The sequence below is a fragment of the Chroicocephalus ridibundus genome, chromosome 2 (genome assembly GCF_963924245.1).
Source record: "Chroicocephalus ridibundus chromosome 2, bChrRid1.1, whole genome shotgun sequence".
NCBI lineage: Eukaryota > Metazoa > Chordata > Aves > Charadriiformes > Laridae > Chroicocephalus > Chroicocephalus ridibundus.
Window position 1 is genome coordinate 158247550 of NC_086285.1, and position 70629 is coordinate 158318178.

The 70629-nt window shown below is 49.4% G+C and overlaps 1 long non-coding RNA gene across 1 annotated transcript; it reads left to right on the forward strand.

Annotated features, from left to right (window-relative positions):
* The first annotated feature begins 3149 nt into the window (after nt 1-3149).
* On the forward strand, nt 3150-57144 carry LOC134510823 (uncharacterized). Its single transcript, XR_010069740.1, has 4 exons — nt 3150-3257; nt 13786-13966; nt 48184-48552; nt 56034-57144. It is a non-coding gene; the product is annotated as an uncharacterized LOC134510823 (long non-coding RNA).
* Nucleotides 57145-70629: the final 13485 nt, after the last annotated feature.

The window sequence follows — 70629 nt, forward strand, 5'->3', positions numbered from 1 at the left end:
TGAAACGAAATTAATCCCTGGGTGAGGGAAGGTGTAATTACTGCTATAATTACATATTCTCAGCTGGTTTTTTTCTGCTGTGCTTCTCCAGGACCCATGTGTTGGGGTGGGGGGGGTGATGCGTGGTGGTTTGCCCCAGCCTCCGCTGCACCTACCTGCCCTGGCTGAGGACACTTCACTTTCCAGCTGCCCGTGGTCACCAGCCGGAGGCTGTCACCTCCGCGCTGTGCTAACCACAAGAAGCATGTCACAGCTTTTGTTGGCTCCACTGGCGCTTCACCTAGCTTGGCCAGCTTTGCCTGACATGGATTAAGGAGCACTCGTGATCCCTGCAGCCGGCAAAGCTGGTGGGGCCGTGGGCAGGGAAGCAGCAGCAGAGCGCTGGAGGGCAGATGCCTTCAGCTGGCACAGCCCGGTGGCAGCCTGACCCCTGATCTTTGCCTCAGATCTTCTTCTGGCCTTCAAAGAGCGTGCTGCCTCATTTGGCCTTGACTTTTCCGTGTTTAACTCGCAGGGGTGAACTCAGAGCAATGCCATTGCCCCGTGTAAGCGCGCTAAGCTGTCGTAAAGGTGATTACGCTCAAGTGCTTTATTGACACAGACGAGTATATTCGGGTCGTAATACTAGGTGATTTTTAGAGACCAACCACTAGAAAAGCTGCAGGGATGAGAGATATGAACACAAGACATATTCTACATATTCCACATGCCTGCAGAAAGAGGGTCTTTGTGTTCCCTCCAGCAGTGAGAGACGCTGGGTGTGATGGAAATGGCGGGTCCCCCCCCGACTGCTGAGGCTCCAGCCGTGCCGTCGCTGGGGGAAACGCTTGGTGGTCACCTGCCAGCCCCCTGCCACCCCATTCGATAAGGGGTACAGTATAAAGGATGGTCTGTGCATTTTTATGGGGTCTGGAGCCTGACTTCCAAACCCTGGGGCTGTCTCGCAGGGGGTGGGAGCAGCACGTCCTCCTGCCACCAGTTGCAGAGGTCCCTCCTGGAGCCGCATCTGGAATAAGCTTGGTGTGGTTGTGGTCTGACTTCTCTGTGTATAAACAGGCAGGTAAATGCTTTCACTCTCTTTTTCATAATGTTTTCCTGCCTTTGTTGTGCCGGGAACTGTACGTGGAGATAACCTGTCTCCCATCACGGTGCACAGAGCTGCGCTCACGGCCGTGCAGCTGGCGCTGTCGGCGGCATTCGGAAAACCAGTATTCATTTGGGCTGATGTGTAACAGCAGATTCCGCGTGTGCTTTGCTGAGGAAGGGAGTCCTAGGGAGAAAGGAATGAAAACTCAGTTTTCAGGGCTATTCGAGACATATTTCTCTCCTGCTCTGGCAGCCGGGAGCTGTGAAGGAGCCATCAGGGCCCCATTTAAGGGCAATAGCCCTGCGAAGCCAGGCAATAGCTTCATGCCACCATCCCAAACTCTGGAGCGGCAATGGGCTTGGCGAAAAAAGCGTGTCAGGCTGCTCCAGCACTCGGGCTCTTTTTCAGCTGACAAAACGGTCCTCTGGTCTCACGAGGAACTGTAGATTTTGGTCTTTCTCCCAAGTTCACTGACCTCAGGAGGTCGTTTATTTAGGACTTGGTCTCCGTCCAGCTGCAGGGAGTATGGCCCAAAGCGATGTCCTCCACCCCTCTCCTGCTGCAGCAGGGGATGGCACAGAGCCCTCCCAGCTGCCTGGTCAGGAGGGCTCTGGTCTCTCTTGCAGCATCTTGCTTAAACTGCAGCACCACAGAATCGTAGTTTGGATAAAGCCACATTTTATACCATAATTTTGTACCTTTGGCACTAGCAGTCGCTTCTCCCGCAATGACTGGGTTTCGGATGTTGCTTTTTATTGCAATATTCAAAGCGTTGCAGGGCAGTGGGGAGGCACTGGCACAGGTTGCCGAGGGAAGTTGTGGATGCCCCATCCCTGGAGGTGTTCAAGGCCAGGCTGGATGGGGCTTTGAGCAGCCTGGTCTAGTGGGAGGTGTCCCTGCCCATGGCAGGGGGTTGGAACTAGATGATCTTTAAGGTCCCTTCCAACCCAAACTATTTTATGATTCTATGATTCTATAATTGCTAATTAAATAGAACAGTGTGTGCTATCCACGTTTTCAGCACTGCTTTGCAAATCTCCCTGGGCCTGATACGGACTTACCCTCCGCGGAGGCTGGTTAGTCTCAGGTGGCAGCAGCAGCTCCCAGACCGGGCACCACAACCCGTGCTGGTGACAACAGGTTGCACACATGGCAGGAGGGACACCCTGCAGCTCCCGCCTCCTTCCAAAGCAGGATTTTTAGGTTCCCTCCCAGACAGAGAAAAAATAGTGCAGAGGGAAAAAAAAAAAATTAATCATGTGTCATTGATGCTTCTGCTTGGTTTCAGTTCCAGCCTGGAATCGAGGAGGGTACATATGATTTTTCCTTAGTATGTTTAAAAAAATAGATAATAATAAAAGGAAAATGAAGCTTGTTTTGTCCGTATACTGGACATTTGCCTTTTTTTTACTATTTCACCAGCCTGGTCTGTATTTTTGGTGCTTCTTCCATCACTTCGAGGAATGCGAGGCTACTTCCTCTATGTGTATGTGGGACGCCTGTTTCCCTCTCTCATGGGATTATTTGGAGACATCCATGGTATTTCACCACTTGGACTCTGGGAGAATGGGATCATTTTTTAAAAAAATCTATGATTTCTATCCGCCAGCAAACTCGGGGAGTTCGGGGGGGATGGGACCCAGGGCATCTTTTAAGGTGAAAAGCAGCAGAAGAGAAGCCGTAAAGGCTCCGTGCTGCCCATCCCCCCGTGCTGCCGCCCATCCCGTCCTTCCGCGGCCTGTGCCTGCCCGCCCCGCCGGCCCGGGACAGGGCTCCGCGGCCGCTCCGCGCCCCAGCGCACCTGCGGAGCGCCGCACGCGTGGCTTCATCTTTTTTTGTATTTTGAATTTTTACTTTTTTTTTTTTTTTTAATTTTTATTTTTTTAACGTGGGGGTACGGTGCGGTGAGGGCGGCGCGGTGAGGGGGCTCCGCGGGGGCGGGCGTTGCGCGGCTGCCCGCGGGGCTGCGGCCGGCGGCGGCGGCGGCGGCGGCGGGGGGGGGTTGGGGGGGGTGGGGGGGGCGGTGACGTCACAGAGCCGCTCGCCAGCACAACGTTCCATTGAGGCGAGCGCGTGCTCGGGCGAGCACATGGGCAGCGGCCGGGCCCGCGCCGCTCCGCGCCCCTCCGCGCCCCGCCGCCGGACCCCCGCCCGGGGAGGGGGGGGCACGGTGAGTATCGGGGCTGCCGGTAACGGCGGCGGGGTGGGGGGGAGGCTGTTTGCATGTTTGTGTTTTTATTATTTAAATTTATTTATTCTGTTATTTTTTTTTTTTGCCTTGTTATTATTATTATTGTTATTTTCTTCACTCCTTTGCGTTATATACGCGCGTCTCCCCGGTGGGGCTTGCGGGTCGCGGCGGAGTTTACAGCTTCGGGGCGGTGGGGAGGGGGGGCTGTTCGTGCAGATGGGGGAGGCGGGCGGGGGGGGGGGGGGAATTGCATTTTATTTATTTATTTATTTATTTATTTATATATTTTTAAAAGCGTTGGGCTAAAAATAGCGATGGCAAACCGAAATCCGTGGGGATGGGGAGGCGGAGGGCGCGGGGGATGCCTTCCAACGTCAATAAATGGCCGCGATAAGGGGCCGGCGGTGTTTGGGGTCCGGGGTGACACGGCTTGCTGTCCCCATCCCCCCCCTCGGGGACACACACACACACACAGGGACACCCCCTCCCCGCCCTTCCCTGCGCCGGGGAGGTGATGGAGGGGTCCCCTCGGTGGAGGGGGGGGTGGGGGTTGGTACGGTTTTATTTGCGCCCTCCGCGTGTGCGCGGAAGATGCGCGCTGTGCGCTGGGCCGGGCGCGGAGGTGCGTGCGGAGCCGGCCTGCTCCTGCCCGCGCCCCTTGGCCGGGGGTGTGTGTGGGGGGGTGGTAATTAAGCTTTTAATCTGCGGACCTGGAGTGTTTTGCCCGGGCTGTCGTTAATGCGGGCGATCCGATTTTAAGCTGGGTCGCACGAGGGGCCGAGGAATAAAAAAAAAAGGGAGATTTTTTTTTTTGGAGGCTCCAAAGACCATTTTTTTTACAAAAGGTTTTTTGGTTTTTTTTTTTTTTTTAAATTTATCTTATTTTTTAGAATGTCTTTTCCCGAAAAAGCTGGGGATTTTTCAAACACAACTTTTTAACAGGCCGCATTTTATTTTTTTAATAGATAAATAATATTAAAAAAAAAAAAAAAAAGATGTTTTCGTTGACAGGGTGCTTTAGGACTTGGGCCTCCATCTGTTAAACTGGGGGTCGCTGCCTCTTAAAATGCCGTGCGGAGAAATCCCAGCAGGACCAGTAATTGTGTCTGAAGGATGCCGGAGGCCTTCACTGGGATCTTTTTGATCCCATCCCAGTTGACAAGTTTCGACATGTTTGTCTGTCCACGTATCTGGTCAGACACAGCGAGTCGTGAACCCCGGCTAGTTCCTTTTTACTAATACGTGCAAAAACATGCATTATTTCAGTCATTGATTTGGAACAAAAGAGTTTTTCTGGGGGTGTGTTAGAATATATTTTGCAATATAGCAACTATAGCAATATAGGATGTGTTTCTGAATACGAAGCGCACAAAATATTATGTGCCCGGTATGGCTGTATGAAATGCGAGGATTTATTTCTTTGTCGAGCAGAAATACAATCTCAGTAATGTCAGTTTGTGCCAACTGGTTTGGATTATCCTAAGAGCGCCTAGATATGTTTTAAAATATGAGGATATTAAAAAAAACCTGAGCTCTGAAGCGTTGACATCACTGTAAGAAATAAGGTTACACTCTGATACCCAGTCGTGGCTCATAAACATCCAGTTTCCTTTCTGTTGTGATTTTCAAAACTCTTTCATAAATATGTATATTTTCCAAGCGTGTGGACCAGTCTTTTGTGCTACCTGTCTTTCATAAATGCCACTTCACACCCCGGGGAGTTTCAAGGCATCTTATATGTACTTTGCGTCGTTTTAGAAATGCACCTCTAACTTTATTCTATTTTTTTTTTCCTCTCTCTCTCCCCATCTTCAGTCTCGCCCAGCGTTAAGTTGCGAGTCCGGCTTACAGCTGGCTTAGCGTTGTTAGAACTCCATCTGACCCTGCCTTTCCGTATTTTAAGTTATATTAAGGTAATTAGTGGTGCAGGTGCAGTTTGTCAGCCCATGGGGGATGCCTCTGTACCTGTTGAGAATAAAACGTGCCGCGCGTCTGTATGGCCGGCATCCCTGGGAGAGGGGCTGTGCCGGTCTGGGGAGGCCCAAAGGATATTTGCGTCCTTGGCATTTGCACGCTGGTGGCCACACCATGCCACGCCAGAGCGAAAATAAGGAAGGGCTTAGGCCTGCGGCAGGAACGAGTTTGTGCGTTGGCGTTAGTTTGTAAAATGGAATATCGGCTCCCTGGGTGAACTGTTCCTGCCTGGAATAGAAAGGTTGGTGGGAGCTGACGGCTTCCCGAGAGGATGGGGAATCGGGTCTCCCGAGGGCGCAGCGCCGTCCTGCAGCTCTGCGGGCACGCTGCTCTTCTCTCCCTGCCCCTGACCACCAAAGCCTGCCGTTCGGGCTAGTTCAGGGCTTTATCTGCTAGAACTGGAGCTTGTGCTTAATGCTTTGCACGATTCGAGCTGCGTCTTCCTGTTTTTAATCAGAATGCTTTACAAAGAGGGCTTATGGTTCCTGGCTGTGTACGTTGCACTGACTTTTATATGAGGAATTACTGGCAGGGGAAGCTACCCATAGTGCCCATGGTGTGGAGCAAGGCTAGGGCAAAAAAAAATGTATATATGTGTTTAAAATAACAGTGCATCTTGTGTTCATTTGTCACCTTTCAGCCGAAGATGTGCAGTGGGTTATTACAGTATCACAGTTTTTCTCCAGGCCTCTTCAGGCTTTTTCTGTGATTATGCTGACGCTGCTCTGCTAGGAGTTGCAAGGTAGGGCTCACAAGTAATGACGTCTTAATAAAAAAATATGTATTTATATTTTTTCCCCAGCGGTCTGTGCAGACAGCAGCAGCGGCTGGCCGTGGGAAGGGGAAATGCTGGCTTTTGTGACCTGGGAGGCGTTTCTGCTGCTCGCAGGGATGCTGAGGGTTCATCTTTTGCTCCCAGGGTATGAATTTAGTGTCAGGTCCCCGCGGCGCGGTGCACTGCGGCTGGAAGCTCATCAGTGAAGCAATTCCAGGGGGTCCATCGGAGCCTCGGTGAAGCCTCTGGTGCTGATCCTCTCAGGGCACTACAGCTGGAGAGGCGGAGGTGGTGGCCACGCTGCTGGCCCAGGGTGGCAGGGTGGTCCGAGGTCCTCCTCTGCGAGCCGGGAAGGGTACAGAGCTGCAGACTGAACCAGCCGAGAGGAAAACCCATACCTGGTCAGGAAGCTTCTGCCTGTTTGCAGCCAGGTGGTAGAGATCTTATTTTGAAGCACGGTCTGCGTCCTCGCTGGCTGGTGGCTTTGGGACCGAACACCTGCACAGTTCCTGGCCAGATTTATGAAGGCTGAGGAAGGAGTAAAGGCTGAGGAGGGAAAAATCCGTCTCTTGGACCCCTTTAGCACTGCGTATGGGGTACGTTTTCCTTTGTCACAGCTGCGTCTGTTCCTAAGATGATCTGTCCTATGTCGCAAAGCACAGCAAGCAGTACCGCCGTGCGTCTGCACATGGGTTATTTGTGCCTGGAGATGCAGCGCCCGCCGTTGGTTGCTGTGTTGGTACAGTTCAGAGGAGGACAGCATTTTCTGGAGTTATCAGCATCGCGATAAAGCAGCGTTCCTGAGGCATTTCCCAATTCTCTCTCTGGCAAGCGCCAGCGGCCGTTTAGGACGGGGCTGGGTGGTGGTGCTTTTTCCCTGTCGCTCCAAGGGTGACGGATGCGAAGCCGCGAGATGGTTACGTGGTGCATCAGCTCTGCTCGGCAGCCTGCAGGGTGACAGGGGCACGGGGACAGGCCAGGCGTACGGAGCAGGCTGGGGGGTTTGCAGGCATCCAGATGCGTATGATCGAAATGCCTTTTAATTCATCCCTGGGTGATATCATTCTTTATGTGGATTCAAGATACAGACGTGAATATTGTTGCAGAGATGTACTCCGCAAATCGGAGGCTGATGGAGTGTCACCCAGAGTTTCCAGGCAGGGTTTGTCCCACCCACTCTGATGCCTGTGCTGCCACATCTTCACCGCTCTTGATATCTTAGGTTTGTCAGCAGATGCTGCAGTTGCAGCCCCCTGTCACCTGGAAGGAGAAGCCCTGCGTGGATTGCTGCTGGTGTAGTGCGTCAGGCAGCGAAGGGCCCTGGAACGCAGCGGTGACAGGCAGAGCTAGAACCAGCGCCTGGTGGACAATTGTACGTGGCACGGGTCTTTAATGGCAAGGGTGATTAGCCGCTGGAACAAATTGCCAAGAGAAGGGGCGGCTTTTCTCTCTCAGTCATTTCTGCCTTAAAACCTGAGTCAGAAGAAGCTGTAGAAGAAGTTTTGTATAAAAATCATTGTGTAGGTTGCTGCAAATCGGCACATTAGACAGTCCCTTGGTGGGATGGATGAGGTTTGACCATTTTCCCCCGCTATGAGGTTGGGTTGGGGGTGCCCTGGGAGCCGTCCTGAGCTGGGGCGTGCAGAGCCAGAAACGGCAACCCAAAGCCCTGGAAGGGCTGTGCATTTGCACAGGAGCGTGTCACGGCCATGAGATGTTTTGGAAGACAGCGTTTTGCTGTCTGTGCTGTGAGGACAGGCTGAGAGAGTTGGGGTTGTTCAGCCTGGAGAAGAGAAGGCTCCAGGGAGATCTTAGAGCCCCTTCAAGTACCTAAAGGGGGCCTAGAGGAAAGATGGGGAGGGACTTTTTATCAGGGAGTGTAATGATAGGACGAGGGGTAACGGTTTCAAACTGAAAGAGGGTAGATTTAGATTGGATATTAGGAATAAATTCTTTACTGTGAGGGTGGTGAGACACTGGAACAGGTTGCCCAGGGAGTTTGTGGATGCCCCATCCCTGGAAGTGTTCAAGGCCAGGCTGGATGGGGCTTTGAGCAGCCTGGTCTAGTGGGAGGTGTCCCTGCCCATGGCAGGGGGTTGGAACTAGATGATCTTTGAGGTCCCTTCCAACCCGAACCATTCTGTGATTTTATGGTTTTATGATTCTATGATTTTATGTTTGAGAGTTGCCTCTGCATGCCAGTCAGGAGTAGCCAGTGCCAAAACATATGTGTGACCAAGAGCTGCAGGACATCGAGAGAGGAAGGGATGGCATCACCAGGATCCTCATCATCAAGCTGGGTGCTTCCCCAGGTGTGGATCACAGCTTCTGTCCTGGAGGTAGGAGTGAATGGCAGAGGAGCCTGAAGGAAGCCTCCAAAGGCTCTCTCCTGGTTTTGGGAGAGGAGGTCCCTACCGCAAGAGCAGTGCCCACAGCTGTAGGCTGCTTCCGAAGGGGCAAGTGGACAGCAGAGGTGGGTGGGAGAGGCAAGACCACATCCTGTTGTGTAGTCTATGAAGCAGCTTGTGGAGGCCCTCAGCATGATGTGGGTTGTGCTGGGAACCCCCAGGCTCTGAAGCAAGCCAGTGCAGGGATTTTAAAGTGGAAAACTCTGGTACAGTCCTCCTAACCACCCACCGTTGTCTCCCCGCCATCCAGCTGTCGCGATCCACGCTTGTCCTTGGCTTCCTCTGAACACCCTTTCTGTGCTCCCCACCTTCCCTGGGTACCTGCTGGTTGGATGCCTGGTCTGCACCGGTGGAGTTGAGGTGTTAAAGGGGGTACTTCACACTTTCAGTGTGGGTGCAGCATCCCGATTCCTTGCACTGATAGAAGCCATCACGTTGGTACTGCTAGGAGCTCTTTCAGGGGATTTTTGCAATGTAGCAGGACTACTGCATTTGGCCTGGCAGGGACGTAGTACGGAGGAGACCCAGTCTGAGCAGGAGAAATGGAAATGTCTCTATGTCCTAGGTCGTTTCCTTGGCTCCCATGGCGATCCAAGTGGTGTTGGGCTGGAAAAGCCTCCGTTCAGCATTTCATGCTTAGTGTCGGTGCCTCTGTCCCCGGTTAACCATGCTTCGTTGGATGGATGAACACGTTCGAAGTGCAGATCTGTTCCACAGGTTTGGGAACCCTACAGGTTCAAAGTCATCCCAGCAGCAGGTAGGGGCCAGCCCCGCTGCTGCTCGGTTACGTACTGCTTGCCTTTGGTCTCAGGACATTTTGTGCCTTTCCTGAAGCCCTGGCAGCTGGATTTAAGAGATTGCTTGGCTCGCTTTTTTCTTCCCAGTCAGAACTAAAACTTTTGATCTTTCCACCAGTGCTGCAGGGGCAGCATCCTGTGAGTTCCTGTACAAATCTCAATAAATCCCAGCTGGGGCTGGGCAGCTGTTACCAGTAACTTAGAAAGGAGAAGAAAAAAAAAACTTAGGCGGCAGCTCCTCATTGACATAACACTTTGTATTTTGGGCCCTGGATTTGATCATATTGTAACCATCTCTTCTCAAAAACAATATCTGAGCAAGCTCCTGGACAAAATTAAATTGCCTTGCATTGCCTTGCGCAGTTCCCTGCCCAGGTAGGAGGTGAGCCTGGAATGCCCAGGTGGAAGGGGCTTGCAGGTTCTGCAAGGAACGCGTGGTGCAAGAGGCTCCGTAGGTTTAGGAAAGGTGGCTTTTCCTGGCCGGCTTTCAGCCAGGTGCTGTGTCCTTGCAGCTCGGTGTCAGATGGCGTATTGCTGTCTCCGATGGTGGTGCCTTGCTGACGTATGTGTGATGTTGTGCGTGCCGGTCCACGTGGTGGAAACGGCAGCCGTGGGCTCATGGTGGGGTGCGTGGGACGTGGAGCAATGGGCAAAGCCCAGGCTGTGCTGGAACACTTTATGTTGCATCTCCCCTGCGTGGAAAAAGGTATAGCGTGGGTTTCTCATTGCTAATATTAAAGTTTGGGAACAAGATTATTATTACTTTTAATATTAGCTGTGTGTTACAGACATAAAGTTTGCTATATATTAATGTAATCCTCCTACATCAGACCCTAGATGTGATACACCAAACCCCTTTGTGCATCAACTAATGCTGTAAATGGGCAGTCACACCTGTCAGTGCAATGACCTGTAATTTAGCATGCAGGGCAGAAAGCCACCATACATCCTTTTCGAAATATTTACTAACATTTCCAGGCTTATTTAAATTAATTATGGGTTCTTTTTTTTTTTTTTTCCTCTTTCATAAGAGTAGGAAGGTCTGAAACACGCTTTCCCAGAAATGGTCATGGAGGGAGCAAAGGCCAAGAGCTTCGTGCTGCCGCAGTTGAGATGCTGCTCAGGGGTTTTAGACAGTGATATTTGCTGTGTGAATTGCTGGATCATTTGGTTTACAGGTACCTCACATCTGGCTTTGGTTCTACTCAGTTTGCTTTTGGGAGTGGGGTGGGCAAAGCTTTGTATTTTTCTTAAATGTTAAAAAGGATGCTACTAGGTTATATAAAAATGCTAACAAAAATAGTACGTGTGCTTGATGTTACAGAGGAAAATAATCAGCCTTGTTTACGAGGTGGGAGGTTGGACTGGAGACCCCAGAGGGTTCTTCCCACCAGCACTTCTCTGTTTCTGTGGTTACTGAGGGAAAAATGAAAAGCCGGGCTTCAAGTGTCCGTTTGTGGAAGGAGATGGAAGGAGGCCCAGCTATCATGAATTCACAAGATTGGTAAATAAAAGCAATTAAGACGCTCAGGTTCAGAGGGGAAGGAAGATGCTGCTCTTTGCAGTCCGAGAAGATGAAGCAATGAGCAGTTCATCTTGAAATGTTTTCCTCTCTTGAGTAGTTAGTATTAAGACCTACCAGACCTGCTGGTTACAAGTAGCTTGGATAGATGATGGGGTTCCCAGTACTTGGCTGTGGTTGGGAGTTGGGGGCTTTGCCCTCAGCAAACCATTTCTTCTCCCCCCCTTCCACTCTTTCTTTCATCTCTGAACACACCAGGGCAGATGCTGACTTTCATACGGTTGTTCACAGTGTAGGACAGTAGAGCCCTGATGTCAGCTGGACTCTCAGAGCTTCATGGAAGTGGTGAAAGTCCTGCATTTCTGCTTGACATGGTCGGAAATGGCAATGGTGGACTCTCAGAGCTTCATGGAAATGGTCAAGGTCCTGCACTTCTGCTTGGTCAGAAATGGCAATGGTGACTTCGGTAGGCTGCTTTCTTGGAAGGGGGGGGGTCTGATGGCTACAATCAGTGCAACTAGACAGGAAAAAACTTTTGAAAACTCACCAAGTAACTATATGAGATCCTGTACATGTTGAAGGACTGGAAATAAAACCTTCCTTAGCTCATAGCTTAGTGTGGCAGGTAAACATGAGTACTGGCTTTTCATCTTCATAGCATTGTTGATGGCCATTCTTCGTATCGGGGAGGAACAGGAGGAAAAGGGGAAGGGAAGAGAGGTTTGCAATAATTCTATAATTTTAATTTTAAAGGTAAGTGCATCAAGTATGATTTACAGGTTACTAGGCGGTAACCATCTTTCTGACAGGTAGTAGTAGCCCGTTCAGAGCTCAAGATGTTGTCCATTAGCATAAAGCATAACATTATTTATAATATATAAAAATACATACATAAATATATATATATAAATATATATACATAATTATAACATTGCCAGCAGTTTGCCCTTGTCGCCAAGAAGGCCAATGGCATCCTGGGCTGCATAGGAAAGACTGTGGCCAGTAGGTCGAGGGAGGTCATTCTCCCCCTCTATTCTGCACTGGTGAGGCCACAACTGGAGTACTGTGTCCAGTTTTGGGCTCCCCAGTTCAAGAGGGACAGGGAACTACTGGAGCGAGTCCAGCGTAGGGCAACCAAGATGATTATGGGACTGGAGCACCTCCCTCATGAGGAAAGGCTGAAAGAGCTGGGACTCTTTAACCTGGAGAAGAGAAGGTTGAGGGGGGACCTGATTAATGTCTACAAGTACCTAAAGGGTGGGTTTAAGGAGGATGGAGCCAGGCTCTTTTCAGTGGTTCCCAGTGACAGGACAAGGGGCAATGGGCACAAGCTAGAACATAAGAAGTTCCGTTCAAATACACGGAAAAACTTCTTTACGGTGGGGGTGACAGAGCACTGGAACAGGCTGCCCAGGGAAGTTGTGGAGTCCCCTTCTCTGGAGATTTGCAAGACCCGCCTGGATGCAGTCCTGAGGGATGTGCTTTAGGTAATCCTGCTCTAGCAGGGGAGTTGGACTAGATGATCTCTAGAGGTCCCTTCCAACTCTGAAGATTCCGTGATTCCGTGATTATGTTGCTTGGTGTTGTAGACTGTAAACTACTTTTGGTAACCAGTGTCCCTGCCTGTCTTATAAATTTTGATGCCTTGAGAGACTTTTAGCCAAGATGTTGTTTTTTGCAGGGTGTTCTCAATACCTTTTAGTGAACATTTTGTGGGACAGGTTACAGTAAATAGGATTTCAGTTCTGTGCACCCTCTTAATTAACTGCTAACACTGCCTCAGGGAGCAAGGTGGTATGGGAGAGGAATGTATGGGAAGGATCAAACAACCTGTGGTCACTTGTGCTAATCCACCATGTCTGCGAGAGCTTACAGTTGGTCTTGCTAATGCATTTTACTTTCTTCTGATACCACTAGGAGTACTGATATTCATAGTGACAAACCCCTATATCTTGTTCTGCTTAGAAAATCTGGATGCTGAGCAGGTAGAAATGCTCTTGTCTCTGCTGTGGCAGCGAAAAGACAGTTAAAGCTCATGAAGGTGTGAGATGATACCATCAGGGAAGGGGCCGGTGTGTGGGATCCTGGGAGACACGCTCTCATGAAATGTCTTGAAGTCTGGGCTAAATCTGTTTTAGGCCTCCCTGAGGCACGACAAAGCCTGTAGACCCATGAAATATTGCTTATAACACTATTTCATTTGAAGATATTAAGGGATTTCGATGCCCCTTAGAAGTTGGCAAGCATTCAGCCTGAGCTCATGCAGCTGTGGTTTCACTGAAGCTTGGCCAGCAGAGCAGGTCTGCCCAGAGAGGCTCCCGGCCTCCCTCCACAGTGGCAGGCCACCAGAAGAAGGAGCTTGAAGTCATGTACAAGCCCTTTGAGGTGGCTGGTACCACAGGAGAAGCCATGAGATTGCCTCTTCCCACCCATCTCCATGCTTGGAGCCCCACACTGGCCTTGCAGTAGGTGACCTGGTCAGGCAACCCAGGCTCAAGTGACCACAGTGTGAAGATGATCCATAGCTCTTTTTAACCTCTTTTCACCCAGCTGCTGCCAGGGAGCTGAGTTCTTAAACACCATTGGCTTATGGGTGAGGAGCAGCTCTTTGAAGCTGAGCTCCATCAGTGCAGAAATGCTCATGGGCATATGAAGAAGCTGGCCCTGTTGACTGGCTGTATGCGTCCACAGCTGGTCCGTTGAATTGGTGGGTTAGGAGTAATCTTGAATTTCTTCTGGTGATAAGCTGTTCTCTATCAGTGCCGGTGTGTCTGTCATTTCTGGCTGATTAAGAGGTGCAGCCCCATCTTTCTGAGAAGAGTCCTCATCTTGGTCTTGACGGTCGTTGCATCTTGGCTTCACAGTAGCAATGATACACCTGGGGAGGGAGCCTGCAAGTGAAGGAAGCTCCAACCAGTCCAGAAAGCTGGAGCCCATCTCCTCTGCTGCGTGGGCAGCTTGCCATATCTTTCTATGCTGGCTTCTGTTGGAAATACAGATAAAGTTTTGAGGTCTTTTGTTCTCTTTTTAGGGTGCTCCCTGTTTTGCATCAGGTAGCAGAAAGGCTGCTTAAAGCTTTGTGCCAAAGACCGTAGGAGCTTTCTGCAAGGAAATGAAGGTCTGCTCTGTGAGAGTCCAGTTTCACATGGACTGGGCAACCCCAGGAGATAAAGACCACCACAAACCTCCTCATATTCTGCTCCGAGTGCAAGGTACGTTCAACTGAAGGTCTTTTTTCTAAATATATAGCAACGTTTTGTGTAATGTTTAAAGACACTTAAGGAACACAGAAGCTAAACAAGACCGTCCACTGCTGAGTAGGAGAAAAGAGGAGAAATAAGATGTATCAGATGTTTGTTCATCACTTAATACACTACCTGAAAGATAATCTGGTGATGACTGCAGTGTTTAAACTGAGCATTGAGCAAAATACATTTGACTGTAATCCCAGTTACCTGCAGGGATTTGTACCTTTTCAGAATATATAAAAAAATAGGAAATAGCAAGATTGAGGTACATGCCCAGACATCCTTAACTCAGCCCTCCCTTTCCTCTCTTCACCCCTTTTAAACTAGGGTTAATTACTAGGAATTTTCTGCAGTCGCAAGTCTGGTTTGTAGCACCCTGTAATATTAATGGGTCAAAGCAAGCTATTTTATCTAACTGATGTGTTGAATTTTATTAATTTTTTTAAATTACATTACCTCCTTTATGACCTTGTGGATGGGCTCATAGATTCCACGTTAATTCATGTACGATTCTTGGTCTCCATCTGTTTTGTATGTCCCAAAATGTGATATTTAAACAAATGAGCATGCAGAAGAGGAATCACGAAGTCAAGATGATGATGGACGTTGTGGCCGTGTTAGTTAGGGGTTGTTCTCCATGTGGTTTGATGGATGTGGTGGTTCTGATGTGGGTTACTACTTACTGCTGGTTTGTTTCAGTGATGGGGGATCTTTTCACCACTTCCATTAGTGGTCTAAGTGGGATTTCGGAGAACAGGGAATGGGTGGGTCTTTGCTCGTGCTCTGTTGTGGTTCACCCCTTCCCGGCTTCCTGTCTAAAGCAAGGTTTTTGGATGTGCCCATCCAGGATTCCCATGTATGGTGAGATGATGATATCTCCTTTGACATGTCTTTTGCTCCACTCTGGTCAGCCTGCCTTGTTTGCATGTACTTTCTATCTATATCTTGGTTTTACCCTGGGTCATTGGGTCTGTGGGACAGAGACTGGCCTTTCTATTCTATTTTTATATAATGTCCAGCAGAGACATATTTGGAATCTCAAGTTCTTGGTGGTGCTATATGTAATGCCAATAACTCATAACAGTGATAATTCCTCCTGGGGATGTGTGGCTATCTGTGCACGCGATGGAGACGTGATCGCCATAAACGTGCTGCCGTAGCGTGGATTTTTTTACAGGTTTCTGTGTTGTTTTAGCTCTGAAGAGCAGTAAATGTGGGAGCCAGCTCAGTACAAGAAGGGTGGAGAAAGCATTCCCGTGCAGGTGAAAACTGTCAGGGCCAGCGGCCGGTGGTGAAGTCTTTGCTTTTATTCAGGGCAGCGCAGATAAAGCACGGCACAGGTTTTCTACTTGTGTGTGTGTGCATGTATCTATATACAAGTAACTTTTATATGTATTTTTATATATATACAAACATGTGTGTGAAAGCATCATTGCCTGTTAAGCTCTAACTTTGCTTCCTCCTCCTGGTTTCCTTCCGCTTCTCTTTTTCTGTTCCACTTCACGTTTGAGTTGTGTGCCGGTTGTGTTTTTCATAGGTGTATTTCCCTTTTTTCTTACCTTCTTTCTCCTTTCTTTTCTATTCTGGCTTTTCATTCTCTACCTTCTCATCCACATGTTTCTTCTCCAAGTTGTTTTGTAATTTCTCTTCTGTGTGGTTCCTTGTTTCTGTCGCCAGGGCGGGTTGGCCAAGCACCCTGTTAGTGTCTCTGCACACCCCAAGAGTTTGTGGCCCAAGGAACAGCCGCAGCTGCGCCCTTTATTTCTTGAAAAAAGGGAACAAAGGAGTCTGAGCTGCTCTAGTTTCCCTTCTCTCTAAATAAACATCAGCCAGACAGTTTTGGCTTCCCTTGCCCGCTCCAGGTTGCAGCTGGTGTGGCCGAGTAGATGTTTCTTGGATCTGATGGTAAGAGTAGAATTGGGGTCAATGGCCATAGTGCTTCTCTCCTGCACCCCGGGTGCGGTGGTGGCAAGAGGTGGCCTGGGCTCCCCTTCCTTCCTTGGTGGTTGCAAGCTACACTCAAAGCCTTGGCTCTGCATTCCTGCTGCTACCTCTCTTATCTTTCCGCTGCTAATTTTAGTAGCCTTCTGGCTTGCTGCAAGCCTAGAGCTTTTCCCACCTAGTTTCAACCCTGTTTTTTACCCCCCGAGGGGTGTTAGCCCAAAGTCGTGGTGGTCCTGTGAGGGCTGCAGTGCCCTGATGGCAGAGGGCTTTCGGGTGTGTGAGCGAGCAGTTGAGAAGGCGGGTTTGTGCATGCGTTGGCGATGGCTCCATTTAAGCAATCCTCCCATTCCCATAAGAAAACGCTGCCGGGGGAGAGCAGACGGGCCGCGCTGGGAGCAGAGGGGATTTTAAATGGAGTTGTGGGCACATCCCACACAGTGCTTCCCACTCACAGAATCATAGAATGGTTTGGGTTGGAAGGGACCTTAAAGATCATCTAGTTCCTGCCCCCTGCCATGGGCAGGGACACCTTCCTCTAGACCAGGTTGCTCCAAGCCCCATCCAGCCTGGCCTTGAACACTTCCATGGATGGGGCATCCACAGCTTCTCTGGGCAACCTGTTCCAGTGCCTCACCACCCTCGTAATGAAAAATTTCTTCCTGATATCTAATCTAAATCTACTCTCTTCTAGTTTGAAGCCATTACTTCTTGTCCTATCACTACGTGCCCTTGTAAAAAGTCCCTCTCCACCTTTCTTGTAGGCCCCCTTCAGATACTGGAAGGCCGCTATAAGGTCTCCATGGAGCCTTCTCTTCTCCAGGCTGGCCAACCCCAACTCTCTCAGCGTGTCTTCATAGCAGAGGTGCCCCAGCCCTCGGATCATGTTTCTTGTGCTTCTCTGGACCCTATCCATCCTTCCTGTGCTGAGGGCTCCAGAGCTGGACACAGTGCTCCAGTTGGGGTCTCACCAGAGCAGAGTAGAGGGGCAGAATCATCTCCCTCGCCCTGCTGACCACGCTTCTTTTGATGCAGCCCGGGATGCAGTTGGCTTTCTGGGCTGTGAGCGCACGTTGCCGGCTCATGTTGAGCTTCTCATCCACTGCTCTGCAACCAGCGAGCGCTGCAAAGTGCAGTCTCTTCTAGAGGCTGACTGGTAGACGATAAAGCCGAATGTTCCAACTGCTTCCCATTATGGAAACGGCAGGATCTGAAATCGGGAAACGCTTTCATGTTGGCGATCTGAGGAACACGCTCAATATCACGTGACAGCAGACATTTTATTCTTGGCCGCATCAGCCTTGCAGCAAACGGGTTGGTTGGGTGGCTTTGCTTGCACAGCTCTTTTTTTTTTCCTTTTCCCCCCCAAAAACCTCCCAGGTCTCAGCACTGAGTTTCCCGTGCTGGAATGCCGATGCTTCCCAGCCCTGGTTTGCAGCGTTGGTTTCTTTGATGGGCGGCGATTCCTGCCCGTGCCCAGCCTGCGCTCCACAGAGGTCAGGTCGGGTGAGCTCTGCCCAGCACGGTTTAGGCAAGTGGATCTGTGGAAGGGGCTTTCCTTTGGAGAGAGGGAAAGATTCCTTTTCTTTTTTTTTTTTCTTTTTATTCGAAAAATGTAACCCGAGTAGAGAATATTAAGGGATATTATCCAGGTGAATAAACAGAAATCTGTTTAAAAAAAACCTCCAGACCGTCCCCTTCGTGTGGCTGATGATAATACGTGAGGCTTCTTACATGAAATGTGAACGCTCAGTGTCATGTTTCATTGAGGATGACTCTTCATTTTTTTTTTTTTCCTTTGCTTTTTCCCCCCGCCCTGCAATGCAGGCTGCTTTCACAAGTGGTGCAAGTGTCCCGTGCCACCCACCTCAGCCCCCCTTGGACTAGGGACTATTTCAGGCCATGTTCATAACCTGATCTTGCTGATGACCCTTGCACCCAAGGATCACTTAGTGCCAATTGTTAGGGTGCTTTGCTATTTTCGAGGCTGTCGGGACTGATCCTATTTCCCTTGGATGCCCAAATGGCATTTTTTTTGCCCTGGTTTAGTTTGGCTCGGGAACAGGCTGTTTACCCACTCGCAAGTTTGGTGCTGTCAGTCCACGGCGTGTGGTGGTAGCACCTGAACTTCCGAAGTTGCAGCCTTCAGGATGGGACAGAGTGACAGTGGTTGACTCGGGGGATGCAGAGGACCTTGCCTTGGAAAGGGTAAGGAGCAGGTCATGGCTGAGGTAGCCTGGCAGACAGCTGGGAAAAACTGTTTTTAAAAGCCAGGTCTGCTTAATAACGGAGCTGTCATAGAATCACACTTGGAAAGCACCTTAAAGATCATCTAGTTCCAACCCCCTGCCATGGGCAGGGACACCTCCCACGAGACCAGGCTGCTCAAAGCCCCATCCAGCCTGGCCTTGAACACCTCCAGGGATGGGGCATCCACAGCTTCTCTGGGCAACCTGTTCCAGTGTCTCACCACCCTCACAGTAAAGAATTTCTTCCTGATATCCAATCTAAATCTACTCTTTTTTCAGTTTAAAACTGTTATCTCTCGTCCTGTCGCTACACTCCCTGATAAAGAGTCACCGTGCAGGTTGCCGCAGGTTCGATGGTGACGGTTGTGATGCTGATGACCCTACATTTTTGGGCTCAAGTATGGTAGACTTGCTCTACTGGGGCAGAAGCTTGTGTTTTTCTTAGCCAGCCTGCTGCCTCTGGCCCTGATCGAAGGCAGAGGTTTTAGAAGAAAAAAAAAAAAGTGGGTGAAAGTGAAATAGATGGCTAAAAAGTAGCCAGATCATATGAGCAGTTTTCTACCAAAACATTTCAAGCTCAGGTTGGCTTGTGCCCAAGTCATGCTGGCCCACTGGAGGGCTTGGTGGTGAGTTGGAGGTGGCAGATTTCAGCTAGCTTACGGCATCTAAACAAATAAATCATTTTTTCTCACCCCCCCCAGTATCTAAGTGTGTGGCCTTTGCTACTTGAGTGTCTCTTTTAAGCAGCTGAAAAGTTTTTCTAACTGAAATATGCTTCTACGCTGCAGTTGGGAGATAAATATAGCTGGTGAATTGAAAGAAGGCCATAGTATGTGTTATGTTGCCTTACCCAGTATTTTTATTTTTTCTCTTTTTGTGGTGATTTCTGTGCTCACTCAAAATGGAAAACCTCCTGAAAGATGTTATTTTTCCTGTTGGATGAAATTTATGTGCCAGAACGCCGTTCACTGCCTTACTCTGTGACCAGCAAAGGATTAAACCTGCCCCCCTACCCCCCGTCTTCTTCATGCCCGTGCCGTGTGTTTGGAAAGCAGGCGTGTGCGCAGCTGAGCCAGCCCTAATAATAATAATAATTCGGGTTGAGAAGCGCAGAGCAGCCTGTGATTAGCAAAAATAATTATTGCGCAGTGTCTAAATTGAGAGGTGGGTTTTTGGCCTGGCGAGAGGGACGCGCCGTACAGCTGCCGGGGGCGGGGGGGACACACAGTCGGCTCCTGTCACCCTGGGGACGTTCTCCCTGTAAAGTCGGGTGCAGGAACCGCACGGAGCAAAACACACTTGTAAAATGGTGACTGCTTTTGAGTTTTTCCAGTAAATTCTGCTGATGAAAGAGCAGCCAGAAAACTTGTAAATAAGAGTTTTTACACTGTGCTCCGCTCCCCAGGGTAATTTTTTTTGTTTAAAGTTTGGACACGGTTGTTGGATATGTTCTCTCTGCTTGCCAGGGGACCACATTTTTGACTAGCTGTTGGCTCTAGGACCTAAAAAATGGGCTAGGAAACTTTCCAAACCTTCCCTTTCACGGGTGCTGGTTCAGATCCGGGTCAGCAGGACCGAGGGACGTCTCTATCGTAGGATGCTGCTCTGACACGCATAAAGCCAAGTTCGTAGGCTGACGGCTGATGACTCGTTACCTTAAAATCTAATCAGCCCTGCTGCATAGCAGCGAGCCGGGCGTTTTACGCATGCTTTCCCCTCCGAGCTTCGTCAGCGAGGGCAGGGTTTCTCCCCGGCAGGCAGGTTGGGAGGTGGCACCGATGGCCGTCACCGGTGCAAGGCTTCGGGGCAGAGCTCATCCAGGGACCTGCACAGGCAGGCCTGGGATGAGGAGCTGTTGTAACTCATCCACCGCCCCCCGCCCCCCCCCATCCCCCCTGGCAAAAAATAGGAGAGCTTGGGAAATGCTTCCTACGGATGGTGCCGGGATGGGCATCCCCAGACCAGGGCTGTGGTCCTGCCCCCACCTGGGCTGCTGCCCAACCTGCCTACCCTCCCCCTTTTTTGTCATAATTTATCTGCATATAAATATTGTCCCAATAGAAATAAGTCTTAAAAACAAATAGGTTTAAGCTAAAATGAATGCAGGGTACTCTTAGGGGTTTATGTCGGTTTAACGGAAGCCTTGTAGACTGTAGATCTCTTCCAGACTGCCTTAAGTATTTGCACAGGACTCGCACACGTACGGCCCTGATTTTCCCCCATGATGCTTGCTACTGTCAGACAAATAATGATAATTTTTAAAAAGTGCCTTAATTAGGCTTGTTTTACTTGAGGCAAGCAGGTGAAGTGCATCCTTTGATCCTTTCCAACCTTTGATTTTTGTGATTTTGTGTTTTTTCGTTCCTATAGCTGTTTTTATTGACAGTAATCAGAAGGATGTGTGCGTTTGTGCATGCATGTGCGTGTATGGAAACACATAGCACACATTCACACCCACGGACCTGCTCTTCTTCTGTATTATAAAATACATATATTTTTTTTCCCCCTGTGTCAAAGACAACCGGTGTCGCCTGCACGCAGCTAAACAAGCCCTTGAGTTAATACCACCATGTAAAGTTCAGGAAAGCCCGGTGAATATTTTTCTAATCAGAGGATATTCTGGTCCTCTTGATAATCAGCCCCCCATTGTAAACTCATTTTGAGTCACAGGTTTAAATCTTTGTTCCAGTGGAAAAGATTTTTATGGGCAGCCCAAACAGGCATTAAATCCTGGTGTTTTGTTTTTTTTTTTTTTAAGCAGGCTTGCTTAAAATAGTACAGATTCTGAATCGGAAGAGTGACTCCAAGGGAAAAGAGAAAAATGGAAACAATGCAAACCGTGGCCTGGTGGCACAAACCTTTTGTCCCACCCCAACCCCTGATAGAGGTTTGGCAGAGGCAGCAGGCTGGGTTTCCTCGCCGGGACACTGCGTGCCTGCGATGGCTCTGTGCAGTTGGGTTTCCATCTTCCCCGCTGGTCGTCACCACCCCTCCTCCCCCCCGGCCTTTTATTTTAGGGATGCCAGAAAATGACTTTGGAAGTCAAAACTATGCCAGTTTTATGCAGATTTATTCCCCTGCTTCCCTCATCCCTCCTGTATTTGTAGGGAAAAGGCTTTTCTGGAAAATGTGCCGGCATGGTGAGGCCACATCTGGAGTACTGTGCCCAGTTCTGCCCCCCTGCCCAGCTCAAGAAGGACAGGGAACTGCTGGAGAGAGTCCAGCGGAGGGCTACGAAGATGATCAAGGGAGTGGAGCAGCTCTTTTACGAGGAAAGGCTGAGAGACCTGGGTCTGTTTAGCCTGGAGAAGAGAAGACTGAAGGGGGATCTCATCAATGCTGATCAATATCTAAGGGGCGAGTGTCAAGAGGATGGGGCCAGACTCTTCTCAGTGGTGCCCAGCGACTGGACAAGGGGCAACGGGCAAACTGGAACTCAGGGAATTCCATGTCGACATGAAGGAAAACTTCTTTACGGTGAGGGTAACGGCAGTGGAACAGGCTGCCCAGAGAGGTTGTGGAATCTTCTTTTCTGGAGATATTCAGAACCCGCCTGGATGTGTTCCTGTGCAACCTGCTCTGGGTGACCCTGCTCTGGCAGGGGGTTGGACTAAATGATCTCCAGAGGTCCCTTCCAACCCGTACAGTTCTGGGATTATGAGATTTTGGAAACATGGTGTCCTCATGATTTTAGGTTTTCACCTCTTTTTCCTTTCCCTTCTTCCGTCCCCAGATGGGTCCATAGCTCTTCCCACTGGTCCCACACAGCTCATCCATCACCTTTGTTTTCAGTGCCTGGGATTGCCGTGGCACCAGCGACCCTTGGGATTATGATTTTGTTAACAACGGAGCATCATGTCAAGGCAGTCCACACCTTGGGGAGGGTGTGACTCGTGTGCCAGTGAGGTGGCGGGTGGCCCAGAGGAGTCGGTACCCTGGTCAAGATGAGCTGGGAAACCTGTCCCGATTTTCCAGTGTTAGAGAGGATGCTCCTGTATGCACGGTGGGTTTTGCAGGCAGCATTGCAGCACTGAATGAAGCTCAAGGCTCTTAAATCTCCCTTTTGCTCTTCATTCCTGAGAAATCCAGTATTGAAAGGCGGCATGCATCCTTTTCTCCTTCTCACGAGGCAGGTGATGGATGCGCTGCCTGCGGGGCAGCCCCTTCCTTGGCCGCCTGGGTCCTTGGTGGGAGCACCTTGTCCTGGCAGGTGGGAAGGGTTTTCCTCTTAGCTGGCCCCTGGCTATCTCGGTGCACACCTCTGCTTGCCCGCACTGCTTTATTGCACAGGAACCGTGGTGTAAAGAGCTTTTACACCGCGCAGGGTCTGTGCACACTTGGATTTCCATTTCTTGGTCTCAGGTACTTCCTTCGTTCTCCTGACTCTGATACTGAAGCATCTTTCCAAATTAAGTGTGACCTTAATCTCTTCCTTAAAGCAGTCCCTGAGCAAGGAGGAGCGGTGAGGTTAGCATCTGGAGCCGACATATATATTATTGATGATGCCTTTAAATGATTCAGCAGATTTTCCTTGCATTATTTAAGGGAATTACGATATTCGTCATTACTTGGAAAGATGTCTGGGGGAATGGGTGATTCACACTCACAAATACCTTTTCTCCTCCTTTCATTCTTTGCCGCCTGTCTTCTCCCAGCTCCCGCTTGTCCTTTTGGAGCCAGCGTTTGTCCTTCTGTCAGCACCTCCTGCTGCCCCCCCCCTTGGTGTAGGTGACCCGTGGCTCTGTAAGGGTGACGTGTCTTTTCTTCTAGACACGTAACTGAACTTGCAGTGTCACCAGCACTTACATAAGGGACATGGTAATCCGGACCAGGAAATAAGGTTTAGAAACTCTTAAGTACTTTGAGAGCTCTTTCTAGCAAATGTTATTCGGATTAATGTTCTTTATTTTACGGTCAAGGATAACGGGAAGCATGAACAAGCCTGGCATTAGGTGTGCTCCTCTCCCCATGGTATGATGCAATATTGCAGCTGGGTTTTATTGCAAAATGAGACAACGTTGACTAGGAATTTGGTTGTGACAGGGTAGGCTTCCCCCTGCAGAAGATGAGAGTCCCTCTGCACCAGTGAGTTTTACTGGATCCTTAAGTCATTAAAGCACATTTTTTTGCCATGCGGCAGAAACAGTATTTCCAGGGTGTGGTTTTAAACATGGAAATGTGTCTGTTATCTTACCTGCTGCCCTGCAGGACATCAGCATCCATTGGTGGAGCTTGGGTTGACCTCCATGTAGTAGATTAAGTCTTTGAAGTTAGTCTTAAATCAGTAATCTAAAAACTGTTTTTCAAGGAGGATATTATTTAGATGGAACCTTAATTGCTGATATTCATTATTTTGGCTGAGTCTGGCCCTCAGAGGTGAGGGGGGCAGGAGGACCGTGAGGTTCCTCCATGCTAGGCCAGGAGATATGAACCTCAGCTTCAAAGGGTTATGTGGAAAGGATGAAAACTGCACTTTGAGTCCTCTAGAGCATGCAGAAGAGAAATAGCCTTAAGTAAAATAATGAAGCTATACATAAGAGATTCTCCCCCTTCATTCTTCTTCCTGCCTTTACTGACGTTTGCTTCTGGCTTTCAGGCTCAAAAATCCCTCCTGCAGGAGCCTGGAAAAGGGTTAATGCTTTTGTAACCTCTCCCCGTACAGCTCTATAAGGGAAAACAGTTTCTTTGCTACTTCTTCACCCTGTTTTATCAGCGTCCTGCTTGCCCAGCCTCTCGTGCTGGAGAAGGTGAGGTGGTTCTCACCTGGCATCTCAGGCTTCCTTGGGTGCCCTTATGTGGTCTTTCTGGGAAGAGTGGGGCAGCGAGAGCCGGGACCTCGCGGGTGTGTGGCAACTTGGGAACATAGTAATCGTGGGAGTAGACCCGGAGGAAGGTCGTTTGGGTATTTCTGTGCTCCCTGTTTTGCAGCCCTCATCCTTTGGGCAAGGTGTTGAGCTCCAGGGCGCTGTGGTGGTATCAGGGCAAAGGAGGCCCCACTCCCCAGCTTCTGCTGCCAATCGGTTCAAGTCCAAGAACATCAGGATTTATTGTTTTGTTTTTTTTTTATTCCACCTAACCTTTCTACAGAGGCTCTGCTTAATGTCTTACCCTTGTTTGAAATGTGGAATTTATCTGCTGCTATTATTACCCCATTGCAAAGGGGCCACGAGACTTTTTGTTTGGATCAGCCCAGCCCGAATCACTTTGTGCTCAGGGATGGGGCTGCCCAGGCCACATCCTCTGTAAAATAATGCCGTTCTCCTTATTCTACAGCAGTCTGTCCTGCAGCTATGGCTCATTTTCCTATAAAAATGGTCCGTGGGGTGGGAGGCTGTGTGGGATGCCTCTGGAGGTCTCATTACCTGCAGCAAGGAGTCCTTCATCACGAGCGATGCTGAAGGTGCAGAGGAGGCAGAGGATGGTCTCTCGAGCTAGAGACCTCATGCAGCCCCACCATCCTGCATCTGGATTCCTTCCCAGCAAACTCTAACCCATCCTGGGGGGGCTAAACCGGCTCCTTTCCAGAAAGGCACCGCTGCTGCGTGGGGTGCTTTTTGTCACCTGCAAGTGACTGCCACCTCTCTGAAGTAGCCCCCTGCTCCCGGAGTTCCTCTCCGCGCCTCCCGGGAAGCCATTGGCCGCCAGCCATCCCTTGTGCCGGTGGATCGCATCCCGTTTTATCGTCCCTTTTGGGCTGCGCCTGCGCTCGGGGCCATCACGCGGCTCCCACGGGGCCGTGCCGGCTTTGCCGGTGCTGAGATCCCCGCAGGCGCGTGGTCCTGGCGTGCAGCACTTGTGTCCTCCCCACCCCCCCAAACTCGGCCCCCGCTTTGGCGGGGAAAGACAGAAAAAAAACCAACCCTGAATTCTTCACCGCTGACTGCAAAGGGCAATTATTTAGTGGGATTTCGGGCAGAGGGAGCCCAAAACGGTGAGGCTGCTCTGAATCTGAGCTGTGAGGCTGCGCCGGATGAATCACGGTGCTGGGGGGGAGGTGGTGGAAATTATCTCTGAGTCATAATCCCTAATACTACAGAGCGGATTTGCTTTGGTTTGTTGTTTTCTTTTTTGTTTTTTTTTTTTTTTGTGTTCCTGCGTGCTGACTAACGCGCATAGGAGCAGCAAGAGCCCTTTCTCTTCTGTTTCATCCACCAAGAATGCAGCCCTGTCTCCCCCCCTCCTCATCTCCACAGCTTACCAGAGCGTGGTGTGTGTCCCCCTGGCTCCCGCCCGAGCCCTGCTAACCCCCCTCCAGCCCCCGGATGCCAGCGGGGACGTGCCAGGGGAGAACCATGTGCCGGCAGCTGTTTGTGCCCCTGTGGCTCTGCCACCGCCGGGCGGGGGGGGACACCCTTGAAATACCCCCTCTTGCCACCAGCACCTGCTCTTTGAGCGCCTCAAAATGATTTATGAAGGGGGTTTAACAGGGTGACGGCCACCCTCACCCACAGCTCGGTGATATAAATACACTGAAGTGAACTAGCTGTGAGGGTGGTGAGACACTGGCACAGGTTGCCCAGAGAAGCTGTGGATGCCCCTTCCCTGGAGGTGTTCAAGGCCAGGCTGGATGGGGCTCTGAGCAGCCTGGTCTAGTGGGAGGTGTCCCTGCCCATGGCAGGGGGTTGGACTAGATGATCTTTAAGGTCCCTCCCAATCCAAACCATTCTGTGATTCTATTCTATCATTCTATGTTCCTACAGCTACCCGAGCCTAAGACCCCGGGGAACTTAAAATCTGTGTACTTTTACAGGGTGTCTGATTTTTGGCATTTTCTTCTGTCAGTCAGCTCTCATTGTGCCCTTACATTCCAGCTGCGTGGTGATTCCTGCCTTGTTAAATTCCTTTTGATTAGGTCCCTGTCCCCAAAAGACGCGCGTAATATCAATGCGCAGTTTAATAAAATACACCTGCCCCATGCCCTTTGCTTGCACCGCGGTGGGGCCAGGGGTGGAGTATCCAACCGAGTCCCTGGGACTGCCCCTGGTCACAGGGGCAGCAGTGTTAAAAGGCAGTGGACGTCCCCAAAGATGTGGTGGAGAGACCGCGGTGGCCACACGGGGTTGTGGTGGGTGGCAGAGCTGGTCCCCCCAAAAAGGGCAGATTCTACCTTGGGAGCCAAGTTTTGTCTGTCTTTGTCTTGTTATTCTAACTGTTCAGATTAAATTTCCTGGATGAAGTAACTAAATGACATTACTTACGTGATATTACCAATATGGGCTGCTGGTTTAGACTCTGTTAGGCATTTAAGAAATATTTTTAGCATTTTCCTTTGCTGAAAGCGTGCAGAATGGAAAACTGAATGCATGGATGTACGCATGTACTTGCACGCATGGAGAAGAGCCGTGCGAGTGATTTAAATTTCAGTGAGCCGAGGGTTTTCTTGGGATATTAGACTGTTCTTTTTGCCTTACGATGTCCTTAATTAATTTTTCATTATTACAGGTATTAGTGATAGGATAAATGTTCCTCCCCAGAGAAAAGCTGGTAGCATCCCGGTCCAGGGGTGGCAGCTCGGAGTTCCTGGTGCTGGATCTGAGTTTCACTGTCCCTTGGGTTTCCTGCACCTAAAACCACTCAGATGGAGCGACGATCCACACGATGAAGTTTATAGATTGTTTTGGGTTTTGTTCCCCTTGTGCAAGGTTATTTTTCAGTGCCCTGGTGGCATTTGCTGCCTCCTTGTAGGGAAAGAGGAAGGAAGCGTTTTGGGGGGGCAGCGCACGTTGAGGTGATGCAGGTATCACCTACGGTGATGTTATCCGCTGCCCTGCTGCTGCCTACAGCTCTTCTGCTGGGCAGCTGAAACCGGCTCCCAGAAAAAAGTAAGCTTCTTCAGCAAAAAAAAAAAGGCTTTTTTTCGGATTTTCCTTCCCCGCTGCCTCCACAGAGCTATTTCTGAATCGATGGCATTTCGTCGGCATAACTACGTTGTTTGGGGCTGTGGATGTATTCTGAATTTTCTTTTAATTTTCCCTTCACCATTTTACCAGCTTCTGGTGCATCTTAAGTATGGGTCAAGCCAAGGCAAATGTGAGATGCCTTGGTTTCTTGTCTGTGGAGAGGAGCTATGTGCCTTGGGATGTGGGGATTGGGAATTTGCAAGTCTCTGGATATGGATTATTTTTTTTTCTTCTCTTGTGTGTATGAGATTTAAGGGGGAAAGGATAGCAAAAGGGTAATCTTCGGATAGTGAAGTGAAATTTGTATTTTTTAATTTTGCCTGTATGCAAAATCTTCACTGATTTGATATTTAATTCTTTATTATTTTTTTAGCCACGTTACCTCTAGCGATGCAGATGACGGAGTGAGTGCTCTTCCTCTGCTTTGCTGCCCTGGAATGCAGACAGACCCTTTTCCCAGTTAAATCCAGCACCTTAACGTAGGATGGCTGCCGTGGCGTGACCTGTGATGCTGTGATGGTAGCAGCCCCTGGCAGAGGAGCAGGCAGGGAGGGGGGGTAATGTTTTAAATAAATATCCATCCATCTGAGCCTGGCCAAGGGTCTGAAGTGAGAAGTGGATTCCCTCTGCAAAGATCCCCTCCCCTTACAGCAAACCTAAATAAAATGGAGATACTAATTAAATTTCATGCATTCCTGGCGTGTAGAAAAGGCTCAGAACGAGTGCATTAAAGCAGGTGACACGATCCCAGCAGCTTTACTGGCGGGAAATGCCTTACTGCTGCGAGGCTTTGATAGAATGAGGGCAAACTTGTATGCGATGCCGACGATGCTTCCTCTTTGCTTTGTGTTTGCATAATTCCCCGGGCTTTGACGGGGCTCCTCGCTTGCAAATGGTTGTCCAAACGTGAAGTAATCCTTGGCAGCTCGGGGCTATCGGTGGCTGTAGTTTCTTGTCTTGAAGGGTGGGGAGGCTTTGCGCTAGATGAGGTTTTGCTGAAGGTGAAGCTCCTCCAAGAGATTGGCAGCTACCTGCCAGTGCCTGGGACAACCTGACCACGCACACAGGACCTGTCTAAACTCAGTTACTACTTTAATCTGGATTAAAAGTAAAACTCTTGGTTATTTCTGAGCAGCCGTAGTGTTTTTTGGGACGTATCCTGTGGTTTATTGTGCTGGGGTGGCGTCAGATTTGTCCCCAGCTGGTTGCCCCCACGCTTTATGGAGGCCGGAGAGCCTGTACTCAGGTTTTTCCCTGTTTTCCACCGTCGACGAGATGTAACTCAGGTAAAGCCTCTGCTGTGGTTGTGCCAACAAATGGTTGGGCTTTCCTGTTCGCTTGGCTGAGAGTTTGAGGGCAAACCTGGGGTCCCAAGTTCAGTGCTCACCATGGAGCCCATGGGACCGCTCAGCAGATGTGCACGGAGAGACCTTCAGCCTCACAGGCAGGTGCAGTTGTCCTGGCTGGTACAAATCCACCATTCTCATGAAAACCATGCAGCTCCCGCATCAAACCTTACGTTAGAAGGCAGTGGAATACAAGAAATGAATCCATTCGCGTATCCCGGTAGTTGTGTCGGAGCCACTGGGGATGTCCAGAAGGAAATGGTGTCACGCGTTGGCAAGGCAGCAGCCGCATTTACTGGCTTAACTGAGATTTGGTCACTGAAAATCTGCAGCTGAAAGGCTGAACAATGAGTCTTGGACTTAAAAGTAATTTTTATCTAAACATATGGATCTGAAAGCTGGAAACCTATCAAAGGTGCCGGCAAAGTATCTGAGTGCCTTTGAAAACAAATGTCTTGGAAGAACTCCAAGCAGTAATCTCCAAAGACATCCCAATAAAGTGGTGGAAGTATTATTTGAGGGATAAGAAACCAGAGTGTCTGCTGGGCTGTGGGATGGAGGCACACACTGGGAGGTGTCAGGGACAACCCAGCTCTTAAAACGTAGTCAGATGGAGAAGATCATATGGGGTATCGTAGCATGCATGGGAAGAGCGTTCATTGATAGACAGGGGTGGTGGAGTCAGTGAAGTGCTGGCAAAGGGTTACAAAAATCAGGCAGAGCAAGCTCAGTTGAAAACTTTGTGAGTTCTTGTCTTGGAGGAGTGGTGTAATCCCTACGATATGTGGCACTCTCTGTCCTGGTGTGATTTTGTCCTTGCAAGTTTGGGCTTGATGTGTAATTCATGTTGGTCATACATAGACCAATGCTGAGAAGTGGTTCCCTGTGGTGTGGAAGCAGGTTCCTCCTGTCCTCATTGCTACACCTGTAAAATGGGGTAAATAATACTTCTTTTCTCTACAGTAGCCGTTGTCTGGGTTTCCAGAGCTTCCTGTTACATGTCCAGAATGAGTTCCCATCACACGGCATGGTCGTGATATCTATGTGGTAGAGGATAAGCAGCAGCCAATTAAGAAATGCTGCTAATGAGAGGAGGAACACAAGGATACGTAACGCTGCTGGCGTCACGAGGGACTCTTCCTTACCCTCAAGAGCAGCCAAGAGGTACAATCTCATTAATAAACTTAACAAGCTGCATCTTAAGACTGATTGGGCTGCCTGCCCCACTACTGCTGGAAGGCATCCAGAGTCAGGCATGGCCAGGGACCTTCTTGCTGCAGCCTGAAGTCGTTCTGATACTCATTTGTTCTTGTGCTAATGTTGTCCTGTAGCTTAAATCGCTCTTTCTGTGATGCAGACAGCAGTCGCATCCCCTCTGAGCCGGGCAGTTCCAACACAGGCAGCTCCCTCTGTCCTCTTGTCCAAGAGGGGCTCGTCATTCCCTGCCTGATCCTGGAAGCTCGCTCCTCTCATGGGCTCTGCTCAAATCCGTCCTTCCTGAATGTAAGCTCCCGGACGGCACACAGTATCTTGGAGACAGAGCATCCTGCTGTTACTGGTGTAGCAAACGTCTTCTTTAGTTCTACCAGAAATACTTTGCTCCCCAGCATTTGCCTTGCCACTGAAGCCCTGCTGCCCTTGGAAGTTCCTGGCTCTCTCCTCCTGGCCCTCAGCACCAGGTGGGGCTCTCGGTGGTAGGGGCGCGGTGTTGGTCATCTTACTTTTGATACCTTATGGTTGGAGAAACAGGGGGTTTGATCTCAGCCCACTGGCAGGGAGTGATGAAATTTCTAGTGGGACCAGCCTTAACTAAAACCGACCTTCGCCCAACTCTGGCAGCAAGCCCCAAGCTCGGTGTCTTTGCAAAACCGTGTGCAGTACTTAGGAAGAGCATCAATGAAAGCTGCTTATTTTTCATGATTGGGTCTTCTTTACCAGGATTGCTTGGCAATATGGGGTGTAAAAGGTACTTGTAATATGATGGCATGTTTCTTTTTGGTTACAATTGTGGCAGTAATGACTAAGAAGATATAGTTGTAATTCTGTGATGGTTTTGTTCATAATAGAGTTGCTGTTGCTAAGATGGAATTTCTACTTCCAGTTCTCTGCAGACTTCAGGTGCTTCAGTTCTCAAAATGGAAAAGAACACTTAATGATTATCACTCAGGAAGTACAGTAACGATAGGCCCATCTTTTTAAATGGGGGCCACAGGAGCTGAAGTGAAACACCAAAGCTTTTAGACAGTGCCATGGTTCACCTGGCTTTCGAGAGGTCCTCCTGCGCCCTGTGGGTTCACCGCAACTCCAGCTGCTCATGCAACGAAGGCAGGACAAGCCCCTGCTGTGGATGGATGAAGGTGCTTTTTGCAGCAGTGCAGTTTGCAGTAGACATGTACCGTACTGTAAATAAGGGTTTTGTCTCTGGGAGAGGTTTATCTGTCCAGTTGTACGTGGGGGGGGGGTTGTAATTTGAGGTCCATCTGCCTGGCTGGCCCTTAGGAATGAACAGTCGGTGCAAAACAAACGCTGGCAGGGCCCTTGCTTTCCATGCTTCGTTTCATTTGTGTAGAAGGGAAGGGAAATAAAAGAGAAAAGCCAGCAAAACCAGAAGCAGAGTTTCTGCTGCAGCTGTTTGAAACAATAAATGAACCACAATGTGATGTTGTGGTTGGTTGTTTTATTTTTCCCCTCGTTTTCTCATCCAGCTGTTATTATTTCTGAGTCTTGGCAGTGGGAAGGACCAATCTCAAGACATGCTGCCTTGCCTTGGTGACTCCTTGAAACCAGATGTACCCCCGTTTCCTGGAGCGCAGAACCTGCTCACGCTTGTGCTTCCCAGCGCGCTGGGTGGCTCTGCCTTCGTGAAGGGTTATCGGTACCAGACGGTCATGGGGACTCATCACTGTAGAACCAATACCCGAGCTACCAAATCAGGCAGTTGAGGTCAGGATGCTACCTAACCACAGTGACATGATACGCAAGGTTTTGAGTTGCAGGGGGTTCGGCAGGGGTGGCTGAAGCACTTGCATACCTACACCACTTCTGGAGTTTGTCTGGGGACACCTGGAGACCACCATGTGAAGCAGCTCAGGCATTGTCATGCCTCGTAACCTGGCACGTTAAAGTCACCTGAAATGGGTTGCTGTTGGTGCTCTGGGATCTCCCTGTAGGGGGAAGGGTGAAGTGGACAGTGGTGGGTAGCAAATGCCTGAGCTGTCCTCACTTTGTCTCACCTGCGCTAGGGAGTCAGCACCCTCCTCTGCTGCCAGACATGAAGTTATACCCTGGTGAGATTCAGAATAGGTCCGATGGGGCAAAGACACAAGAAGAAAGCTATCTGAGATAAAGAATATATATCTGTGTACCCACGTGGAAATACACAGTTGGTTTCAGTAGTGACCCTGTGGTTAAATGGACCTCCAGGGGTTGTGGCAGGTGGTCGCCCAGCCATGCAACCGCTATGGTAGGTGTTGTCATCTGTCAGCTGTCTGCTCTCCTTCCTGGAGGCTGCCACACTTGCCATGGGTGGCAGAAGGTGAACCGTGTCAGCTCCTCAGCTGCTACCAGTCGCAGCTGAGAAATGAGTTTAAACTGTTGATTTAATTAAGCTGGAGAATGAAGCAAGTCATTTGTGCATGCCGGTGGTGGGTGCCGACTGGGAGTGTCCTCTCACGCCTGCCAGCTGCGTGGGTCTGCTCTCCAAAACATCTGAGGTTGGAGACCGGACGCTGAGCAAGAGCGGTGGTTGATTTTGATCCTGTCTGGTGATTCCTGTGTTTAAAAACCTATGTTTAAAAACCATCCCTTTCACCGGAAGGCTCATCACATGGTCTCTGGAGGGTTCACGTTCTTCAGAGTTATTCCTGGTCCTTTTAGATATGCAGAGCTGTGATCTTTAGATATTGTGGCCTAACATGCCTCAGGGCATCCTAATGAATGGGGTTTCATTAATGTAACTAAACCGCTTCAAATAGTATACAATAAACTACTGCAGGCTTCTGGGTTGTGCATGTCCATGGGGATGCTTGAGGGCTTGGATTTAGAAGACAGTTTCACAGAGGTCCCTTTCCGGAGGGACACATGGAGGAGGAGGGTGTCAGGAAGTGGTGATGTTAAGGCAGTTGAGAATCACAAGGTCTCTCATCCCCCGGTGTCCCACAAGTGGGGCTGTTTATGGTGCTCCGTTACGCTGCGTTAGGGTCGGAGGAGAATGGACTCCCTCCGTCCCTCCCGATCCCACGTGTGGTCTTCAATGGCTTTATGCCGTCACGAAGGCTCATGAGAAGCCAGGAAGCCAGGATGCCCTTATACCGGCTTGGGTGCAGTGGTGCAGAGCTCTGCCAATGGAATTGTTTTGGTTCAAGGAAAATCAGCAATTTCCCTCACTTTCGTGTCCTGACAGTGATGGTGCCAGGTGTATAAGCCTGGGGAACCATCTGGCAGGTGTACATGTTCCCAAACCTGGCTGAGAGTAGTCAGACCTCCTCAAATAAAGTAAAAGTGTGCTCAAAGTTGCTGAGGACACGTACCTTTGGCTTGCAACAAGCTGTTTGCGTCCAGCTTGAGTAGCAAGGTGGAACAAGGTTGGCAGCTCTGAGAAAACGTAGCCCTGAGACAGTGAGTTCTTACACAGATTGGACTTGTGTGGGTGAGAATAATGGTTACCAGCTAAACTGGGCTTTGTCAACTCAAGGCCAGAAGTTTGTTGTAGCTGTGGAAAGAGCAGGCTGGCTTTGGCATGTCTGGATATCGACTTGATGCATTTCCTGGTGGTAGGTGGTGGGAAAGCCTGCATCTGCTGTGAACCGAACACCACTTTCCTTGGAAAAGCACTTACCGAGATAGCAGTGATGGACAAGTCTCTCTTGATAAATGTGACTTCACAGATCGTGTTTTCAGCCTCATGGAAAAAACTAGAAAAGGTATCTAACGTGTTGAACTATTTTAAGGACAGGTCTGGAGGTTTGAAGGTAATGCATTCTAAAAATAAACATCAGAAATGATTCTTGAGCTTGGGCCAGGTTATTTCAAGATCAAAATCAAGGCCAAGGCACTCGAGTATACGTTTTCAGGTCATTATTATTGGCTTTGTTAAATCCATGCTGCTTTTGAGGTAGGAAGAAATGGTAATATATACCAAAATCTTTCCACTCTCTTCCTGAAAGTATGTTCCTAAGGAGTCCTGACCCTTCTGCCGTTCCTGTGTTCACAGCCCTGATGCTGTGTTGTGTGAGGCTCTTTTCCTTTGATATATCAGTGTACCCATCAGGAAAAAAAAACAACCTAGTTTTGGGGCTTTATGTATAAACTAGACTGTGGTAACTTTTTTTTTTTTTTTTTGGCGTGGTGATGCATATATAAGGACAGCATGTGGATGACTTGCAAGGAGTATAGAAGGACTTTAAGAAGATAGGTACCAACTAACTAAAAAATTGCCATCAATGTGAAGCCAGATAGGCAGACCGAAAATGGGGCAACTAACAGCTAATGTAACTTCTTATTGGGTCTTCTCATGCTTCACTGGCTGGCTCCAGCAATTCTGGTAGCTCAGAGGTCCATCCTGCTGGGTGATGGAGCTAAAATGAGCACATCAGCTTAGCTGGAAAGAGAAGGACTTGTCTGCCTGGCTGGAATGGCCTGTCTGGTGCCTGCAATGCTGAGGATGCTGCATGGGGACCCAGAGAAGCCGGGAACCAGAGCCAGCTGGGCACTGGGGAGGACACAGCGGAGAGAGGAGACAAGTTATGAACAGGATTGAACAGCATGGCTCGGTGTGGGAGGCAGCGAGAGTATTTTGATGGAGCCAACTTCAGATGAGAATCTAAACATAAAATCATAGAATCATGGAATGGTTTACATTGGAAGGGACCTTCAAGATCATCTAGTTCCAACCCCCTGCCATGGGCAGGGACGCCTCCCACTAGACCAGGCTGCTCAAAGCCCCATCCAGCCTGGCCTTGAACACTTCCAGGGATGGAGCATCCACAGCTTCTCTGGGCAACCTGTTCCAGTGTCTCACCACCCTCGCAGTAAAAAATTTCTTCCTGATATCTAATCTAAATATCCCCTCTTTTAGTTTAAAACTCCTTCTATCACTACCCTCCCTGACAGAGTCCCTCCCCATCTTTCCTATAGGCCCCCTTTAGGTACCAGAAGGCTGCTATAAGGTCTCCCTGGAGCCTTCTCTTCTCCAGGCTGAACAACCCCAACTCTCAGCCTGTCCTCATAGGAGAGGTGCTCCAGCCCTCGGATCATCTTGGTGGCCCTCCTCTGGACCCGTTCCAACAGGTCCATGTCCTTCTTACGTTGATGGTAGTTCCTGGAACATTTCTTTGGCCTGACACACTTCTGGTATGGCTTTCCTCTGTGAGTCTCCTAAGTTGGATCTCCCAGATCTCTATTGCTGAGTCTCAAGTCCCAGGTTCATTATGTTTTGCTGCCGGGCCAGAGATCCAGGGGAGGTAGAAAAGCCATTGAGGCTTTTCTGTGGACATTTCCAGTGATGTTCTTGCTTTGCTGTTCCCTGGTGGACCTTTCTGGGAAGGGAGCATCAGTCTTTTGCTTGAAGTTGCCGGGGCTTTTGCTTGCACCATAGCGTGGGGGCGGCCTCCGTGGAGGGATGGAGCGGGGCTGAGCCCTGCCAGGAGCCACCAGGGGTGGGAAGGGGCTCCCTTGTCCTGGGACAGCCAGTTCTGATCCCCCCATCCCTGGGGACGGCTTTGGGCACAGGGTCCCCCCCCCTCCTGGCTCGTAGCTCGCTGTGTCCTATGAGGACATAATTCCGATCCCGGGACCTGTTGGCGCAAGCAGCCGTGACGGGGCTTGTTTTTCCAAGATAATCTTTTATCGGGAGAGCGGGTCGTCAGATGTAGGTGAAAGGTGATGCTGGCACGCTGCCGGCACGGGTCGGCCGCCACTTTCCCGGCTGTGTCCTCGGCTTTTTATAGCCTCGCAGCATCACGCCGCAGCTGCCGTCCGCCTCCTGGCACTCCAGGATCACGGGGCAGCCTTGGGACCGGGATGGCTGCGGGGACATGCGCTGGCGGCTGAGTGTGCCACAGGCTTAGGTTTGATGGGTTGCATCAGCCACAAACATGTCTAATCCGATAGCCCGACTCCCAAATAAGCAACGTCAGATACGTCAGAGGTGTCATCTTCTTGAGAAAAACCTGATTAAGTTTAATCTCCTATAATAATTATTTTTTTTTGGCTGTTTGTTATCCCTGAATCGTGAAGTTTCATTGTTACTGTGACACTTCCTATGATGTTCTTGGTGTGTTTAAGTGTCCTCTCCTTCCTTCTTTTATTTTCTTTAACTGTGGGAGCTTCCTTCACCAAATATATCCCACAGTCTGATTATGTACCGCGTGTAGCAGCTTTGCGTTTGCTATCTTGAGCTGGAGAGGGACTTTTTACAAGGGCATGTAGTGATAGGACAAGGGGTAACGCCTTCAAACTGAAAGAGGGGAGATTTAGATTGGATATTAGGAATAAATTCTTCACTGTGAGGGTGGTGAGGCACTGGAACAGGTTGCCCAGAGAAGCTGTGGATGCCCCGTCCCTGGAAGTGTTCAAGGCCAGGCTGGATGGGGCTTTGAGCAGCCTGGTCTAGTGGGAGGTGTCCCTGCCCATGGCAGGGGGTTGGAACCAGATGATCTTGAAGGTCCCTTCCAACCCAAACCGTTCTACGGTTCTGTGATTCTGTGATCTTAAGTAAATGGGGAAGGTGGTTTGGAAGGGCCACTAACTTGTGCTCCTGTACTGTCCTCAAGAGGAGTGAGTTCTACCTTGGGGCAAAAAAGGTCTCTTGAGTGAGCAGCCTTTAGAAGGAAGTAATTTCAGATATTCCAGCCAGATAGCCCCTGAATCCCTGAAGGCTGGGTTACAGATTTATGGTTTGGGGCTACCATTGCTTCATTGAAGGAAAGATAGTATCTGCCTACAATAATCTCTCTCGATTCTTGGTGATTAAAGCATGGCCATCTACATGAAAACAGATCTTCTGTTCCCTTGCCCTGTCCCTGGAGCAGATTATGACCATTGGAGAGAAATCCGGACTCCATTGAAATTAATGGAGAGGCTGATGTGGGACTGTTTGCTCCTGGCAGGGGTTGGTCAGATGCTTAAGGAACAGCACAAACAGCAGCTTTGCATCGGAGTTGTGGGTGCAGCTCAGGTGCTTCAGGCGGGTGGTGACAGATGGATCTGCTTTTGGTGTTAAATGTATTTGTACAGTAGGTAAGAGACATCCCTGCCTTCACACAATGGTTTGGTAGATCCCGTGGGCTTGGTAGACGCGCTGGTGTGCCTTTCTCCCCCCAGGAGGTTTTAGCTGAGCCTGGGGCAGGGGAGCCGTGGAAGCGATGGATGGTCAAGTGCTGCAGGAGCAGTTGTACAGGCATTTTTCATGCGTTTTCCCTCCCCATCCAGTGAGCTGAAATCACTGTTTAAAGCAGCTTCCTCCACCCCTACCTTTTCTTTTTTTCTTTTTTCTTTTTTCTTTTTTCTTTTTTCTTTTTTCTTTTTTCTTTTTTCTTTTTTCTTATTTTTTCTTTTTTGTTCTTTCTTTTTTGTTCTTTCTTTTTTCTTTTTTCTTTTTTTTATTTTTTTTTCTTTTATTTTTTCTTTTGTTTTTTCTTTTATTTTTTCTTTTTTTTCTTCTATTTTTTCTTTTTTTTTCTTCTATTTTTTCTTTTTTTTTCCTTTTTTCCGGAGCATGTCAGAAAGCACTCTGCGCTTGCATTGCTCTCTTGGCACGGCGGCAGGGGCCATGATTCCAGTCATGGGGCTGCGGCAAAGAGCAAAGAGGGCAGCGATGCCCGACCATGAGATGTGTTGGCAGAGTGAACCCTGCCCCTTCCAAGGCAGCAGCATCCCTGTAAAAGAAAAGGGACCTTTCCAACTGCAAGCTCTGCCGAGATTGACCGAGCAGGCTTTGTACGTAAATACAGTGTTTAACTGCATTCACATGCAGCAAATGCTGTGTGGCTGGGAATTCTTTTGATGCCTTTAAATGCTGACGTAGTAATAAAATAACCCAGTTTCTAGTTATTTTCTCATCGTTCTAGTCTGAACACCAACGTGTGGCGTTCATTTCAGAAGCAGCATGCGAGCTCTTCAGAAAACCTGGGCGTTAAAGATTCAAGAGCCCGGACATGACTAAAATAAAAATATTAGTAGCAACAAACGGGTAAGAAGATGTGCAGTATGTATCAGTCTTGGAATAAAAATGAAAAAAAAATCTACCATTTGGGTTGCAGGAAGATTAGTTTGTTTTGTGTGCACATTCAGGCATCAAGATGATGGGGATGCCACCCCGGGGCAGGGGGGGTGTCACCCATCGCCCAGCCGAGCTGCCCTGTTTGTGCGTGGTGCCGGGTGGTGGGAGGCAGCTCTGGTTCCTGCAGCTCCCTGCCACTACCAGGCTGTATATTTATTTTTCAGAGAGGGTTATACAGCAGCCAGCCGTGTTTTCAGGGGTCTTGTTTTTTTGTGTTTCTGTTTCTTTCCTCCTGATTTGGCTCCAATAATCTTGACAAAGGCCAGAGGCGATGTAGGCGAAAGCAGCGTGATGGGAACGGAGACTTGGCAGGACTGAGTGTCATTTTTTGGTGAGAAGGATTAAAACCATTTTGCTTGGTAGGGAGAGCTCCGTAGGTACGAGACAGTGAGGAAAGCATCCTTTTACAAACACATGGGATGGGGCGGGTAGAGATGGAGCCCAATCCTTGGTAGGAATCTTGGCATCCGCAGAAAAGGGATTCACTCTGGGATATCATCAGAAAAATGAATCCTGGGCTGTAACTTCATAACGTAACTGTCTGATGCAATAAATAAAACTTTTCCATGCTGGATTTTGTTAAACCAATGCAACGTCTCTGTTTGGAGGAAGCCTAATCCTACACTGTTAGAAAATCTTTCCTAATAATAATATTTCCTTTCACCTCAAGAAGGTCCTGAGCTCGTGCCCCTTGACTTCCCTGAGCTGCACACTAAAGCTGCCTGTAACAGCGGGGCAGGCTTTTATTTGGATTTGCCAGCCGAAATGAGTCAAATTATTCCATGGGTTTCGGTTTAATGGCAAACACTTTGTGTTATTATTTACGGAATATTGAACATGTGCCCTTAATAAGGGGGAGCTTTAAAAAAAGTAACAGGAAGACAGAGCCTGATCTGCCAGCATGTCTCTGCGCTGCTATTCCCAGAGATGTTTTGAAATCTTCACCTCGGCTGCCTTTACGGAGCCCTGTGCCAGCCCCGGAGCACGTGGGGCTTCTTCTGGGCTCCACAGGGATGCTCAGACCTCAAGCCAAGTGTGACAGCGCACAGGGAAAGTCATTACTGCTGGGCTCCTGCCTGGTTCTCCGAGGAGGAGGAGGAGGCAGCCACCGAGAATTCAGCTTTAAAAGGAGACAAATATTAAGCTTCAGACATGTCAGCTGTGCAAGGGGTGATTTAAGCTCGTCAAAAAATGGCTTTTTTCTTCTTGGCCCTTACCCCCTTGCTGCTTCTCGACTAGCTTTGGACTGGTTCGCTTTACCTGCAAAAAGCCACTCCCCGCAAGAGCAGCGTGTCATGGTTTCCTTTGAGTTGATGAGTTGAGCTGGTCCAGAGGAGTGCGGAGAGGAGCAGTGGGCTCACAAATGTCCTCTTTTGACCTCATTGGACCAGCAAATCAGTTTGGTGTTTGTGGGGCTGGAGCTGCATTAGTCCAATGCCTCAGTGGTCAAACTTCACCAGCAGTGGGGTCTTCTGCTCAGTCTTTGTCCCACCAGTTGCCTTCAGAGGACCAACCCCACCATCCCAGCTCTGGTGGCTGGCACTTCTCTACCTTCCTGGAGTTGAAGCCGTGGCAGTATGAATGGTTTAACAGGGAGAATTGCAAATCAAGCTTAATAGAGGAATTGCAGGAGGCTGTGGTGGCGGGGGGTTGATGAAAGGAAATGTCAACTGCGAAGGAGATGCCTCGAGTTCGTTGATTCTATGTTTGAAAAGTAAGGGGTGTCTTCTGGTTTTTTTAATAGTATCTAATTAATCTTTCTGTTAGTCACTTGTATAGTTTTAGCAGAACTCCTTTGCTCTTGGGATGGTGTGGTCTTGTGAGAATTTCAGCATTTATTTGACTATAAAGCACGTTTTTAGCCCTCATGGTGACAGCCTAGATCCTGACGGCTTAAAGAATAGGCCTAAGATAAAGAACCGAGAGTGTAACGAGCAGGAGGATTATTTTTGTTATCTGGCTTAGTGATTCTTTTTTTCCTTTTATTTTAAGCTAGTGACTAATGCTGTAGACTAAAAATCATAAATAAAAGGTAACCGCAAGCTTCAGACTGAGCCCCGCTCTGGGAAGCCGGGATGGTTCACAGTGACCAAGCTGGGCGTGAGAAGCTGCGGTTCATTTTGGCCAAGGCAAGAAGTGAGTTTGCAGCAAAGTCGCCCAGTTTTCCATGAATCCCGTATCGGTGCCCAGCGAAGGAGCCTGGCACGGGCTGCGCGTCGGGATGCAGCTGAGCAGCTCTGGAGCTGGAGCAGGAGCTCCATCTCGTACCTGTGAGAGCTCTTGCAGGTCTTTGCGGGTAGATGTGGGCCGGTGGGAGAGCTAATGGTTTCCTCGCCGCCATGTGGCTGCACGTGGGACCTGAGGAAAGAAAGAGGCTCTTGTTTGAGCCCGCCGGCAGCACGGGAGGTGAAACGGTGCCCACTGGGGTGTGAACAGTGGGATGGAAACTTGGGCGAGTGGCAGTTTCCAACATACCAAATGTCTGTTTTGTAAGGAATTAAAAGAATTAAAGAATTAACCCCCCTTGTACTAATAAGGCTCCCAATCAGGCTTATCTGGAGCTTCTCTCTGGCGGATGGGACCGTAATCACCTCATGGTTCCTGTGCCCTTCTTAACACGCTTTGCTGGGCATACGCGGAACTCCGGAGTGGTTGCATCCCCACCAGATATAACAAGTGCCCTTTATTTCTTTTGGAAGAGGAGAAGTCAGCTGGTTGGGAGGGCTCTCCCCTAGCAGCGTTCACTCAAATATGTCTTTTCCGTGCGGCTGAACTCCTTTGTCATCCCTAATCTCCCATGCGGGTCTTTGTCATGGCTGGTGGTTACCTCCTGCAGGCTTGTAGCAACTGTGGAGTCACCAAGGGCTTTTCAGAAGTCATGGAGTGGGTTCCCAGCCTTTTTTCTTCTGCATTTGTAAGAGGCAACACGATATTTCAGGCCAGCTATGGAATGTGCAGACCCAGGCAGCCTTGTCCCCTTGTCCGGAGGAGATTGCTGCTGCAGGTGTGGAGGTAGAGACTTAAATGGTTCAGTAGCTTGAACTATGATAAGCAGACATTCATTTTTTATTACATTTGATCCCAGAAATGGAAGAAGTACCGGTAACACTTCATGAAATCTTCACAAACATGAACCCCTGAGATTCCTTTCAATGGGGAGGAGAACCACTGCTGTGTTATCCCTGTATGTTGGTGACCAGGTAGCGATGATCTGCTGTGGGCATCTCCTGGTTCAGTTGTTGAGGGATTACCAAGAAAAACATAAAATTGGTGATTTTACAGCCATCATGTAACTGTTTCATAACAGTGTGGGTCATGGGAGACTCAACCCGCGTAAGACAGAGCTGAATTCCCCCCAGCAGCAAGGTTAATGGCAGGAGCTCATGGTTCCCAGTACCTCCAGGGTGTTGCCAGCAGGACTTTGCTCACAGATGTGTACCAGCAAAGACTTCTGGAGGTTCTGGTACGTTGAGACAGTTCTTTACACTTTTGACTGGTAAAAGCCTGCAAGAGGTCCAGCCTTGTCAGTATCTAGTTGGAGCTGAGTCGAGATACAGACCCAGCCCTCAAGCATGCTTGTCCTAAGATGTGGTTTCTGCTGTGTGCGTGTACTACCAAAATGAGTTGGAAGAGCAGAAGAAGAGGTCGAGATGAAGCGTGAGGCTGTACAAGCTGGAGTCCTGGAGAATAAGGGCTAATGTTCCAGGAGGTATTGTCCCTGCTCCGCCTGTGACGGGCACTGCTCTCCCTGGTGGGCTTTCAGAGGGGTGTTGCAAAAAGCATGTGTTGACTCTCACTTCTAAAACAAAATGTGGTGGGATGAGTTGTGTGAGGCATCCTCACATGGCCTTTTCCACTGCCTCCATCCCGCAGCACCGCACAGCCCGCAACCGGTTATGTCCCCTCCTCTGTCTCTCAAGGCCCATGTAGAGAAGATTAGAAGATTAGATCGGTGTGGCTCTGATTCTGGCAGGGTGGGGACCCATCTGTACCTCCTTCCTGGCCAGTGCGGAGGGGCAGGAGAGCCCCTAAAAGGCGTGAAATGTCTCATCTGCTGAAGAGAGAGCTGAAGGACCTGCAGTTGCTCTTGCAGCCTGTCCAGATACTGTGTGGGGTTGGTGGGTACCATGTTGGGGTGGTGGCATTAGTCCTCCCTGGGCTGATTGATGTGCTTCACTTAACAAAACTGTCAGGAAGGACCAGGTGGGGGAACCTGCCTTTCATTTTGATGCACAGATCTTGACTTTTCTCTTAGTAGTTGAAGCTGATGGGTAGAGATTATTGTTTTAATTGAGAGACTATTTAAAAAAAAAGAAAGCAAACAAGTAAAACAAAAAACCTTGTCCTCCTGCACTTGAAGCGGCGCAGCTTATCTCTGCAAGCTTAGCCTGGGGGTCAGCATTTCTCTAAAACAGCTTTGAAGCCAGAATCCACAGTCCTTGGAGGCATCAAGTGCTGTCCCTTGCTTTCCGTCCCTCTGCACTGGATCTGCAATTCTGATTTTCCCCTCATGCGCATCCCGCATCTCACACCAGCACTGTGTGGGACCTGAGCTCAGCAGCAGGTGCCTGCAGTGCCCTGTGCTGCTGGGTGGTGGGAACGGGCGGTTGGAGGGAGGGCGAGGGGGTTACAGCTCCTCTGGTCTCACCTGCATCCGACTAAAGTGATAATTGCAAGAGAGGGATGGTTGGTGCTGGGGTCTTCCTCAGACGTTCTGAAATGAAAAGAGGGGAAAAAAAAGGCAAAGGTTTTAATAAGTCAGCTCATTCTTGAGTGACCCATGCTCTTGGTGCATCACTGAGTGGTTCCTCCTACCCAAGGAACCTGATTGCATCTCGGAGGGAGTGTAGCTGTTGGTTCAGGGCTGAAATGGTTATTCTTAATAGGCATGGGCTTTTTGTGGCCTTTCAATTTTTCCATGTGAGGGAACTCAGCATCTCTTGAGAGTGACACTCTTTAATTCATTGTAAGGCATTTTTTGCGAAGAGAAGGATTTGTCAAATGCTCTTTTCCATAATAGGGGTGACTTCAATAGTGTGAAATAAAATGCTTTTTCTTGGTGCTGCCGTCTGCCAGGTCAGGGAACATTCCTGTCTTGAATATTATGAAAAGGCTAATTAATATTTACCTTAAAATTTGTTCCTTCGGTCTTTTCTGTGCAAGTCTTCCATTATTAGGAGAGTGTCTCCCCGCGCTCCCCATTAGGGAACATTTTAAAGTTTTTTCTTTTAGTATAACTGTGTCAGCTGGCACAGATGGAGCAGAATTTTATTAAATTTTACTTTGAAAATGGTCCAAGGTGACATTAGGTGCTTAGAATGTAAGATTATGGGGCATTTGTGTAAAATGTTGCTTCTTGTCTTCAAAACCCTTCCGGGTTAAAAGAACAGGGTTCAATGGAAGGCATCTCAGCAGTGTTTTAAATACTGGTGTCCCTGCTTGTGATCTTCATTTGGAATCATTTTGTGAAGACAAAATAGCGTAGTCATGACCTGCATTTTGAACTTGGGCTGTACATACAGTTCCTTCGTCTCTTGGGTGATGGTTCCAGCAGGTTGGCAGATCCATAGTGAGTGCGGGTAAAGAGTCCCGGTTGAATGTGAGGGAGAAGAATTTGTGTGATGATGCCTTCCATGGAATATCTAGGCTTACATTTTCAAAAGTGCACTTTCTTCTGGAACAGTTACAAGAATCAGTAGTTTTGGAAGAATTTTTCTGTTGCACTTTGTGTTACCAAGCGACTTGCCTTTGGGCTGGAGTTCCCAATCTACCGGGAAATCCTTCTGTGCTTGTCTTTGTCCTTCAAACATCTTTTGGTTGGAGTTCTCTGGAAGGAGTTGACTTTTAGGATGAAAAATGGTGGGGTGGAACACGATGAATGGTTCTTGCCTCCACCTTTTTTCCCTAAAATACTCCGTAACATGGACAGAGGGTTGTATGACAGAAGGCATCTCAGACCGATGTTTGGAGAGGAAAGCTTACGAGGAAAGCTTACGACTTGTGCGTTAACGGGCAGACTCTAATGGTTTCCTGATTTGCACTGCTAATTGGGTGTGCATGTGTCTTCACCTGGTCACAGGCTGGTGGAGCATCTGTGAAGCGCCCTCCCCTCATTAACCATGTGCCAGCCATAGCTGTGTTTTCTGTTCTAGGAGCAAAAGCCCTTGCTCTGGAGACTGCCCGGGTCGTGGCTGTTGGCCAAGCTTGTGGAGCCCTCAAAAGCCACAGTCAGGTTACTCCAAGAATTCGGTGTTGCTGAGCGAGGAGGAAAAGGAGCAGCAGCCTTTATATTTTTTGAGGGGGGGCGGGGGGGGGGGGAAGAAAGAATATTTGAAGTGTTTTGGTTTTAGTGTTTTGTTGACTTTTCTGTTACAAAGAAGTAAATATGGTAGGCACATGATAGAAGAGACTGTTACCAGTGTCCTTCCATGACTCCATAAAGTAAGCAAGTTCATGCTTCCTCACTGATACAAAATAGAAGTCCTGTTGATCTGAAAACCCCTGATATTGCCACTTTCACTGCTATGCCAGGTTCATTCTGTAGCTCTTTTAAAATTGCTTAAGAACAGGGTGGTAACAGGCCTGGAGGGGTTTCGGAGATGGCTTGAGCTGATTCACCAGCTGGATGGGGCTTGATCTGCCCTCGTCTTTCCACCGGTGCTGGTGCCGAGCTTGCTTTGGCTGACTAAACCAGGAGAAAACCATTTCCCCGTGATAGCTGGGGTACCTACCGTAGCAAACTGCTGCCTTTCAGCGAATACACCTGCAAACATTCACTTAAAATGAGCTGGGGAATTTATAGCAAAATAGAAAAGTTGGGATTTTTTTTCTTATTTTTTTTCCCCTTCCTCTGCTGGGTAGCATTAACTTTGAAAAGCAGTCTCCGCACCTGGAAATGTTCTTCTGGAAATGTTCTTCTGCATGGGAATGTAACGACACCGTTTCGGGATGTTCACCCTGTGTTTGGGAAGGCAGTTTGGTGTCGGCGGTGCCTGGTGGATGGAGCAGCAGAGGCAAACGCTCCCGGTTGCATTCTTGCCCATAATAAAGTCACTGCTGGAGCTTACTGCAGCGGATCGTGAGGTTTAACAGGTCCCTCACTGCACTTAACTCACATGGCTGAGTTGTAATGAACATGCTGAAGTGGAAAAACAGCCCTTTCCTTACAACAAAAAGTGCAGGCACAGAAAACAGCCTTTGTTTTTTAAAATGAGCCATTGCACTTGGGACTCTTTACAGGTCAAAATGTAACAGGTGGAACTCCTTATTCCTCTCTCTTTCCCCTTGTATTTCTTAACTAATTAGCAACAAGTCTCTCTAACTTTTTTCGTGTGGCTATTAATCATGCGGGGGCTCTCCGTAGCAGGGCACGCTTTGCTTGCTGCTGGTTTCCTTCAGCTCGTGTTGACGTGTTCTTGGTGCTCTTGGAGAGGAGCCCTGGGCTCAGAGGGCTGCTCTCCACGTTGAGGATGACACTTTGTTTGCTGGGAGCTGGACACGTGCTCGGTATGTCGTATTTCTTCCTATGGGCTATTGAACCCTTGTCGTGTATGAGTAATGGAGTTATTCCTCATCGACGGATGGGGAGGATGAATGTGTTTTTCAAGGGATTGGGAGGATGGACGTGTTTTTCAAGGGATGGCTCATGACTTGCAAAATCTACAGGGCTTTGCTGCTAACCTACTGCATGACCTTCAATAAGTTATTTAGGGCAAGATCTAAACTGTTGGTGTTAGGCAATACTCACAGGCAGTCTGCAAGGAACATCCTCCAATTTGGAGTGGAAGCAGAAGGCTGCTGAGAGCTTGGAGTGCAGTGAGCTGGAGCTGGAAGTCGGACCTTTGGAGCAGGCAGAGTGCTTAGCCTTAACGAGCCGGTGCATTTTAAGGGCAGAGTCCAAGGAACTAGAAAGTTGACTTCTCAGGCATCTCTCCTGGGCACAAGAGTTTGAACTTCACCTGCATCCCAAACTGGGAAGCACTGAGACAGTATCTTCTTCTTACATCCAGGGATGGAAGGTACTGAGGATCCTCCATACTGTGAAGGAAGATGCTTAAAACGAGCATTAATCACCTGGCATTGGTTTATCAGTTGTCCCAACCCTTACAACCTGACTAGAAAAACCCATATGTTTATGTAAAAGTACAGCGTGTGCGGGATTCCGGTCTCTGAGCTCTGCCAGAGCCCCCAGGTGCTGCTGCCACCCAGCTGGTCTTGAAGGCAGATGATGGGAGTGATGTTAGCGGTGGTGTATGTGGCAGGGGGAGAAGTAAAAGGAAGAAAACAAGAGAATGATGCTTTTACTCATTGGACAGTTGGGCTTGTCTCCCAGGAGAAGTGGGCAAAGTACATATTGACACATCCGTGATGGAGCTGGGACAAAAAGCTCTGCTGCTGCTCCGGGCACAGCACGACGAGGGGCTGGGTCTGCGGAGAAGTCTCATTTCTCTGGCGACAGAGATTCATGTGTGTTTGCATGCTCATATTTTAAAGGTAATTGGTTTATAGAGAAAACCGTTAGCTCAAGGATTTTAGGCAGGTGCTCTTGCAGTAGAGAAATAGGTTTTACAGGCATTTTGAGTGTCGTATAGTCATCAAAGTGGCTGAGGTTCGCTGTGCAGTTGGTGGGATGGGAGTTATTCTGGGGGGATTTGAGTCCTTTTCCAAAACCTTTTCATCAGCTCAGGGGTTTGGGTCGGACTTTCTCCAGCCTCAGTTCATTTAACGCGGGAAGTGGTGGTGTTAGGGAATATTTAATTTCCTAACTCTCCCCATGACTGGTAAAAAAAACTAGAAGCAAGGGCAAGGCAATTCAGGTTCTTTTTCCATGAATTAGCAGACTTCGGCTGCAGCTCCATCTGCAAGCCTGCCGCTTGCCTCGTGCTGACTTCGGTGCTGGGTTTTGTAGTTAACAACCCAAAGACGCCAGATTTCAGTGGGTAACGGTGTCGCCCAGCCCCCTTGGTGACATCGCATCCCGGGCTGGGTAGCCTGGGTTGCGGGAAGGCTGCGTCTTTACTGCAGAGGAGGCAATTTTGGTTGTTTTCCCTAGGGAGGAAGAAGCTTTGATTCAAAGCAGGTTTCGTACTCGAGGTGATTTAAACCTGATCAAAGTCAGTGGAATTTTATTTAAAACAAACACGTGACTCTCCTAATCAACCCTTTAAAGAGAGCATCTGGGGGAAAAAAAAATGATTGTTTTTTGTACATTTAATTATTCACTTGATTTTATTATTTTTTTGAAATATCTGATGACGTTTCCGCTGTTTGAGGGTAGATAGGACTTTATTGACACAATTAGCGAAACAAATGATTATCACACCTTTTATTTAACCCTGTGCTATTTCATCTATTTGCTTGCACTTTCGTTACTCCTGTGCTTGGTTACATTACACAATGATATCACCTTCCTGTGCGGCTACAGCTGAAACAAAGTGGGGAAAAAAACCAAAACAAACCAAGCCTTTTGGCTCTCAGCTGCTCTCTCCTGTTTTTATTACAGATGAACTAGAAAGCAATGTCGGGCAACGAGTTATTTGAGTTTCCTTTCAGTGCTTGCTAGGCATTGTTTCCGGACCTGGCAATCGCCTGTGTTTGCGCGACAGTTTTCATATCTTAAAACAACAAACAAAAATCCCGGCGAATCTATTCCCAGCACAATTAGTAAAACCAGATAAAAAAAAAAAAAAGAAAAAAAAGAAAACAACCAAACCCACCCCCCCCCCCCCAGATTGTGATGGCTTTGTATACATCAAGTACTAGAATCTTTATGACTAATTCCTTGGGTATTTTGAGCCACTTTGCTGGGATGTGTTTATTTTCTTTGAACATAGAGGTGGGAAGCGTGGCTCTGCCTGGTAGGAGGTCAAAGAGGGCTGTTGTACTCAAGAGCTGCGTGTTTCTGAGATTTTGGGAGTGGGATCTCGCTGATGGATTGGGCTGGGCCCTGGTGTAGACTCCTGATGCTGTGATGCTGCAAGCCATGGATGGATGCGTTCTACTGAAATCAGGAAGGCAGGTGGTCCTGCTGACCATCCTCCTTACAGGCTTTTCTGTCCTTCTCTTCGCTGGTGGAGAAGACACCTCATTAGGTTTCGCAGGGATGGGAAAAGAAGAGAGGGGAGGAAAATGGTCTCCTTTCCTCTGACACAAAAGAAAAAAAAAGAGGGTTTTGGAAGGATCTGTTAGTTAGGTGAGAACTTTTTTCAGTTCCTGGCTTGTAGTCTTCCTCTGCTCATGTCACCTGTGAGGCATCTGGAGGTGGTGGCCCCATGGTGTGCCTATGCTTAGTGTGAAATTCATTTAAATAAATCACTCAAATTGGAAAAAAAAAAGGGGAGGGGAACCCTAAAAACTTCCTGCTGTGCAAAAACAAATCAAAAGGTATGAGTTTGCGTAGGAATAAGCCTCATCCAACACGGTGAGAGCTATCGTGTAACAGCCTGTCCCTTTCTTCTCTCTGAAGGTCCCAGCCTCACGCTTCCCACCGGTCTGGAGTAACATTTGGAGGAGCCTGGCAGCATGAGTCTTCCGGTAGCTCCCAAGGATATTTAGGATCATGGAATATATGGACCCCTAAAACCCTCTGGAGAATGTCAGCTGCAGATAAAAACATCTGGAAATTCCTACCATCTTTTTACACTGTTTTTTCCTGGGTCACCCCATGTCATTTGGGAAGGAAGCCTCTCTGGCCTGAGGATTATAGCAAACTGGTCACTTACTGGAATACCTCCCCTTCTGTTCTCTAAAGATGGACCCATTGCTTTACCCAGCAGAAGGATATTTTTGTCCTCTCCCAGAGCTTTTCCAGTGCAGCAGCGCTCACGGCCATCAGGTACGTAGATGGTTTCCTCATTCACTAGCCAGTTTACTGTCTTCATCTTTAGGAATTAAATAATTTTGCTTCAGTACTAGCTTCTGCTAAAAGTAAGACCTTCCAAAGTCCTTGATGCCATGCTCTCAAGGTGGCTTTTCCTTGCTGGGATGCAGACCCAATTTGATGGGTAGGTTTGTGTGGAGTGGTGGGGTTAGCTGCTTCTGAAGGTTTTGATGCCCAACCTGAACTTCACATCTGAGCAGGAGGACGGAGGTGCTTGTATCTGCCGCTTCTTATTCCTCCTCCTGGATCAGCCCAGACCCTCGGGCAGCTTCCCGCTGTGTTTGTAACCCGCGGCCAGCACCAACCGTGTGTGGATCTGCTTATCAGGCTTTGTCATCTGGTGTCAAAGAAGACCACACGAGTATTGATTCCATTTTTCCTCTTCTTAATTTAACAGTGTTCCTGCTGAAGAACCTGATTTTGAGAATGATTTATCCCATAAAAAAGGAGATGGCTTTAAATTTTAGAATTAAAACTATTCCTATTCAGTATAGGCATGGATAGCCCAATAGCATTTGAGTTATAGCACCAAATCTGCATTTTTATAGTCAATTACAATGAGTTAGATGTTTTTGTGAAGGTGACAAGATGTATTTTTTTTTCCCCTTTAATACCAGAGTGGGATTGTTGTGTTGGTCTCTGTGGGTATCAGTTTGCTGCAAAAATCATCCTTTTTGGCAGTTGTGCTTGTTTGGGTTGAATCCGCTCATGTGTGCGGGCAAACAGATCGCTCCTTCCAAAGGGCAGAGAAAAAGTTAGCTCTTTGAGTCTAGCTTGGCTCATTTATTTTCAGTATGCAAAGAGGAGGTGCTGAAGGGAAAGGACTGAAAATGCTTTGCTCTACACTTATTCTGCATTCCCATCAGCGTTCGTGAGGCATTACAAGTTTCATCTTCTTGCTTCGTAAGCGCGATTTCGCATCTGATTAAAGGAAGGAAACGGGGGGGGTGGAGGGTGTGCGGGGCGGGGGGGGAAGCAAAATTGGTCGCCTCGCTCTTGAATGTGACTGCGACCCGTAGGCCAAGTGGAGATGGTAGACAAAGATTGAGGATAAAAAGGTTCTTCGCTTTTAACTACCAGGAAGGGCAAGCGCTTGCTGTGCCTCTAACAAAGGCTAGAATTAACCGCGGGGATTTGATGGTGAACAGCAGTGTCGTGGCAGGTTGGTGGGGATGGTTGGTTGGTGTCAACGCCCGTGCAGCACGGTTGCATGCCAAGATGGGACCTTCTTCCAGAAGGAGGACTGCCTGGAGGCTCAGCCCAGGAGCATCTGGAAGATCCCACTCCCTGGGGAGGATGGAGACCTGCGGTGTTGCTTGTGTGAGCTTTGTGCTCTGCTGCAGAGGTGTCCCCTGGGACCGGGACGTTCAGCGTTCTACTTCTCCCTGCTGAACTGTGCTCCTGCTTTGCTCACTCAGCATGTTGCAGTCCGGGTCAAGTGATGTAGAAAATACACTGAAAAATTACTATATTTCTTCTGCATGATGCAGCGCCTCTTCTGTAAGTCCGAAGGCTTTCTCTGATGGCCAAGAGAGAGCAGAAAGGCAATTAGAAAATCTGTATTCTGCAGCTGACTCCTCCAGTCACTCCCGTCTGCACCTCTGGTGAAGTAACAAGCAATAGGACAAGAGCAAATTGCCTCAGGTTGCGCCAGGGGAGGTTTAGACCGGATATTAGGAAAAAAATTCTTCACTGAAGGCGTTCTCAAACATTGGAAAAGGCTGCCCAGGGAAGTGGTGGAATCATCATTCCTGGAGGTGCTTAAAAGACAGGTAGATGTAGTGCTTAGGGCCAGGATTTAGTTGTGGACTTGGCAGTGCTAGGCTGGTGGTTGGACTCGATGGTCTGAAAGGTCCCTTTCAACCTAGATGATTCGATGAAGTCACCAAATACGTTTATTTGTTTGCCTGGGTCCATAGATTTGGTACTTCAGGGCCTGCTGTAGTGGCAGAGATTGTGGGGGTTTTTTGTGTGTGTATGGTCGGACTCGATGATCTCAAAGGCCCTTTCCAACCATGAAGATTCTATGATTCTATGTGTGAAAGGTGATAGCATTATGTATGGTGGTATTTAGGCTTTCTCTTTTCCCCTAGCTTTTTGTGCTACAGCACAGAAAAACAATTTACTGAACCCCAGTAAACGTTGCTGAGATTCACCTGGGTTCACCAAGCCAAACTCTGCTCTTGTTTAGATCTGCTGCAAAATGCCAGTTTGCACCTGCAGTGATGCCCCTGGCTGGGGTTTCCGGTGGCTTGGGCAACCCGGGATCCCAGTTGTCCTCCCAGCCCTCCTGGGTCTTCTGCTGGTGGAGCCAGAGGGGAGGCACGGCCGAACTGTGCAGGATCTGTCCCCGGGTGAGCAGACCGGTGGGTCCCACCGTAGAGCAGCCCCTGCTCCTGTGCACCGAATTAAGGCACTACTGAAAGTGCTGGACTTGGCTGTGGTTTTGGCTTGGGTCTCGGCCCTTCATTTGAAGATAAGAGGTTTCCTTCCTGAACCTGAATTAACTTTCACGGGTGGGTGAGCCCCACTGGGTGGGTTCATCAGGAAAGTTGTTCAGCCCATTTTTCTCTCTCAGGAATACAGAACACGGCTTTCCCATCACTGAAATTCCTCCTCTGTTATAAACTAGTTCCTAACAACTTCTAAGGCATGAAGGAAAGAAGGATCACTGGCAGTACGACCTTTTTATCTATAATTAAAGCAAACACCATTGATATCTAAAGTCCTTTCCCCTTTTTTTCTTTTTTTTTTTTGTGGCCAGCTGTTTGATAAAGATGTTGCAAACCAGATCTCCACTTGTTCCTGTAAGATGTGAAAAGGTCCTTTGTCAGCAGTGCATTGCGTCGGAATGAGCTTTATCTTTTGTATGTAACTAGGAGCTTGGGCTTTCCTCCTTGCAGGCAAAGATGAACTTAATTAGAGCCCTGGACACCTCTAGAGGAGTTAGAGCATATGTGAAAAATGTGTTTATTGGTCTCCTCCCAGCCTTTGCTGCTCAAGCTTTTTGGAAGAGCACCTCTGTAATTTGATGTGAGGGAGTTCCTTGGGTTTCCTCTTTTGTTTAGAGAGCCGAAAGAAGTATAATCACCGCTTGCACACAGGTTTCTTCATGGGTCTTGAGTACGAGAAGAGGCGTTGGCTGCTGTTCTGGAGTACAAGCAGTGCTCGAGGTCACCCCAGAAAATGGGGTAGCAGTTGATCGGCTCTAGTGGTGCGGTTGCTTTGATGCTTCTGGAGATGCCTGTTTGGAGACCGAACAAAACCTGCCCATTACCTGGGTAACCTAGAGGAGCCCCAGCAGTGCTTGCCCTCTGCGTTGCATGGGACACCGAGCAAGGAGAAAGCTGTGGTAGATGTACCCCAAATCCTGCATTCTGCATTGCTCCTTGGTGTCCCAGCTGTCCTGGGAACTCGCACAATGTCTTGTAGGCACTTGAGAACCTGCCAGTACCTGTGGGTGGCCTGAGAATTAGAGCTTGGCAAGAACGATGTTTTGGTTGCAAATTTACAGCTGTCTTTTACAGGGAGGAAAAATCACCTTGGGTTTTGTTCAGAGCCGGCCTCATCCTGCGCAGAGGTGGGGTGGCTTCAAGGAGAGTGTAGTTTAAGGGTTCTTCCGCGCGTCAGCGCGAGCATCGGGGCCGGGGGCTGCCAGGTACATCCCTGGGTGCTAGTGGAATGATGAACTCCATCAGCATTTAAAATGCTTTAAGAAGGCAAAGCCTTTCAGTCCGGGTGCAGGTCAAATTGTCCTTCAGGGGGTAGATCTATGGACAGATGCCTGTTACCAATTCAAACAATAAAATACAGAAAGCTTTGGTTTGGCTGCTTGTGAGGGTAGTGTATTTGGGTGTGTTTCAAAAGCACGTAACCGATTATAAAAATTGCAGATGGGCTAAGTCGGTATTAACGACGGTCGGATGAGAGTGAAAAGCGGCCCCGGCACATTGCAGGGATGTTCTCCTCATGACTAACCCCTCTCACTCTCACCCCAGAGGAATTTTTTAGTGCCCAGCACAGGCAAGCACTGAAATTGCAGGTTCGCAGGAGTTTTCAAATCTCTCCCCAGCTGGCAGCAAATAAAGGAATTGCAAGTATGTATTGGTTTAAGGGAAAAAAAAACCAAACAAAACCTCAAAGCTATAAAATAAATTTGACAATGAAGCTTTTTTTAGGGAGTCTTACTTTCTTTACGGTTTTGTGAGGCAAATGTATCGAAGCCTGGCAAAGGACGAGGATTTAATCTACAGATGATGTCTCTTGCTTGATGGTTTCCAGCTTCTAAAATTACTCCCAGTTCTCTGGAATTGGGGCTGAGACTAGTTTCAGCTTCCCGTTTGTGGGCAACCAACCTTACCACCTCAGCAGGCTGGATTTGCAAGGGTCGGGGGCAGCAAATGCGAGTCGGTGCTGTTAAAGCTTCTTATCTTGGCTGCCCAGTGCCCATTTGCCACCTTTAAAATATTGGGATTCGCTTCTGCCTCCGCTCAGGACAAGTGCTGGAGCTGCTGACGCTGAAATTTTGCTTCGGTCTTTTCTTCTCGCCGTCCTGCCGGGGGGGTTCAGAGGAGAGCGTGCCCGGGGCGAGGGATGCTGCTGGACCCCGCGCTCCTCCTGCTGCTGCTCACCCCAGGACTGGGCTTTGGAGAATGTTGGCTTTTGCTCGCCGGCTCGAGGGCAGCAAACTGATTGTGTATCCCAGTCCTTAGGCTGTGTTAAACCTTTCCCCTCTTTCTTCCCCCACTTCTGCAGCGTGTGTCTCTCGGGGCGCTTGCTGACACCATCGCAGCGCGTGCCAGTCGGGCCCAAACTCTGTGCCCTCTTTGCGGGGCGTATAATTGGGGATACACAAGGCCATATTTCATTCTCTTTCCGTAAATAAATGAATATTTGCGTATTTTTAAAGGTCTGAAATAATCCTGCCAGTGTGTGTTCAGTGGTCCCCTATCACTTCACTCGGCACTTTGTGTTGACTGAAGCATCATAGTCATTACTTTCAGAATAAAGACCTTTCCTAATGTGTGATCTTTGCTTTTTCCATGAACGCCTGCATCTGACTTACTATGCAGAGTAAACACTTAACTATCTGCTGACTTACCATGCTGCTGCGGGTTGGAAAGAAGCAGTGAACTGTCACAAGACGTGTCATTGCTAAAGCCACCAAAGCCAGAGTTATCCTTCGCATTGCTTTGAGGGGCTCTGCGGAGCCGAAGGTGGGGACGTGCTGTTTTCCCGGGCTCCCGTCTGCTGAGCAGCATTATGTGGATTAATATTGAGGAACTTGTAGTGAAATTTGTCTCATGCCACGAAAATGTAAAGCCTCTGAAGCTGGCTGGCATCCCGCGGCTGCGAGGGGCCCGTGGAGGGGCCGCTTGGTGAAGGTGGCAGGATTTGCGCCGTCCCAAAGCCGTGAATGGGGCATGATCTGAAGAGTTTGTAATTAGGTTTCAATCGTCGCCAAGCTGGTCTGGTTGCTGATTTCGGGCAGCAGATGAAAACCGCCAGCCAGGAACGGCTGCCCCGGGGCCAGCCTGCCGCCGAGGGAGGGCGTCTGCCCAGTCTTCTGGTCCTGCAAGTGTGGAGCCCAGTTCAGAAACACAAAATACGGTTTTGGGCCATTTTTTTATTTTGAGGGTGTTTCTTGAGCTGGAAGCAAATCTCGCACCCATCTTCGTTGTTTTTCCCTGGCAGTGTTTGGGGAAGCTGTGGTTTCGTCAGCTCCACTTTTGCAGGAAACCATCATTGCGCCAACTCTCTGCAATAAAAACCTCGTATATTTTTATACAGGTTGTCTTAGAGAAGTTGGAGGGTGAGGCAGAGATGCATCCCAGCCCTGGTCCCTCAGGAAGGTGGACCCCTGCCCACCGTCCAGGTGAGAGAGGTCCAACTCCAGTCGGGGCTTGACGCCCCAGTTTGCCTGGCCAAATGGGAGTACTGGGGGCATTCTCTGGGGCGCTGAGCGATGCAGGGACCCCCACAGTGTCCTGGCTCCCCGTGAGCCACAGGGGCTGTTGGCTGCCTTTGGGCTCGGCCACCTCCACAGCGTGGATGTACCCTCCCACCGGCTGGGAGCATCCTTGTGGCACGCGGATGCTGAAGTGCCGTCACCCTCCCCGCTGGCACCATCACTCGCTTTTCATTAAGCTTTTTGCACGGAGCAGTTCCTTCTGCTGGGGTCCCTGCGCAGCTTTATCCAGGGCTGTATTTACATCAGCATCAGGTGGTTTTCGTTTCACCTTTGCCCTGCTTAAATACCGAGTTACTAGGAAGAGAAGTAATCTCCCAGATAAGCATTTTTCCCTGCTCTTCTGTAATTCGCGGGGGAGCTGGCTTACCCTGCCTGTGGATGACTAAGGAGGAAATTCTTTTTTGCTTAGGATAATGCTGAAAGTTCACTGGAATTTTTTTTATCATGGGTTTATCACTTCCTCCCTTGGAATTCCTAACTCTTACTGTGCAAGGCAGGAAAAAAAATAACGGTGACCACAAGTTATGGAATTTGCCTTCTGTGGAAAAGACGCTGAAGAGCTCAATGGCACTCTCGGGTTTGCTGTGCGTTGCATGGGGGATTTGCTCCATATCCAGGTATATAAACAGGCTGGGTAAGACTAATGCATATTCTAGCAGCTACCGTCTTTCAGACATGGGTGGGTTTTTTTGATGTTGAAGTTAATTAATGCTCGTATCTCTTCACTATAGGTGAGCGTAAGCCCACGTGTACAGATGGGAGGAGGTTTGTATTTATCGCAGGTCTTTGGGAGATGGCAGGGTCAAAGCCAGGTTTATGCGTAAAGAGTTTCTGATTCACTTTGCTAATCTCCAAACCTCCCCTTTTTTTATAGAGGGCATCTGGATGTGTGTGTCTAGAGAACACAGATGGAGTTTGGCTAGAAAGACCCTACTTTTGGGTTAAATGCATGTTTATTCTCGCAGTGTTTGCTTCCCGGTGGCGTTAACGGCGGTTGCACTGTCGATCCCTCTGCAAAGGCTTGACAGCGCTGCTGAAGAGCTTTGACACTGCAAAGCATTGTTTACTTGTGAAAGTATTATTATATTTTGAATATCTATTATTCATCTCTTGTGCTAAAAGTGACATTATATCATAAAATTGCTCTTAGATTTCAAAGCTTTGAGGAAAAGTTGTTTTTTGTCCCTGGTTCCCTGTGACAGTGCTGGGAAGTGCTTTACCCTTTGTATCTCTGTAGTCCTCCTTTATAAATTGTGAGTGACGGCAGGAAAGTATAAAAGAGCGCAGAAGAGCTGGTTTTGATGTTCATAAAAGGCTTTGATAAAAGATACAGCACATAGACTTCATATTATTTCCTATTTTTAACTTCTTAAGAGCATAAAGCGCTCAGATCCAATATTTATGTAAAAGGGGAAAGAGGGGGGCTGCATTTCTTCTTTTTTCCCTTCTTTTTTTTCTTTTTTAGGACCAGGTGAATTAAAATAGAAAAGCGTCTCTCTTCCGTGCCCCAGTAAAATTTTGCTTGCTTCCATGAAGCATCTATGTCTGTCTTCCATGAAGCCGGCCCTGTGGCGTTAATGGTGTGGACGATGCTGGAGGAGACCAGCTGCGGTTTCGAAGTCTCCTTGGCCGTAGACTTGTGCCTTCAACCTCCTGGTTGCGGCTGGCTCCAGTGGACCCACCAGCCGTGGTGACGTGCATGGTGAGGCGCGTGCTTCCAACAACAGTTCTCTCTCCCATAGGCATGTCTGGACAGAAAACAGGTGTGAAGAGGAGGGCAGGTGGCACGTGTGCGCATGGCATTGGCACGGCCATTTGCACGATTGGGTTCTTCATCCGTGCAAGGGCCTTCACGCTGGATATCAAGACTCCTAATGACGGCAGCGTGCAAACCTGACCTCGAAAACCAGCTGATGACAAAAGTCATCCTCTGGCTCAATGCCATATTTTCTATTTTACTGGGGAGAAATGCCTTGAAACACCCCATGCGGGCAGCGGATGGGTCCTGCCATTCCCCAGGGAACCCCAGGGCAGAGCAATGTTGCTGAGTCCCACCTTGCTGCAGCACTGAGAAAGGGTTTATTTTGATGGGATGAGCACAGCAACAGCTGTTGTGGTAGGTTTGAGTTCTTCAGCAATGTGTGCTTATTCAAGAGGCCGTTCAAATCAGGTGCTGGGTTTGAAGTAGCTGGACTTGGGCAGAGACATCCCAACCTCTCACCCATCTGAGGTGAATAAGCACCTCCTGCTCAGTTCCTCATGCAGGAACTTTTATGTGAAACCTAAAACCAAAGCAAATTACCAGCTGTGGGTGGTCATCGGAAGCTGTGAGAAGTGTTTGCCTGGGTAGTGTCTTCCTGCCTCTGCTGTTCCTCTGGGAGCTTGCAAAGCTCAACGCTGAACACCTACAGGGTGAGATGCTCCATCGGGGTATGCCAGCATGGCACTATGCCGGCTTGATAGCCTCGACTCTCGTGTGCATCTTTGTGGTGGTGAGTCCCCAGTTATACCCCAAATGGAGGACTCCAGGAGTGTTCAGCTGGGCCCACACGTGACTTTATGGGATGAATAAATGGAAATCACTGTGTCTGAAGTGTGGTCTGATTTTTTTCTTGGCTCACGAGTAGAGCTGTGTACCGGCTGCATGCAAGAAGGTGGTGTCATCCTCTGCTGCGTGACTTGTTGGACTTGTAGCAGATGTGGGTCGGCACATACAGGTGTCTTTTAAGCTTCTGATAGGTTGTCCAGTTAGCCCAAAAGTTTGGGTATCCTTGGTTATTCTGTAAGGTCTGGGAGGACTTAGTTGTGTGGTTGGAGTGGACACAATGGCAAATTGGAAAAGCTGTTGCTTAATCCAGGAGAGGCAGAAGGGACGGGTCAGGGCAGGACTTGCTGAGCTGGGGTGACACCATGCCGTGCCCTGCCTGTGGCAGGTTGTCTGCAGGGGCTTGGGCACTGGGATGTGTTTGCACCTTGGTGCATGCTGTGCAGCAGCTCCGGTGCTTCAGATGCATTTCTAGAAGCAATCCACCTGCCTTGCTGTGAGGAGCAGGCTCCGGAGCATGTCCAGGGCTCCCCAAAGCCTGGGGCTCCGTGGCACTGAGCAGAGCTGTGCCAAAGCATCTGATGAAACGTGGCCCTGGGCCGGCGGGAGCTGCAGCTGCTCTTCTTTTGAAAGAAGCTGGGAAAGGCGCCCCAAAACAACCACCGGAGAAAGTGTCCAGATGAAAGGTCTGGTAAGCGTCAGGGTCCCCTCAGCCGTGTTTTCAGGCTCTTCTGTAATCAGCTGTCATTTCGGGATCTGGGCATATTGGACCTCAGTGAGTATGGATTGGAACTTAAACAAACAGCGACTCTTCTATAAATATTTAGCTCACACTGTTTAGGAGCTGCTGGGAGCAGGAGACAAATGTAAAGTTCGTGACTGTCTAACAAAGCTATCGCAGGATGGCACTCGGTCCCTGTATCGGCTGGTGCATAGGGTTTGACTAGCTATTCCTCCTCTTTTTTTTTTTTTTTTTTTTTCCTGAAGAAAAGGATGCATTTAAGCGTCCTTTGCAGAGACACGAGGTTGCACTCTTCCAGTGTTTACATGGCTGAATTGGGGATTCAAATCAATGCGAAGGTCTTCAGCTTGGCTGGTTGAGCTGGGCGTCTGTGAAGAGCCATGGTATGGAGTAAATGGACGGTGTTCCCTGGCCCTACGCATCTTTCTTTGCAAATTTGGACCGGTCATCTGAAGTACGTACATCTGCGTGGAAGAGGGGGATGTGTCTCTGAGTGTGTGCTTTTATCTGACCACCTCGATACCAGCAGGGTGGCTTGCGCCCGGGCTGGCTGGTGACAAAGGAGCTGGGGTCCCTGGTGGGGCTTGTGTAGACAAACCTAAATCTTGGGTTGCCACATTGTTCCTGCTCTTGCAAAAGCCTTGATAGTGAGGTAGACCTATCCCTATCAGCCTTTTTTGCCTCTTAAATATGAAGATAATATCCTTTTCTTACCTTGAAGAGCTCTTGCAAGAATGGGAAAGAATGAAACGTGCTGATAAGAAACGGTATCAGTAGCCGAGACGGGCAGAGGCACGCGTGCTTTGAATAAGCAGGGAACTTCACCGCACACAAGAGTCTGGGGTTATTGATTAAAAAAGAAAAAAAAAAAGAAAAAAAGATCAATCATTGATTATTTTCTTCCTCTCTCTGCTTGCTCTTCTAATACGAAGTACTTGCAGTTGGACTAGATGATGGTTGTAGGTCCCTTCTATTTCCTTTCCCTTTCCCTTTCCCTTTCCCTTTCCCTTTCCCTTTCCCTTTCCCTTTCCCTTTCCCTTTCCCTTTCCCTTTCCCTTTCCCTTTCCCTTTCCCTTTCCCTTTCCCTTTCCCTTTCCCTTTCCCTTTCCCTTTCCCTTTCCCTTTCCCTTTCCCTTTCCCTTTCCCTTTTTCTTTTCTTTTCTTTTCTTTTCTATCCCATCCCATCCCATCCCATCCCATCCCATCCCATCCCATCCCATCCCATCCCATCCCACTAATGTAACAATAAGCCTGAAATATTTGGCATGCCCTGTGAGACTCTGCAACTGCTCACGCCACCCCTGCCCCTGGTTGCAGCATCCCGGGGCGTTCTGTGCCAGGATGCTCAGTGGGCCCCGTCCCTGTGGCCGGCTGCTTTGCCTGGAAGATTAATGTCCTGGGAGCAAATGCCGGGGAAGGATGGCTAAGGAAAAGGTAAATTTCTCATTTTTGGGGTTTGAGAGAAAATGTCGGTGTTGGAGTTGGATGCGGTGGCGGGCTCGATGGTTTTTCTCTTTCAATAGTTTCTTTTAGTGCCCTTTCTAATTTAAAAGGAGGGGTTTAAATTACTAACGTTTTACCTCTGAAGCGAAGGGATTCCAAAGCGTTTGGCAAATCTCTGCTAAAGCATCTAACGTAGAAAAGAGCCTCGTGGTTTTTCCCAGCTCTGTCTTTGACAGAAGCCCCTCCTTGTGTCCGGGAGAAGCACTAAATCTGCGGAGGTGGACAAAGAGCTTGATTTATGTAGAAGGTGATTTTCTCCAATGCTGTTTGGCCAGAAAACATAAAGATGATAATGATTTTTATTTTTTTTGGCATAGCCTTTGCAGATCTCCATGTGTCTGTGCCGGTTGCTGAAGCAACACTCTGCCGCGGGGGAGTGCCAGCGCTCGGTCCGGGATGCTCGGATGCTGCCTGCGAGGGGTGGGTGCCTTTACCTGGTCATTTTGTCCCCAATCCCTGCAGCATCCTGGAGGTGAGAGGCAGCTGAGGCTTCAGACATCAGTCCTTGCCAAAGCTGTAGTTACTGCTGAAGGCTCCCATTAGATTTACGACACATTTGCCCGCTGAACCTCCCCGTTCACTTTGGGTATTTGTCCTGATTTTGTACCAAATCTCCTTCTTGCTACTTGAACTGAAGAATAAAGTATTATAACTTTGGCTCGGGGCAGCTGTCCAAGGGATATATTGGGATACACTTGGCCTTTGAAAAGAAGGACTTCAGTCTCCAGCCCTGTCAGTCCTTCTGGCTCCTGGAAGTTTTCCTTCCAAATGGTTACTTCAAACCTCAGAGAAGAAGTTTGTGTTTTTTCAGAGCTATGATTAATACCGTTTTTACGCTTCGTTGCAAAATGCCGCACAATGAATGAGACCAGCAGGGTGGTGGTTTATGGCGGGGGGGGAGAGAAAAAAAAAAATCATCAAACAAACGCTTTCAGAGGCTGTTTTGGAAGAGTGATGTGTGTGTTTTATAATCTGCAAACTGTGGGGTTGCCTTCCTATTAAAAGGAAGGGGAAAAAAAATGCTTAAACCTCATCTATGGAAAGAATGTCAGAAATAGTTGAGAAGTTGAATAATTACAGTCTTTTTGCACCGGGTCAGTGAAAGCTGAGTTAGTGTGTAGGATTGCAATGCTGTACGTCTTTGCAATTACTGAATCACTGAATGGTTGAAGCTGGAAGGCACCTCTGGAGGTCATCGGTCCAACCTCCTGGCCCAAGGAGGGCTAGCTACAGCTACTTGCCCAGGACCATGTCCAGTAGCTTTGGAATGTCTCCAGGGATGGAGACTCCGCAACCTCCCTGAGCAAGCTCTGCCAGTGCACCGTCACCCTCGCTGTAAAATTAGGCATAGCGTATTGTATTTGAGAGAGACAGTCGTAGATTCCTGATTATTCCTGGTGCAGCTTGGAAAGTTTGGGGCGAGGGGTGGTGGTTTTGGGTCAGAGTTGGCTTGAGTGTGCGAGGGACGTGGGTCTGCAGCTGAACCCCCTGGCTCGGACTCGGCAATGCTTCGTTGGGGCTTGGGAGCCGGTTGGGCTTGGCACAAGATGCCTAAAATAGTCCCCTTGCTGGTGTGTAAGGAGTCGTGCTGCGTGACGGTGGGGTGTTCGAGAGCTTGTGGTCCCTCTGGTTTGAGAACTGAGCCTCCAGCGGGCTCCGCTGACTTCTGCTTCCCTTCCCTCGACACCGTCTGCCTGTTCCTAGTCAGAGAGTCGCTTTGGCACAGGAATCTGCGACTCTTTTATCAGCACAAAATGAGGCTAATTACACCTTCGAAGGGCTCAGCATCAGCGGAGCTGCAGCACCAGGTGCTTTCCCAGAAATCCCTCTCTCGGTGGCAGACCCCAAGGGAAAGAGGCCGAGGGGTTTACTGTGGCTGCCTGCCTGCCCAGCGTGTCCCAGTCTTGGGGACACAGAGGATGCTAGTGCTCATGGGAAGTCACCTAAACCCCTATGAGGACATTGGGGTCAGCACAAATTTGCTTTCTGGTGGCTTCGTGTGCATCCCTCACACGTGAAAATCAAAAGCAAAGCCTAAGACTATGCTTGGGATCTGGTTCCTCTGCTTGGTCTCTGGTCTTCCTCCTGCCCTCCCTCCATGGAAAACAGTAGCCCTTGTTTTTTGTCCTGGGTGCGTTTTTTTTTTTCCCTCCAAACCACTTGCTCTTTGTGCCGTTTGGGTTGCTGATAAGTGATGGGAATGGCAGGAATGAGATGATGGCTCCCGGTGAACGCTCCTGCTGTCCACAGACGCGTCCCATCAGCATGTTCAGCCCTCGTGCCAATGACAGGGGTGTTTTCTCATTAAAAATAGACCACAGACAATGCCACTTCCTGAGGACTGTGATTTATCATTTAATAACAAGTGGTTACTCATTTCCTTTGGAAAACTTTCTGGAAGTGTTATTTTGCTTTCTCCCCTTGCTTCCTTTTTTTTTTAATTTCCTTCAAAGCCCTGCATTACCCTTCAGAGCCACTCCGTCTGTTAAATGAAGTGTTCCCTTTTCAAGTGGAAATCATATTTATGACTTAAAGATCATGAAAAAACAAGTCTTAACCCTTCGGACGCGAGCTTTTCTTTGTAAGCTGCTGCAGCCCTGAAGTCCTCACTCAGCCAAGGGAAATAGCACCGGAGAGACCACTAGGTAGGTGAGACTTGAAGAAAAATGGTGATGCTGATCCTGAAGGTGGAATGGATGGTCTGCTTGATCTGACTTGAAAGAACATTTCAAATAGCTGCAGAACTTGTATCGTCTGAGTTGCCAGCTCTTAGCTGTGATACCTCCTGGTGTAGCAACTTCTCCTGAAGGATGGAGGGCTTCCAGAACTACTAGGCAAACTCGTACCAAGGCTGGTATTTACCAAAAAAAGTGCTGAAAGCTGTTGAGTAGTTCTTGGGGAAATCCTGACAGCTCGGTAAACAAACTCGGGAAACGTGCTGAAGATGAAATCATTGTAAGTTGGTACCTAAGAAGCTAAAATAAATGGGTTGCTGTTGGATCAGGAAGGCATTTTGAGGGTCAGTAGCAGATCGAATGGTAGACTACAGAAGATGAAATGGAACCAGAAACATTGCAGGTACTTTAGGTGGTAGCATTGTCCCTTACAGTGGTTTTAATGAGCTGTAGGGGTGGTTTGAAGACAAGGGAAATGAATTCAATATGGACAAGTTCAAAGAAGTGCTCTTGGAAATTGGATGCACGCACCCAAAACGAGCAGTAAGAGGTTAGCTGCAGAAGGGCATTTGGGAGCTGCAGTGAATCACAAGCTGATGGAGCATCAAGAGTCAGATGCTGTGACAAGAAAGGCAGATCTTGAATAGTCCACAGAAAAAACGGCAAAGGTAATAATTCAGTCTCAGTTGTCATATAAAACCTTGCCTGAAATACAGCATCCAGTCTCGGCCCCTCTATTTTTAAAGTGAAAGCAGGTGGCTCGGGAAGATGAAGCTTCTGTTTGGGAAACTTTGCTTATGAGGAAGATTTGCATATGTTAAACCTAGGAAAAAAAACCCAAAACAAACAACAAAACAACCAACCCCTAGACGTCAGGCCATGGTTTGATGGGATTCTGGCTTCAGCAGTAATTTTGGAGCCAGGCATCTCTGCTCTCCTGGTGTTGGCCATACCGCGACTCATGATGTGGTCAGTTGTGTAGCCACAGTCTATACATCCATGCTGTGAGCTGGGACACGGAACTTTTATTAGTACAGAAGAAGCTGAAAAGTGTCCCCAAAATTATGACAAAGTATGGCTATGCAGTTTTGCCCGGACAAGAGATGGCATGCGGGAGGAAGGAAGGAGGGCAAGGAGAGGAGAGGTGGTTGAGCACCTGGTAGAGTTGAGACTCGAAGGGAATGTAGCAGTTGAGACATCCAGGAAGGTGGTGTGAGGAGTGCAGCACCCGATGGTGTCTCTCCGTGTCTGAGGACAGGACTAGAAGAAAATTGCGTACAGGGAAGTGCTTCTCTGGCCGCTGTCCTGCAGCGCCTCATCTCCATCGTGCCTGCTGGCAGCGGGGTAGGCTGGCATTTCTCAAAGCGCAGGATCCAGCTCCTGGTTGGTGGTGGTGAAGGAGAATGAGTGATGCTGGAGCTGGCCCAAAAAGCGTTAGAAACCGCTTTGTTAGCAGCACAGCAGCCCTTCCCGGATGGTGGGGCGAGCGGTGCTCGTCGCTGGGAACTGCAGCCGAGTCCTGCTTCCTTCTTGGCAGAGCTACCCCGGGGTTGCCTTGGAAAGTGGCATGAAGACAAACAAGCCGAGAGAGGGTTCGGGGCTGGGTGGCTGTCTGAAGTCCCTTCTGGGCCAGCGTTTCTGCAGTCCTGGCATACAGTTTTTGGCGTGGCTGCTGCCCCCGCCGGTCCTCCTGAGGCCGAGTGTCCCAACACTTCTGATGTTCCGAATCCAAATTTCTGACATCACTGCATTGCACTTGGTTTTTCGGCTCTTGGGAGCAGTTTGGTTGACCACAAATTGGTCACTCTGTGCTGTGATGCAAGCTGATGGTTTCCTCCCCTGCGGGATGCTAAACCCAATCCCCCTGCCACTGCCGTCTGACGGTGATGTTCCTCGGATGGTGTTTGCAGCCGGTGGGAATGCTCTGGAGCCGTGCAAGCCCAGATGATTCAAGCTGATGCTTGATGATTACATTCTAAATGCTTGGTCCGTTCTGCCCTACCAGCTGTATCCCCTAGGGAAAAAAAAGGGATTTTACCGCAAGAAGAAAGGATATTCTGCTGTCGGTTGGTTGATAATAAGAACGCACAGCATCAAAGCTGAAATAGCGTGTGCTGGGTTTTCAAATCACGGGAGGATATAAAAGCGCCTTGAAGAGGAAGATCGTAGATAGGCAGACCTACTGGAAACGCCCGGTGTTTTGTTGTAGGCTGCAGAGCTTTCCCCTGTGGTTTGCAGGGTTCCCTGTGCCTGTGCCTGCTGTCTTAGAGGACGTAGATGTGAGCCTTGCTAGGAAGATGTAGGCTTCAGTTCTAGCTGTGTTGATGCTAAAATTCACCTAAAAAAGTGCAAGTGCTTGCTACGCTTGCTTTTGTGACATGTGTGACATGCTGGCGCTCCATCTGGCTTGTGTTGATCCAGGCTGCTTAAAAAATAAAAGCAGCATGGTAATTTGTCTTAAAAAGGGTACAGAGAAAGTGAAGGAGGAAACAAGCAATTTGCTGTTCAGTGCTTTCTCCAGGCTAACAGGCTGGGGCTTACCCTGGGAAGAAGTCACATCCCCAGGCAGTTCCTAGGCACCAGGTATTACGAAACGAAGCGACCACCAAATGAAGTTTGCTGGGTTTGAAGGTTTTGTATGACAGCCGAGCTTGTGGTGGGGCTGGTGCGGGCAGGACTGCTGGTAGCGGAGCTTCGGGTACGGTCACTCAAGCTGTGGTGGCATCTCGGGGATGGGCACATGGAAAACTCATCTTCTGCAAAATGCAGTGGGTGGTTTGGGCAATGCTGAAGGTTTTTATTTTCTCAAATGCTCAGAAGGGGCAGGGAGAGCCTGGAGCGCTCTGGGTGAGCTTTTATTTTCTGTGGCTGCTTCCAAGTTTGCACTTCTGGAGCATGCAGAGTAGTATCTCTGAGCTTGCTGTGTCTCTTCCTTGGTTTGCGTCTGCTCGCTTTCCTTTGGCCGCTTGCTTCCCCAGCCGCCCGATAGATGTTGGACCGGGATTGCCTTCTACTCCTTTTCCCACCTGGTACCTTCCCAAAAATGAGAGTGAAGGAGAACAAGCGGAGGTGGGAAAGCCTTACTTCCCTCCCCAGAGGACACCAAGCCTGGCTCCGAGGCAGTGATGGGTGGCTGGAAGGGACCGTGGTGGCCTTGAGACATCCTTGCGGTGCTTCTGTGGTGAGCCTGTATCCCCTGGTCACTCTTTTCCTGCACAGACATGCTTTTTGCTGGCATCACCCTTGCCCTGCGTTTTCCAGGTGTTTCTCTGTGCGGTAACACATGCATGGCCAGCAGGTTGAGGGAGGTGATTCTGCCCCTCTCCTCTGCTCTGGTGAGACCCCCATCTGGAGTACTGCATCCAGCTTTGGAGTCCTCAGCACAAGAAGGACATGAACCTGTTGGAGCGGGTCCAGAGGAGGGCCACCAAGATGATCCGAGGGCTGGAGCACCTCTGCTGTGAGGACAGGCTGAGAGAGTTGGGGTTGTTCAGCCTGGAGAAGAGAAGGCTCCTGGCAGACCTTATAGCGGCCTTCCAGTACTTAAAGGGGGCCTACAAGAAAGCTGGGGAGGGACTTTTTACAAGGGCATGTAGCGACAGGATGAGGGGTAATGGCTTCAAACTGGAAGAGGGTAGATTTAGATTAGATACCAAGAAGAAATTTTTCACCCTGAGCGTAGTGAGGCACTGGCACAGGTTGCCTCGGGAATTTGTGGATGCCCCATCCCTGGAAGCGTGTGTGTGCCCCCGACCTCTTGCCTGAGCCCTGCAAACCCACCTCCTCCAGCCCCCCCGGATGCCAGTGGGGTCGTGCCAGGGGAGAACCACGTGCCAGCAGCTGTTTGTGCCCCTGTGGCTCTGCCACCGCTGGGTGGGGGGGGACACCCTTGAAATACCCCCTCTTGCCACCAGCACCTGCTCTTTGAGCGCCTCAAAATGATTTATGAAGGGGGTTTAACAGGGTGACGGCCACCCTCACCCACAGCTTGGTGATATAAATACACTGAAGTGAACTAGCTGTGAGGGTGGTGAGACACTGGCACAGGTTGCCCAGAGAAGCTGTGGATGCCCCATTCCTGGAGGTGTTCAAGGCCAGGCTGGATGGGGCTTTGAGCAGCCTGGTCTAGTGGGAGGTGTCCCTGCCCATGGCAGGGGGTTGGAACTAGACGATCTTTAAGGTCCTTTCCAACCACAACATGGGAAGGAAAAGCTCCTCCTGCAGAGCTGCAGCGACCGAGACCTGTGTCACCATCGCTGCCCGCGTGCAGCCAGCCAGGGCCCCGCGGGGCAGCACCGACTCTGGCTCCGCACCCGACCTTATGCCCCGGTGCCGCTGCCAGTCCTCCCGGTGCTCACCTGGGGACATGCCTGGGGGTGTCTCTGAAGGACGGGGCCATGACGCCCTGGCACACCGCCGTGCTCGTGTTAATGAGTCCATGGGGGCAGTCCTGGTGGCTGTGTCTACTGAAATCGCTGGCTATGCACAGCCCTCTTGCATGGCTCTTGCAAGTGTCGGGGCTATCATTGGCTCCTCTCAGCTGTCGGTGTGTTTTGACTCCCTCCTTCTGCAGATTTACACCCCTAAATCATTACGTGTTTTAGCAGGGCTTCCGCTGGCATGTGCACTCTTCCTCTCTCTGCTTGGTCTTGAAAAGCCACATGGAAGAGTCTGCTCGTCCTTGGTCCAGGGGAGACCCTGCGCGTCGGCACCTGTCCTTCCACCCACCCACATCTGATGGGCAGAGGGCTATGTCAGAGGAGAGGAGCTGGGTGGGAGTGGGTCCCTGTGTTTTCCTCTCACATCGCCTTCCCCCTGCGCTGCGGATGGAGAAGAGCCGTTATGGTTTTGCTGCGGGACAGCCCCGGGCTGATGGCAGTGGTGGTGGTGGGGCACGTGAGCCTGAGGACGCGCCTGTGCTTGGAGCCACCACGACTGAGGAGCCCTCATGCTCTTCGGGGGAAACTTGGTGGGTAAAGCTTTGATACGGGTAAAAAAGGGGGTGTCGTGTTAATTGATAAAGGGTTCACTTTGGAAGCGTGGAGGCTGGCCATGGTCCAAGCTACGTGCTACACAGCCCCCATCAGCAGGTACCAGGTAGCTTTCCCCTGATCCAGGCAGGGAAGCTGCTCATCTGGGAGCACCATCCCTCCTGCTTGGCCATCATCCGTCCTGCCTCTGCCTGCCTGCTCCAGAAATCGTTCCCAGAGGCCGCCCTGGAAGCATAGCAATGGCAGGAGGAGTAGGATGCAGGACCCCAGGGTGGGACTCACCTGGTACCCACCGGGGGATGTTTAATGTCATTGTTCTTCCCTCGATGCATTTGTCCCAGTGCTGTTGGTGCTGCAGGGCGTGCTGAGCAGGTGGGTACCAAACAGTGTCAGTGCTGGAGTGCATCATCCACCCTCTGGTCGTTTCTCCTGTGAAAGCATCTCTGGGGTGGGTTTGGCATCTGTGTGGGGCATCTCCTCGGGTGGATGCTTGTGCGTGCAGGGCTGCCGTGGCTTTGCTTTCACCTGCTTATCTCCCGGCACTCCTGCTGGGGGCAAGGCATCAGTGTGTCAAAGCAGGAGGCCTCTGCTGGCCACCACTGAACGGTGATGGCCCAACCAGTGCTCTCCACCCTGCCTCTCTCTCCCCATTCCTGTCTCCAATTTTCCGCTCGCCTCCCTCCAGCTCGGTGTCTGGAGGCTGCTGGTGACCGTCCCCACGGTGAAGCCTTGCCCCGGCACCTTCCTCCGCTCTTCCACCCTGCTTTTCCCTCCCTCTCCGGCTGCCGGCTTGCTCTAATCGACTTTGGCTCCTGTCCCGGGAACAGCCTCTCAACACACACAGACCAGGAAGGCTAAAATAACACTTCAAAATTGTTAAATAAATAGCGATCGGGCTCTGCTTAAATGGGGAACGCAGCTTAATTTGTTAAAGGTTTTTTTGTCCTCCCTCGGCCGTGAGTTTCGGCCGGGCGTGTGTGTGCGAAGCATTTTGTGTAGCTTGTAATCTGCGTGTCATGGCCTCAAGTGGGCAGAGAAGGGTTATGTGACTCCGAGTTACTCAACACTTACAGTAAAAGTGTAGTCATCCTGAACCTCATCCAAAGAGCTTTAGTTTTTTTAATTTTTTTTATTTTTTTTTTTTTACTTTTTTCCCTCTCCCGGCAGGATGCTGCTGCTGCATCACTTGCATTCTTCACCCTGGCCGCCTTGTTGGGAAGGCAGAAATCCTCCGAGCCCGGCGGTAACTCTTTCCAGGTTGCCAGCCCCGTGGTCCAGCCTCCGTTCCCTCTCCCAAGAGCTTTGTGCAGCACAGGGCAAGTGCATCCCCTCTCCCCCAGCAAAGGAGCGACTGCCCCCATGGGCAGAGGTGCTCATCCTCTCGAAACCTGAAAAACACCCATTTCTCTCTTGTGCCTTTTCAGATCTCGAGCAAAAATAGAATAGCAGCTATTGTTGTAGGAGTGAGTGGGGATCATAGAATCATAGAATGGTTCGGGTTAGGAGGAACCTTAAAGATCATCTAGTTCCAACCCCCTGCCATGGGCAGGGACACCTCCCACCAGACCAGGCTGCTCAAAGCCCCATCCAGCCTGGCCTTGAACACCTCCAGGGGTGGGGCATCCACAAACTCCCTGGGCAACCTGTTCCAGTGTCTCACCACCCTCACAGTAAAGAATTTCTTCCTAATACCTAATCATCTAAATCTCCCCTCTTTCAGTTTAAAACCGTTACCCCTCGTCCTGTCGCTACACTCCCTGACAAAGAGTCCCTCCCCATCTCTCCTGTAGGGCCCCTTTAGGTACTGGAAGGCCGCTATAAGGTCTCCCTGGAGCCTTCTCTTCTCCAGGCTGAACAACCCCAACTCTCTCAGCCTGTCCTCACAGCAGAGGTGCTCCAACCCTCTGATCATCTTCATGGCCCTCCTCTGGACCTGTTCCAACAGGTCCATGTCCTTCTTGTGCTGAGGACTCCAGAGCTGGACGCAGTACTGCAGGTGGGGTCTCACCAGAGTGGAGTAGAGGAGTAGAGATGGGAAGCTCTGGATAAACGTCTAGAAAATACCCGGGGAAAAAGGCTGCTGGCAAAGGCTCTGCTGAGTGGGAGCGGGGATTGACTCGGGTACCAAAATGTGTATGTCGGGGTTAGAAACACACTTCCTGGGAAGGACATGGGGAGCCGTCTGCTTCCCCGGCCACACGTCCCTCCTGGGGCTCATCCTGCGGGAGCCTGGGGAGGTGGCGCTGGGGCTGATTATCCTCTGTGCCTGAACAGGCTGTCCGTGCCAGTTCATGCCTTTTATTCTTTCTGTCGTCTCTCAGAAGATGCTTCCCTGCCCGCCTGCCTATCCAGCTGCATTTGGTGCGTGTCGCCCTGCTGCCCACATGCAGAATGCGTCTGTGTGTCCTTCCCAGGCAGCTCCGAAGGTGTCCTGAGGATCGCTTCATTGGAAAGCAACATGCTTTATGAGATTGTGGTGACAATCACCTCTTCTAAGCACCAAAAGGCGCCCTGCTCTATTATTTTAACAAGGGGGGGAATAGAGAAATGGCTGTTGCAGCTGGGGCAGCAGGGCTCTCGCCGGGGACGGCTGGGCAGAGCGTCTGAGCGGCAGAGCATCCGCACCCCCCGGATTGATCGGGCTCTGCTGCTCTTTGCATGTGAGAGAGAGAGTAACAGCAAGAAGGTTTCTTTCTAGGGCGTTAATTCTACAGTCAGCACTCCCCTGGCTTTACGAGGATGAAGATGAGGAGTGGTTTCCATGCCGGCTCCGCGGAGGTGCCAGGGCTCTGTAGCGCAGGAGCGAGCTGCGGTCCCACCGGGTGCCAGGGCATCCGCACCGTCAGTGCAGAGCCACAGGGAGCCAGCTTTTGGGTTTGCTGGGTTACACCATTCCCCCCTGCCCTCCCTCACCCCTCCGCTCCCAGATGGACCACACCGGGGCTCACCTTTCTCCATCACTCCTCGCTGAGCTCTGCGCGTTCGGGCGAGTGGTGCAGGAGATGCTCCGCTGTGCCGGGACCTGCTGCTCCTTCGGGCTCCTCTCCAATTTATTTATTTATTTATTTATTTATTTATTTATTAACATGGATTATCCCCACCCACTGTTCTGAATAGTAGAAACTTGTCTGTGTTTTGGGAAACAGTTGTTTCTTATTAACGAGCTGAATGAGGAAAAAATAAACCTTACTGCCTGTAGTGGGAATTGCACCAGTCAAAATTCTACATTTCCTTCTTAGCTCCCCAAAAGCCATTTGTGTAAGGATGAGTTGTGGGCCGGAGAGGGGCTTTGCCCTCATGCCACACTGGCTGCAAGGGCTGTCTGTCCGTCTGTCTGAATGCGTGATGAGGGCACTGCAGTCATGTCTTGAGCAGGGATTCCCAAAATTAACTTCAAAAGGGAAGAAGTTGTCTCAATGCAACGTGCAAGCCTTTAATTCTTTGCGACAGTGATATCCTGAGCCTGGTTATCTCCAGCATCAGTGTTGCTGCAGTGATGGAAGCAGCTGGTTCTGTATGGGGAGGGGAAGGTTTGACAGAAGGTATAATAATCTCTCTTAGATGTTTAAATTTTCCCCTTTTCATCCCACACTGTAAGCGCAGAG